This window comes from Ochotona princeps, chromosome 6, assembly GCF_030435755.1.
Source record: "Ochotona princeps isolate mOchPri1 chromosome 6, mOchPri1.hap1, whole genome shotgun sequence".
NCBI lineage: Eukaryota > Metazoa > Chordata > Mammalia > Lagomorpha > Ochotonidae > Ochotona > Ochotona princeps.
In genome coordinates, this window is record NC_080837.1 from 29228026 (window position 1) to 29300114 (window position 72089).

At 41.6% G+C, this 72089-nt stretch overlaps 1 protein-coding gene and 1 non-coding gene across 3 annotated transcripts; both read left to right on the forward strand.

Moving 5' to 3' along the window:
• The first annotated feature begins 4949 nt into the window (after positions 1–4949).
• SPPL2A (signal peptide peptidase like 2A) lies at positions 4950–59343 on the forward strand. 2 transcript variants are annotated; one of them, XM_058665860.1, is made up of 16 exons: positions 5013–5241; positions 21602–21705; positions 22023–22205; positions 22694–22783; positions 23169–23302; positions 28137–28288; positions 32061–32157; positions 32873–32974; positions 34212–34293; positions 36641–36715; positions 48953–49009; positions 49202–49255; positions 49628–49730; positions 52800–52877; positions 54398–54558; positions 58384–59343. In XM_058665860.1, the coding sequence occupies exons 2-16, from the start codon at positions 21655–21657 to the stop codon at positions 58456–58458; spliced, it is 1494 nt and encodes a 497-aa protein (XP_058521843.1). In that variant the 5' UTR covers positions 5013–5241; positions 21602–21654; the 3' UTR covers positions 58459–59343. The 2 variants fall into 2 exon arrangements, with proteins under 2 accessions (XP_004578434.4, XP_058521843.1); XM_004578377.4 differs by lacking the exon at positions 49202–49255 and having other exon boundaries at positions 4950–5241; positions 21598–21705.
• A 6067-nt stretch (positions 59344–65410) lies between these two features.
• Positions 65411–65514, forward strand: LOC118759294 (U6 spliceosomal RNA). The gene has a single exon (XR_004996098.2). It is a non-coding gene; the product is annotated as a U6 spliceosomal RNA (small nuclear RNA).
• The last annotated feature ends 6575 nt before the right edge of the window (positions 65515–72089 follow it).

The window sequence follows — 72089 nt, forward strand, 5'->3', positions numbered from 1 at the left end:
AACAGCAGCTGCAACTGGGCCAGAATGAAACTGGAAACTCAAACCAGCTATCTCTTTTGGGTGGCTGAGACCCAAATACCAGCTGCCTTCCAGGGCGTGTGCTAATAGCAAGCCAGAATTGAAACTGAAGTGGGACTTGAACCCAGGTACTCTAATAATGGGATGTGGGCGTCCCAAGAGGTGTCAATCATTGTGTCAAATGCCCACTCAACTTCTTGTTATTAGTGCTAGAGCATAGAGTTTTCTTTTTCATTCAAACTTCTTAGACGATTACAGTGTGCTGTTACAGAGTTATAGAACACTGCTCTAAATCAGTGGTTCTTAAATTTCAGTGTGCAACTAAGAATTCTTTTTGTCATTTAAAGATTATTTATTTATTGGAAAGGCAGATTTACAAAGAAAAGGAGGCACCGAGAAAAAGATCTTCCATCTGCTGGTTCACTCCCCAAATGACCACAAAGACTGGAGCTGAGCCAATCCAAAGCCAGGAGCATCTTTCCAGGTCTCCCATGTGGGTGCAGGGTCCCAAGGCTTTGGGCCGTCCTCTACTGCTTTCCCAGATCACAGGTCATAAGCAGGGAGCTGGATGGAAAGTGGAGCATGTGAAACGCGAACCAGCACCCATATGGGATCCCAGCACATGCAAGGCTAGGATTTAGTCACTAAGCAATCATGCTGGGCCTGCATGTAAGAATTCTAAGGGAGCTTATTAAACAGATTCCTGAGCCCTACTCTCAGAGTTTCTGATTCAGTGTGCATGGGGTGGGGAAAGGGAGGCAGGAAGAATCATTGACTAAGCCAAAGTTTCTCAATCATAGGTGCACGTCAGAATCATCTGGGGAACTGTAAACATTTGGATGCATAAGCCACATCTAGATCAATTAAATTTAGGATCTTATGAAGAGATAGGGAGTAGTGAGCACCAGTATCCTTATAATTCCCTTTTCTTGGGGCAGGCATTTGGCACAGCAGTTGACGCCATTTGGAAAACCCACATACTATATTGTAGTGCTGGGTGGCAATCCTGGCTACTTCATCCAGTTCCAGTCCAGCTTCCTGCTCATGCACATCTTGGAAGGCAGCAGGCTTTGGGTCCCCGCCATCCAAGTAGAAGACCTGGATTGAATCCTGCATTTCCAGATTCAGCCTGACCCATCCCTGGCTGTTGGGGCAATTGGGAATGAACTGGCAAATGGAATCTGTCTCTCTCTGCCTTTCAAGTAAAACGTTTTTTATGTGTTGATAAGTTTAAGAATAAAGTTTCCCTATGTGATTCTAATACGCAAGAATGAGAGTCTTTGTTCTAAAGTAATTATCCAATTGTCAAAGTCTTTGGTTCTCATTACCAATATGTCAGCATTGTGCGTGGTAAAAATCTCTGGGCATTGCTAACCAATAGGCTGTCATGTACACAGGTGGGGCCTGGCATTTCAGCTCTTCTTCCTCTGCTGTCAACCTGGCAGCTTCGTCTTAGCCACCATAAAGCCAATATATCCTGCTCATTTCCTAGAAACACAGAAGGGATCTGACAACAAATCAGATAAAGAACAAGTGAATCATCAGATAAAGAAGAAATTCTACTAACTGAATGCACATTTGCAAATCAAAATTGTCTTTATAGTCTACTGATCATTTTCCATAGTTAGGTTTTTATAAGTAATTTCTTTAGATAAGGAAAATACTAACTAAAAATTATCAGGGTACTATTTACCCTACCTAATCCTTAAAGGGTAATTCATGTATAAAAGAGGCATGCTTCAAACAACCTTTAACAGCCTCTCCATCAGTAAAGTCATTTAAAAAGCATGTTTTAATTTTCCATTAGCCCTCCCATTTTCCCTTCACTTCATCCTTCACAGGGACCTTAGCCAAAGACAAACTGTCCTGGTACAAGAATGACAAGAGGGCCCGGTGGCGTGGCTAGTGACTAAAAAGTCCTCGCCTTGAACGTGCCGGGATCACATATGGGCGCCAGTTCTAATCCCGGCAGCTCCACTTCCCATCCAGCTCCCTGCTTGTGGCCTGGGAAAGCAGTTGAGGACGGCCCAATGCATTGGGACACTGCACCCGTGTGGGAGACCTGGAAGAGGTTCCTGACTCCTGGCTTTGGATAGGCACAGCACCGGCCGTTACGGTCATTTGGGGAGTGCATCATCGGATGGAAGATCTTCCTCTCTCTCTCTCTCCTCCTCTCTCTATATCTGACTTTGTAATAAAATAAATAAATAAATAAATCTTTTAAAATTAAAAAAAAAGAATAACAAAAAACAGCAAGACATTTTAGACTACAGCCTTCTTCCTCTTTCTATTCCTTCTCCTACCTCCTTCTTTCTTCTTTTCCCTGGCAGAGCAATTTTATTTACATTAGAAATCATTTTTTCTGCTTTTACTATTTATTTGGCAGAGTCACAGAGAGAGAAGCAGAGAGAGAGAGAGAACTTTCATGAGAATCATGTAAGGCAGGCACAATATATACTACTGACCACATTTTTAGTCCACAGCAAACAAACCAACAAACCCCTATAGCAGGTGAAGTCCACAGGAACTGGCCTATGATCCAGACAAGCACAAAACGTTATTCCAGTCAAAGGGAGGAAAAATTGGCAGAAATGTAGGGAAGAAACCCTGAAGATCTTCCAATAGCCCCCAGGAGCTCTTCAGAGACCTGCCAGGGCTTTAAGAGGCAGAGGGAATAATTAGAAATGAAATCATCTCATCCATCATGGTCATTTTACAAAAGAACAAACCGGCTTTCTCAAGATAGTCATAAAGTATATCTTAAAAAAAAAAAAAAAGTCCAGTAAGGACAGACAAGACCTGAATTCTGGTGTCATGATTTTACTAGGCTTCAGACACACCTCCATGGTAGCATTCAACTTACACACAATGGCACTTGGGTGTCCCACAAGCATTTCTTTCTTTCTGTTTTAAGATTTATGTATTTTTATTGGAAAGTCAGATTTGCAGAGAGAAGGAGAGACAGAGAACAAGATCTTTCATCCACCAGTTCATTCCGCCAAATGGCTGCAATGGCCAGAGCTGAGTCGATCCAAAGCCAGAAGCCAGGAGCTTCTTTCAGATCTCACACACAGGTGCAGGGTCCCAAGGTTTTGGGCCGTCCTCAACTACTTTCCCAGGCCACAAGCAGGGAGCTGGATGGGAAGCAGGGCTGCTGGGATTAGAACAGACACCTATATGAGAACCAGTGCATTCAAGCTGAGGACTTTAGCCGCTAGGCCATCACACCAGGCCCTTCCCCACAAGCATTTCAAGCTTGTATGCAAAAGCATTCAGCCCTCTACATCCACCTCTCCTGTCCCCTATGGCATCTAGTGCAATAAATGCCCCAGAGCAGGATCCTGGGACCATCCCTCCCCGTCTCCCAATTATCAAGTTTTATTGGTAATTTTTCTTACAGATCCAGTTGCTCATATTCTGGCTCTCCCTGGCCCGGGTCAAGTGACTGCAGTTGTCCAACGGGTCTCTGGCTTCCATTTCTTGCCTGTTTCCATCTATCTGCCACTCCAATAATCAATACAGCGAGCTTCCAAATTGAAATGGTCTATCATTGTTCTGTCTGTAATATGCTGGCTCTCATCATCCATAGGATGAAGCTTCAAGTTTCAAGCAGCCCCAAACTATTTGTGATTTGGTCTCTGCCCTCTCCTCACACTTCTTCATCACCACTCCCCAAATTTATCCATGGCCAAGGTTTTGCAGCTCTTCCAGCACCATCTTTGAACACTCACACTTCACTCTCCCGGGAAGTACACCCCTTCCCCTTCCTCTGTCCTTTGCCAGGCTAAAATTAACTCACCCTTCTACATTCAGTTCAGGCTCTGGCACCCTGCTCATTACCTCCCTTTAATACTCCCGTGATATGCTGTAAAAACAAGAGAGTCCTCATGTCCCCTGAATTGTGTTTGCTCCCATCTCTGGGCGCCTTGCTAACTGTGGAACCTCAGGGATATGATCTAATATACGTTAATACCATGGTCTGCATCATGTTTGGTATCCAACAGTCACCCACCACATTATTTGAAGACTGATTAGAACTGCTGTAGATACAAAGACACCCATCAAGTGAGCGGCAGCATAAACAAAAAAACAAAAACCACAGAAAATTGGGAAGAAAGCAGATAACTGAAAAATGTTATTGAGCCCAGTAGAATGGCTCAATAGCTAAATCCTGGCCTTGCAAGCACCAGGATCCCCATTGGGTGTGATTTTGTGTCCCCAATGCTCCTCTCTCCATCCCTCTTCCTACTGCACCTACACTGGGAGACCAGGAAGAAACTCCTGGCTTCAGATTGGCTCAGCTCTGGCTATTGGGGCCGCTTGGGGAGTGAACCAGTGGATGGAAGATCTTTCTGTCTCTCCTTCTCTCCATAAATCTTATCTGACGTTCCAAAAATTAAGTCATTACAAAAAAAATGCTATCAGGGAGTTTAAAAAAATCGTAATATGAAATGAGCAGAGGGCCCCTTTTTAAAGATTAAGACAATTTCCCCTACCCCTTAAGTCGACATCTCAGCTACTAGGCAAATGCCAACAACCCAGACCTAGAGTTTTAGGGAGAAACAGTATCCCAGTGTGGAGGGCTTCGATAACCAAGTCCAGAAGGTCCAGTGTGCGGCTCAAAATGTGGGGAGGAGTGAGAGGGTAGGCAGGGGCACAGTGGATAAACTCTGTAGGCCAGGGCAGAGTGGCTTTGTTCCATGTGTGATGAGTGACAGATTTCGATTGTGATGTTTGCAAAGATCTCAAGCTATATGGCTTCATGGGATGGCAGTTTGGGGTCGAGGAACACCGTGGGCGGATTTCGCGTGTTCAGCGTGACTGAGAGTAACCAGCCAGGACCTGAGAGTAACCAGGAGGGCACGAGGACTCGCAGGTGTTTAGCCTGAGCCCCTGGGTTGCGCGCAGGGGCCGCGAGCTCGCACGGCCCGGGACGCGCCGAGCGCGGGGCAGCCACTGCGAGTCCCACGAGGGGGTTTCCGCGCCTGGGACGGGCGGGGCCGGAAGAGGAAGTCGGCGCTGCCGTGGCGGCCGCGAGCAGCACAGCAGCTGTCACCTCGGAGTCCGCTCGGTCGCGTCCTGCTCCACCGCCGAGGCAGCGCCGCTGAGGGACTCGGAGCCGCGCCGCAGCGCCGGCGTCCAGCGGTCGGACCGATGGAGCAGCAGCGGTGGACGGCCCCGGCAGCGGCCGCCCTGCTCCGGGCCCTCCTGCTCCTCCCGCTGGTAAGGGGTGCGGACGGGCGCTGAGCGTCCCCGGACGGGGCGGGGCCGGGGCCGCTTCCCTCACCCGTCCTCCTGCCCTCTCCCCCCCTCCTTGGGGCTGCCCCGGCCTATGGGCTCCGTGCACGTCCCCTCCCCTCCTGTCGCTCCTCAGTCTTTGAAGCTTTGACCTCTGCCTGCCTCAACTTTTCTCCCCACCTCCCCTTGTCCGGACTTTGAAAGCTTTCTGGGAGGGAGGTCTGCTGACCCACCCGGCCCTCTCCCCTTCTCCCGCCAATGGACCTGAGACTTTTTGTTTGTCTCCCGTCCTTGGCTTTTTTCCCCTCGTGTTGGCCTCTAGGTGTAGTCCCAGTTATGTCTGCCGGAGGGAGAGAGGGGACCAGCTCGCCCAGGTGTGGCGTGGTCCAGTGCTGGAGCGGGGACTGAGGGGAGATGCCCCCCGCCCAGTTCCCACCTCAGTTGTGGGCTCTTTGGAGCCCACTGCGAGGGTCGGTCAGGATTCGTTTAAAATAGCTTTGAGTAGAACACACCCCCGTTTTGGAGTGTCTTCAGTGGTTTTCGGTTCCCTGCCTAATTGGTGAGGTTGCTGGCTGGAGGGTGGGCTAAGGAGAAATGACACCTAAGTGTGTTCGCACGTTGTTCTTGTACAACAGCACTCTCGTGTTGAAAGTCAGCCTCCAGACGCCTGAGCCTCTTTGGGGGGCTCCTGAAGCCGGCGCTGAGGGCTTCTGTTTCCGGTGGCTTGTTCACTCGTTTCTGGTGTGGGTGTCCTGTGACTTATTTTACCCAGCGTGGCACCGGGTGTGTGCCTGGCCATTTTTGTTTTGTTTTTTGTTTTTTGTTTGTTTGTTTGTTTGGTTGGTTGGTTTTTTGGTTTTTTTTTTTGCCACAAGGATGTGTCACTGCTCTGACAGAGTATGTTTGGCTTACTCTCCAGTTTAAAGTGTGTACTTTAACATCAGCTGAGAACAACCTGAGCCGCAAATCCCTGAGTGCCTTTGATGTGTTCACACAACCTTGGGGAACATTGGCAGCACGAGAGGGTTTATCTAAAAATGCTTCTCTGAGAGAGGAAGAACAAGTTTTAAAACTTCGTGGAATAGATATTTTGGTGCAGAATAAATTGAAATCCATAATCTACATTTGCCATGAAAATTTTGAACACACCCTCTTTAAGATGATACTTAAATAGTTAATGTATGTACTTAAAAGATAAAAGAATCTGAGTGTACACGGGCATATATCCTAACTGACAAGTTATCACAGTGTTTTTGTACTCATTTTCATCTCTTTTTTTAAATTATTATTTTATGATACAGTTCCATAGGCCCTGGGATTTCCCTTACCCCCTCACCAATCTCTTCCCGCCATGATTTCCCCTATATTATTACTATAGTATAGTTCTTCATAAACGGTCATATGACCATCATTGCGGGCATGGACTATGGCAGAGTCCAACATCCTATTGTCAAGATATAGTTAATTTAAGGATATTTCCATTATGTTTGATTGAAGAGAGCTTGATGATCATGTGTCGTGGTGAAGATCACTTTTGGTTAACCCTGTTGTGAGTTCTGTGTCCCTCCTGGATGTTGTTTTCCAATTCATTCTCCAGATTAGGGAAATTTTTTTTTTTTTAGTTTCATTGAATAGATTTTTAAACTCAGCTTCTCTTTCTGTATGTTCTGGGACTCCCATAACTCTGATATTTGGCTTTTTAATAGTGTGTTTCAGTTTTTGAATACTTTTTTTAGCTTGATCCAGCTCTGCTTTTTGTTTGTTTCCCCCTGGTGACAGGAAATACCTTCCAATTATGAGATCCTTTCTTCTGCTTCCTTCATTCTATTTCGGAAACTCTGTACTTTTAATGTGCTCCACTGAATTCTAAATTTCTGATATATCAGCTTTTATTTGATTCATTCCCTGAGGTATTCCTTAAATTCCTTGAATGTCTGCATTACGTGCTTCTCGTTGGTATTAAGAAGCTTTAAAACAAGTGTTTTGAATTCTGTATCCCTCATTTTCTTGATGTCTTCCTCAGTTAACTCTGCTGTCATTCTGTCCTCATTCCTGGAATGTGCCCTCTCTGCTTCACACTGGCTAATGTTTCTCCCTCTGATTAAATGTGTCCTTACCCTATTCCGCCATCTTGATTCTCCCTCATTTTCATCTCTTAAACCGATTGTTAGAATGTATATAATCACATCCCCACTAATCCATTTTCAACACATGAATAAAAACCCAATCATATATCATATCTTCATAAACTCACAGGGAAATAGTTGGTAAAAGCCCCAAGTCTTCTCACCAACACTCTAAATAGAATATTCATAATATTTCATGGACTTCACACATTTAAAGGTCATCCCTGTTTTACGTTACAGCTACCATGTGTCTCTTATGTTTTAGAATTTAGGCTTTTTGTACTGCACTAATATACTTTGTTGTAGGTCAGCACATTGCTCTGAATTGGGTATTCCACAGTCCCAGGGTTTCAGGTAACATTCTGTTACTCTGCAAATATTTGGTGTGTATCAGTCACATGCTGGCCACTGTGCTGATGACTGAACCATCTGACAGGATACATTGTGAAATCTCTTTTTAAGATTCGTTTGTTTGAAAGGTAGAGTTACAGAGAGAGGGAAAAAAGAGAAAAGAGAGAGAGGGATCTTCAGTCTGCTGGTTCACTCCCCAAATACCCAGAGCCAAAAATTCCATTATGGCCTCTCCTGTGAGTAATGGGGGGCACAGCACTTGAGCCATGCAGACACATTAGCAAGAAACTGGATCAGAAATGGAGCAGGTAGGATTTGAGTTGCCCTTGGCTTTACTAACCTCAAAAATCTTTTTCAATATCATCTATTATTATGATCCATTTTCTTTCTTTCTTTCTTTCTTTCTTTCTTTCTTTCTTTCTTTCTTTTCTATTTTTTTCCCTTCTGGGAGAAAATTCTAGTTTTAAAATTATTTTTTTATTCATTTGAAAGTCAGAGACAAACAAAGATCTCTGCCAATTCATCTACCCCAAAATGGCCCGCAGCAGCTGAGGCTGGGCCAGGGAGCAGGGGTTTCCTCTGGGCCTCCTTTATAGGTGGCAGGACCCAGGTACTTGAGTTATCCCGTGCTGCCTAGCAGGATGCATGTCACCAGGCGGCTGGATGGGAAAAGAAGCACGACTTGAACCCAGAACTCTGATAAAGCTTGTGGGTGTCTCAAGCAGTATCTTCACTGCTATAACAGATGTCCTTGTTGATTTTTCTATTTTTAAGAAAAGATTTGTTTATTCAAAAGAATGAGTGACAGAACCTGGGGTGGTAGCCAAATGGCTAAAGTCCTTGCCTTGCACATTCTGGGATCCCATATGGGCTCTGGCTCATATCCGCCTTACCCACATCCTATCCCATCCAGCTCCCTGCTTGTGGCCTAGGAAAGCAGTTGAGGACGACCCAAAGCCTTGGGACCCTGTACCTGCATGGGAGATCCAGAAAGAAACTCCAGGCTCCTGGCTTCAGATGGGCTCAGCACCAGCTGTTATAGTCACTTGGGGAGTGAATCATAGGACAGAAGATCTTCCTCTCTTTCTCTCCTCCTTTCTTTGTATCTGACTTTCCAATAAAAATAAAAGGGTGGGCCGGCGGCGTGGCCTAGCGGCTAAAGTCCTCGCCTTGAAAGCCCCGGGATCCATATGGGCGCCGGTTCTAACCCCGGCAGCTCCACTTCCCATCCAGCTCCCTGCTTGTGGCCTGGGAAAGCAGTCGAGGACGGCCCAATGCATTGGGACCCTGCACCCGCGTGGGAGACCTGGAAGAGGTTCCTGGTTCCCGGCTTTGGATCGGCGCATATCGGCCCGTTGTGGCTCACTTGGGGAGTGAATCATTGGACGGAAGATCTTCCTCTCTGTCTCTCCTCCTCTGTGTATATCTGGCTGTAATAAAATGAATAAATCTTTTTAAAAAAATAAAATAAAAAGGTTGAGTGACAGAGCAAGAGACAGAGAATCTTTCTTTGGATTTTTCACTGCCCGAACGTTCAAAACAGCCAGGGCTGAGACAAAGTAGCCAAGAGCCAAGAACTCCATCTGGGTCTCCCATGGGGGTGGCCAGACCTAATTACTTGGGCCACCATCCGCTGCTTTTCTGGACTCATTAGCAGGGGGCTGAATTGGGACATGGAATAGCTTGACCAGAACTAACCATCTGTCTTAAACAGCAGTGGTCTTGTTGATTTTTCAATGTGTTTCTTTTCTTGTTAAAGGTTCTTTGAGATCATTTAGCCCTGATTTCTCATCCTGTCAGTTTACTATCAGACCTCACTATGTGTTTGGAATTCGGACTACATTTGACGGTTCTAATGATATTTAAACCCAGTAAACATTTAGATACAGAAATAAAGCAAGTGGACCTGGCAGGTAGTTATTTCTGTCTTGGCCTTGTTCTAATTTTACATATTTGTCCTTTCCCAATCCACCCCCAGTCCCAGCCCCACCTGTTCTTTATTTCATAGCATGGATTTAATCCTAGTGTTCTGTTTCAAAGAGAATGAGCAATATTTAATCTGGATAGGTTTTCTAAAAATGCTTCAAGGTCTTCTGAGTAATTGTCATTTTTTTAAAATTGAAGTTTTGTTAACTTCAAATAATTTAAAGTACAGCATAAGGAAACTTCAAAAAATGCATAGAGCACAGAGCAGGCGAAGACCAGCAGTTGTGATACGCATAGCTTACATCAGAGCGTCTGGGTCCGCTTCCTGGCTTGACTCCTTACTGCTACTACTTGCCATTGAGGACCCAGGATGCAGCAGTAAAGATGCTGGTAACTGGGTTTGTGTCACCATGTGAGATGCCTAGATTATGTTACTGGTGCCTGGCTCCAGACTCAAGTGTTGGGGAATGAACCAGCAGATGGGAACACTTTGTCTCATTCTCTCTGGTTCTACCTCTCAGAAATCGATTTGAATATGACTTTATTTTGGTTATGAAATTTTTTCAAATCATTCAGATTTTTCCCAGTACAAATTTTCCATGTATTATGAAAGAAACTCTTTTGAGCCAACATAACTTATCTTTTACTTGCATTTATTGACTAGCTTTTTGAAGTACTCTCATGTTGCAACGTCTTCAGCTTACTACACTGAAATAATAATCACTATTCCTAGCGGAATAATATCTTGTTGAAAATGTACAGGCCTTTTATATCTTACACCAACTCAAAGAACATTCTTTTGCTTCTATCTTCTCAGCTGTGAGAGGAAAGCAGGTTTGTTCTGTTAGCTGGTCCTTCAGTGACATGTTGAACTGTATACTGTGAAATGAATTGTGCTGCTTCTCCTACCTGCAAAATCTGGGTTTTTTGTTTTTTAAGATTTATTGATTTGATGGGGCTGGTGCAGGGCTCAACTTGCTAATCCGCCTGCAAGTGACAACATCCCATATGGGCATTGGTTTTGTCCCAGCTGCCACACTGCTCATCTAGCTCCCTGCTTTGGGCCTGGGAAAGCAGTCAAGGATGGCCCAAAGCCTTGGGACCCTGCACCCACATGGGAGACCCAGAAGAAGCTCCTGGCTCCTGGCTTCAGATCAGTTCAGCTTTGGCCATTATGCCATTTGTGGAATGAACCAGCAGATGAAAGATCTTTCTTTCTATCTCTCCATCTCTCTGTAAATCTGCCTTTCCAATAAAAAAGATTTATTTATTTGAAAAGCAATGTGACAGAAGGATGGGGAGAGACAGAAATCTTTTATTCACTGGTTCACTCTATAAATGTCTGGAAATCTGGGGTTGGATCGGGCTGAAGCCAGGAGCCAAAAATCTGATCCAGTTATCCCACACAGGTGCAGGGGCCCAAGTGTTTGAGCAGTCATGCATTGCTTTCCCATTGCATTAGCTAGAAGCCAGATTGGAAGCAGAGCAGTACAGACAGAACTGGTTTATTCCCTAAATGCCCACAACAGCCAGGGATAGGTCAGGTCAAAATCAGGAGCCAAAACTCAATCCAAGTCTGTCTTGTGGGTTTCAGGGATGCAAGTACTTAAACTGACGGTTGCTACCTCCTGATGTACATTAGCAGGGAGCTGGAGCTGAAGCAGAGGAGTTGGGATTGAACCAGCTACTGCAGCCTGGAATGTCAGTGTCTCAAGCAGCAACTTAATTGCTGTCCACATGCCTGAGCGAACTCTGGATAGAGGGTTATAGACCGTGTAATTAGCCAGTTAAGGTTGAAGGAGATGGAGTCTGAAAGGAAACCAAGTAAGGTTGTCAGACTCTTTGGATGACTTGGACAGGCTAGTGGAGCTATTCGGCTGTGAACTTACGCTGTTTTTCAAGAAAATAGAAAAACTTGGCCTGAAGGCAATTAAGAGATCATTAGAGCTGACACTCAGTTTCAGTAGGCCAGAAAGCCTCCACCCAGAGCCCCAAGGGTTGGACAGTAGCTCACCAGGCTTGAGATACTTGCCTTAGACCATGAGTACAGTACCTTGTGGGAAATGAAATAATGGAACCGCCAGGCAGAGCTCCGGCCTGGAAGGTGGATGTCAAGCCAGAGGGTTACCCGGGAGGCTTGAGATTTAGTGAAAGTTGTCTTGTTGCATTTTGGACTGCTTGGAATTTATTATCTCTTTCTTCCTTCTGATTTTTCCTTTTTGGAGTGGGGATACCTGTCTTGTCACATTTTATTTTAGAAATATGTAGCTTGTCTGGTTTCACAGGTTCACAGGGGGGAGAAATTTTACCTCAGAATGAATCTTAATCATGTCTTGTTCAGGTGATATTTAGATGAGTCTTCATACTTTAAAATTCACATCTGAATGAATTAAGGTTTGGGAGCCCCTGGGGTTGTGATAATGCATTTTGTCTGCAAGGAGGACAGGAATTTGCAGAGAGGGTTGGAGTAGTCGGGACTGAATTGTATACCCCCAGCATCATGTGATGGAATCCTGACACCTTGTCTCCTCTTTGATGTAGTGCTTGGAGGCGGGGGTCTCGAGGAAAGAGCTGGGTTTAGCTGAGAGCTGCTGAGCACACAGCAAGTGCTGGCTGTCTGCAGGCCAGAGGGTGCTTCACCAGAAACAGTCCATGCTGGCATCTTCATCTAGGATGTCAAGCCTCTTGTACGTGGAAAAGATCAAGTTTCTGTTGTTCAGATCACCTTATTTGTGGTGTTCATTATGGCAACCTGACTAAGATGGCTGGTTTGTCACATTGCTTTTTTTGTTTGTTTGTTTGTTAAAAGGATTTATTGAAAGAGTAAAAGAAACAGAAAGAAAATCTTTCATGCACTACTAACTCACTCACCAAAGGGCCTCAGCAAACAGGAATGGGCAAGACTGAAGCCAGGATCCTGGACCTCCCTCACGGATAGCAGGGGTCCAAACAGTTGAGTCACGTTTCACTGCTTTCCCAGGTGCATTGGCTGAGAGCTGGAATGACAAGCAAAACAGCCAGGATTCAAACTGGTTTTCACGTGGAATGCCAGTAATACAGGTACTGGCTTTATCCTGTGACCCTTGGCTTAGTCACATTCCTTGTTTAACTTTCAAATCTTTGGTGATTTTCTTTTTATGTGCATGCCTCTGGGCTATCTGAATTCCTTCATTCTCAGGTCTGCTAAGTCACTGCTGGATGTGTATCCCAGCATGGAATGCCTTTCTGTGAATCTCTGCAGTTCAGCCTGATCCTGAGCAGGTTCATGAAGATTATGGTTTGTCCCCGATCAAATAAAAAGTTAAGAGAAACAGAGCTAGTACCCTGCGTGATAGCCTAGTGGCTAAAGTCCTAGGTTTGTACTTGCTGGGATCCCATATGGGTGCAAGTTCGTTTCCCAGCTGCCCTGCTTCCCATCCAGCTCCCTGTTTGTGGCCTGGGAAAGTAGTCTAGGATGGCCCAAAACCTTGGGACTCTGCACCGGCATGAGAGACCAGGGAGAAGCTCCTGGCTCTTGGCTTCGGATTGGCTCAGCACCAGCTGTTGCAGCCTCTTGGGGAGCTACTTCCATCCCCATCAATGGACGGAAGATTTTCCTCTCTCTCCTTCTCTCTGTATATCTGACTTTCCATTAAATAAAATAAATAAGTGAATCTTTAAAAACAACAACAACAAAAGAAAAACAGAAGTGGAACCCAGATCCTTTGATATTTTTGCACTAAATTATGCAGTAATGATTTTTAAAAGTTGGAAATAGAATATAAAACTGAAAGGACAAATTGTTTTAAATTTTAATATAAGGGAAATTTAAAGATAGGGAAAGTCATACTTATTATATTCAATGCATTTTTTTAGTTAAGTACCTGAAGTCAGATCTGTTTATGAAGAACTTGACCATAGGATTTCAGATGTAAATCTTCCCTTAAGGCATTGTATTGTTGTAGAGTTTTTTGACCCCAAGTATGGCAGTAACCTCAATTCTTGTCTCTCAGGAAAGAAGAATTCTCGTGCGGACACAGTTTAGTTTTAAATCAAGATTTATTAGAAAAGTTGAAAAAGGAGACTCCTGTCCTAGTGACAGGAGGGGGCTCTGAGATAGAAAGGACCCTTACCCCCTGCCATAGTGGCACGAGGAAAAATGGAAAAAAAGAGACCAGTATCAATGGTGGGGAAAGCATCTTTTAAAGGTTCTCCTCAAAGATGTTTCTCCATAAACAAAGAAAACTCCTGGTTTCCATGGTACCTGGCCTTGGGACAAAAGGCCAGAAAGGTGTCACTGGCCAACTTCCTTGGTCCCTTTCTAACCATAAAGAGGCCAGTCTGAAGCCCTCCCCCTAGGCAATGGCCAGAGACAGAATGGGGCTGAGGCTTCAGGTGGGGGAATAGATGTGTTAATGTCGCCCTTGTCTCTTTGAGAAGTATGTTCCTGATAAGTTAAGATATGCACTTGTCTTAGGAGAGACATGCTCTGGTGAATCCAAGACATGGTGGGGAAAATACCCCTTTATATTTGAGAAAAAAATGACTTGGGGACCCAGAATACCCTAACTGCCTACTACCCAGTCTAACTCCTCTCACAATATTAGGAAAAAAATGATGTTAGGCCAGAATTTACCAGCTTTACCAAGCCCCAAGATCTTAAAAACCTGATTATTTCACTTGTATTATTTGCTTGACCTTGTAATAATTTGAATTTGTGTACTTTATTGTAAATTATAAATTCTCTAAAAGTTGAGCTCTATCATGGGTAATGCTATGGTTTGCCCCTGAGAGTTTATGTCTTAAAACTTGATTCCCAGTGTAGCGATACAACAAGTCAGAGGACCAAAGGCGGTAGAGCCTAGTGGAAGCTCACTATTTAAACTCACTTAATTCCTCAGAAGGAATTCCTCAGAGTTAGGGTAGGATCCTGATGAGTTCTAATGATATAGTTACAGCAACAAAGCTGGCCCCTCCCCTGCCTCTCTGGCTTCCTGTCTCACCATGAGATGCCCCTTTTCCTACACATTCCTGCTAGGATGCTGCCTGCCACGTGGCGCAGGCAGGAACTGAGCCAGTGCCAGTGTCATGCTCTCGAACCTCCACAAATACAAGCTACACAACCTCTTTTTAATTTTATTTTATTTATTATCGCTATTTTTAAAGTCAAATCTGCAGAGAGAAGAAGAGAAAGAAAGAAAGATCATCTATCCACAGGTTCACTCCCCAAGTGGCCAGAGCTGAGCCAATGTGAAGCCAAAAGCCAGGAGCCTCCAACGCTGGTGCAGGGTCCCTAGGCTTTGGGCCATCCTCTACTGCTTTCTCAGGCCACAAGCAGAGAACTGGATGGGAAGTGGAACAGCTGGGACACAAATTGGTGCCTGTTTGGGATCCTGGTCCTTACAGGCGAGGATCCAGCCACTAGGCCATCCTGCTGGGCCTCTAGTGTTTTATTGTAGCAGCACAAAACAAACTAATGCAAGTAGTAGAATTACTTAAGAAACATGAGGAAGAAGGCTGCAACTAGGTAACAAGTGGAATAGAAGCCCCAGGAAGGAGAACCTGTGGGAATCATTCCCTGTGGCCAGTCCTGGAATCTCATAGACTACACAGGATTGAAGAAGTGAATGGCGCTTTCTCTCCTACCTGCACCCAGTTCCTCTTCACAGTTCTCCTAGCTCAGGGGATGATCCTGTCCGTCCATCTTCTGTGACCTGTGGGACACTAGGATTTTTTTCCCTGTAAATCCTCATTCGATGCCCTACTATGCCACAGTTTAAGTAGGTAAAATTATACTTAACCTCTCATTTAAGTCATTTTCATACTTCTTTTCTATAAATCTTACATATTGGAAGTAGGGCTAAAGAGTGTATTATCTGGATTTTCTAAATTGTTAGAGGAGTGGATGAGAAAGAGTTACAGAGAGAGACAGAGAGTTCTTCCATGCACTGGTTCATTCTCTAAATAGCCACAGTGGCCAGAGCTGGACATGCCCAAAGCTGGGAGCTAGGAGCTGCCTCCCGGCTTGCTAGAGAGACCCAAGGCCTCAGGCCATTCTCCACTGCTCCTCCAGGCCATAAGCAGGGAGCTGAATCAGAAGTGGAATGTCCGGAACTAGAACTGGCACCCAAATGGGATGCCGTCACCACAGGCATAGTAGGATTAGCATGCTACACTACCGTGCTGGCCCCAAATTATGTCATTTTACACATAATTCAACTTAGCTGGCACTGAAAGGGTTCCTTTCAGTTCTGGTGTTCTTGCTGTTGATTTAGAACTGCCATCTGTGTAAAAGAGAAAGGTGTTTGTAAGCAAAAGCTTACCTCTCATATAGCTTACAGTTAAGGGCAGTGGATAGGTGACTGTTGCCCAGTACATTTTCCAGTAATTACGTTATTAGTTTATTACTGTGCTTTAGGAATATAGAATTCTAAAAAATGCTAATTACCCATTGGAATTTCAAATGGAAGCACAGTTAAATTTATGGGTTTATTAAGAAAAATTGTGTTGAGAGAAAGCTATAGTCATGTTTATACTGTTTCTTAAAACTTAAGAAATAAGTATACATCTGCTTTTTAAATAAGAATATTAAAATTGAGGCACTATCCCTTTATAATTAAGGGGAAAATGTTATATATATTACTTAGCATAATCTCTAGGAAAAGGGGAAAACCATGTTTGATTAATCTATTAGAGCCTTTAAGAGGAGTTAAATAGATACAGGAGAAAGCTTAACACTACATTATTTTTTAAAACATTGGTTTTATTTTTATTTGCAAGGTTTAGTTGCAGAGAGAAGGAGAGACAGGTATCTTTCATCCATTGGTTCATTCCCCAAATGGCCACAATGGCTGGAGCTAAGCTGATCCAGAACCGATCTAGAGCCAAGGGCTTTTTCCAGATCTCCTATATGTGTACAGGCGCCCCAATACTTAAGCTGTCCTCTGCTGTTATGTTCTCCCAGACCATAATCAGGGAGCTGGTTCAGAAGAGGAGTAGCCAGGACTTGAACTGCCCACATGGGATTCCTTTGCCACACGTGAAAGCTTAGTCTACTATGCCATGGCGCTGGTCACAACGCTACATTATTTGGAGCTTTTTTTTTTTTTTTAAGATTTACTAATTTTTATTGCAAAGTCTCATATACAGAGAGGAGGAGTAACAGAGAAGATCTTCCGTCCATTGATTCACTCCCCAAGTGACTGCAATGGCTGGAGCTGCAGCCATCTGAAGCCAGGAGTCAGGAGCTTCTTCCGGATTTCCCACGTGGGTGTAGGATCTCAAGGCTTTGGGCTGTCCTCAACTGTTTTCACAGGTCACAAGCAGGGAGATGGATGGGAAGCGGGACTGCCAGAATTAGAACTGGCACCATATGGGATCCCAGCATGTGCAAGGCAAGGACTTTAGCCACTAGGCCAACCCACTGCATCCTGGAACTTAATCTTGACTAGGTGAAAATGGGCTAAGATAGAGTCCTGGTACATATAAAGATTGGCATAGATATAGGGTAGAGGTGTTGTTTTTCAAAATGAATATGTGAAGACAAAATCAGAAAAACCAAAGCTGGAAGGTTCTTTTGAAAGAGAATGGAGGGGTGGAGCAATCTACCATGGGGGGAGGGCATGGAGAGGGGATGGGGGAACATCAGAGCCTATGTAACGTTGTTATAAAATGAAATGCAATATATATATATATATATACATATATATATATATATATATATATACACACACACACATATATATACACAAAATAAAATGTTCATAAGTAATTGAACTCAATCTCACTTATAATAAACTATATAAGAAGGAACAAATTATATCCAAAGTACACAGAGGAAACTAAATAATAAGAATTAGAGCAGAAATCAATGTGATACAAAACAGAAATGCTGAAGGAAATAAAAAACAGCTCCATGGCCCCAGGAAAAAAAAAAAAAGAAAGAGAATGGAGGGAGAGAATCAAGATGCCGGAATAGGGTAAAGACACGTTTAAACAGAAAAACATTTAATCAGGATGAAGCAGAGAGGACACATTCCAGGAAATAGGAAAGGACAGAACAGCAACAGAGGGGTACCTGGAGACTGACAGACACAGGAAAGCAGCAAAAATAATGGTGTGCTGTTGCAGTGACTGATAATCCAGCAGCATTCAGCTAATGGTGATCTGAACTCCACCAGCAAACAGGTGGGTAGGGACTTTCACTGGGAGCTTGGGAGGTGAACCCAGACAAAGAACTGTCTGTCCTTCTGGTCCGTTTGATTTGACCAGGAGCAGAGACAAAGCAGTGCGAGAACAGCGTGGAGTGGATTTCACAGCGCAGTCAGCCCCCTAGAGCCAAATTGAGCGCCATTTTGCATAAGGAGGCAAAGACAAGGGAAAGGACTGAGCATACGCTGAGCTGGGAGTGAACTCATTTCTGACTCAGTGAACTACATCAACGTGGCATTCTACAGGTTCCACCCAAGACAGGTCTGGGTAGCCCTCAGATCTGATGGCCAGCAGATTAAGAACTCTAGCAGTGGTACATCAGGCGCCATTTTGTACACTGTGGCAATACCTTTAGGACTGCAGGGGACAACAGAGAACTGTGCATGTGCTGAGCTGGCGAGAACTCACTGAGTTCAGTGGATTGCACTGGTCCCACAGGAAAATAATACCGACTGTGGCATCGTACCGACCAAAATAGGTCCGTGTGGCACCCAGACCTAACAGCCAACAGGTTCCTGCAAGATCAGTGCCACCAACAACCTAGTTATATAGGACACCTGGTGTCTCCCTAATCCTGGGACCTGCTCCAACCGGAAGTGGGAGAAAGGTTGGAGAGCCAACGGTGCAACCTCAGCATGGGATCACAGGAGGTGGAGAGTGGTGAGCCAGGAGCCAGGGCTGTGGAGACCATGGTGGAAATCTGACATAAGAACCCAGACCTGGAACTCACTGGAGGGAGTGGCACAAGTGGCTACAAGCAAAAAGTTGTGTACCAATTGCAATAAGTAAAATCGAACTGTAGACCTGTGGGTAACAGAGCTTAGAAACCTGCCCCAAGGAGAAGACTCTGCTAATCAGAAGTACAATGAACAAGAGCAAAAGAAGAGACAAAGGCACAATAAATATTACTGAAAACTCCCCTGCAAAGGAGAAAACCCTATGCCAACCTCAGAGTTAACTGAGGAAGACATCGAGAAAATGGAGCACACAGAATTCATAAAACTCATTTTAAATCTTCTGATCAAAAATGAGAAGATCATACAAGAGTTCAAAGAATTTAAGGAAGCAACAAATCAAATCAAGGCTGATATATCAGAAATTAAGAACACAATAGAGCAAATTAAAAGCACAATGGAGAGTCTCCAAAATAGAATGAAACAAGCAGAAGAAAATCTCAGAATTGGAAGATATTTCCTGTCATCAGGGGGAAGCAAACAAAAAGTTGGAAGCAGAGCTGGATCAGGCCAAAAAAAGTATTCAAGAATTGAAAGACACTATTAAGAGGCCAAATATAAGAGTTACGGGAGTCCCAGAAAATACAGAAAGAGAAGCTGAGTTTAAAAATGTTTTTAAAGAAATAATAGAGGAAAATTTCCCTAATCTAGAGAAAGAATTGGGAAATAAGATCCAGGAGGGGCACAGAACTCCCAACAGGCTTGATCAAAAGCGGTCTTCACCAAGGCACATGATCATCAAGCTCTCTTCAGTTGAACATAAGGAAAAGATCCTTAAATGTGCACGTGAAAAAAATCAATTGACATATGCAGGAATGCCAATTAAACTCACAGGAGATCTCTCACAGGAAACTCTACAGACAAGAAGAGAATGGAGCCACATATTCCAGATTCTAAAAGAAAAAAATTGTCGGCCTAGAATAACATGTCCAGCAAAGCTTTCTTTTGTCTTTGAAAATGAAATAAAATTCTTCCACAGTAAAGAAAAGCTAAAAGAATTTGCCTCTTCCAAACCTTCCCTACAAATGATACTTCAAGATGTTCTCTTGACAGGGAAGAGGAATGGCACCCACCAAAACCAAAGGCAGATGGGAAGAAGATCCCAGTAAAATGACAACAGAAGACTAAACCAATGAACAACCCATTCCTAAAATGACAGGACCAAAGTACCATCCATACATACTAAACTCTGAATGTAAATGGCTTAAGCTCAATCAAACGTCATAGATTAGTAGATTGGATTAAAAAATAAAACCCATCTATTGTCTAGAAGAGACACACTTCACCAACAAAAATCAGCGGAAACTATATCGCCTGGGTTTTTTTGTTTTCTGTTAGTTTCATCTCTTCAAAACACTTTCTTCTGATTAAATCATTCAATGACTCTTAGATCATATAGTAGCATCATTTTCTTCAAGAAGGTTCTTGATTTTCATTTCTCTCTCTTTTTTTTAAGTTTTATTTATTTTTATTACAAAGTCAGATGTACTGAGAGGAGGAGAGACAGAGAGGAAGATCTTCCGTCCGATGATTCACTCCCCAAGTGATCACAATGGTCGGTGCTGTGCCGATCTGAAGCCAGGAATCTCCCCCGGGTCTCCCACATGGGTGTAAGGTCCCAAAGCCTTGAGCCGTCCTCGACTGCTTTCCCAGGCCACAAGCAGGGAGCTGGATGGGAAGTGGAGCTGCTGGGGTTAGAATTGGCACCCATATGGGATCCCGGCATGTTCAAGGCGAGTACTTTAACTGCTAGGCCATGCCGCTGGGCCCAATTTTCATTTCTTCAGCTGCATGTTAGTCATTTCGTAGCATGTCATTTAACTTCATGGTGTTGTTATTTTCTTTTTCTCCCTGATGTTAATTTTATTATGTGGCTTTTCATTTAAGGGGATATATAGTAGCTGTGTAATGGAGACTGTCATATCTAGTAATATGTCATTTAACTTCATGGCATTGCAAATTTCTTTTTCTCTCTATTGTTGATTTTGTATTATGACTTTTCATTTAAGGGGATGTACAGTAGCCGTGAAATGGAGACTAACATATCCAGATGTGAGGATACAATGCAGTATGCACTTCTACTTCTAGGCAAAGATTGACTTACAATGAAACTGTTTACTATTTCTTGGTAATAGGATGCTGGACTCTCTGCCATTGTCCATGCCCGCAATGATGGACATATGACTGTGTATGAAGAACTATATGTTAGTAATGATGTAGAGGAACTAGGTGGAGGGGAGGGAATTGGAGAGGGGATAAGGGAAAATGTCAAGAGCTTATGGAACTGTATCATAAAATGACAATAATAATAAACTCTAAAAAGAAAAAAAAGAAAGAATGGAGGGAAAAAAAAAACAAATCAGTAAATTTTGTGACTCAGAGTCAAAGGACACACCTTGGACTGTGCTGTTATCCTGAGCAGGAGTAGAGAGAGAGCAGGCCTTGTTCAGGTTACCAGAATGCTGAGTCAGCATGTGGAGACTTGGAACAGAGGGCCAGGAACCTACATGCTGATGGTTAGAGTTACCAAGAGACTTTGGAAAGGATAGATGCAGCTTCAGAAGAGAGAGCCAAAAAGATCAGTGCAAAACTCATGGAGTATGTAAAACTCAAAATGCTCAATATGTATGTAAGGTGAGCATTTAGCTGCTGAGCCATTGCACCAGACCCCAACAGAAGTCTAATCAATTCTCATGTTTATTTGCATTTTTTCTTTCTGTAAGAATTGTGGAGGATTCTACCATGAGTAACTAAGTAGGTTATGTTAATAACTTCTTAGGGTCCTCATTTGTGAAAAGGGCTTTGAGTAAAAATAGGAGTTCCAGGCAGTATGTATAGTCCCCGTATTTCTGAGCTGCCTTTTTATTTCTTCAAACAAAAAGAAATAAATGTATTAAAGGACCAACCAATTTAAAGGCACATGATCGAGCCTATATAAAAAAAGCTTTGTGAAAATCCTTAGTTTTTGGCAAGCCACGTTGTTGCCTTTATGAAAGTTACTGTTTATGTCCTAGACAGCTGCTCAGGAAGCGATCCTACACGCCTCTGGCAATGGCACTAAGGACTACTGCATGCTCTACAACCCACACTGGACCGAGCTCCCAAGCACCCTGGACAATGCCGTAAGTGACGCATGGCTCACGCTTATTCATCAATGTGAAAATATTGAAGAAGTGAGAATGCATAATATGCTTGTGTGTGTGAGTTAGTTGTGGCATGTGGTTGGTGATGATTTTATTGAACTTGGGCAAGCTTTTTGTTTTTATCTGTGGAAAAAAAAATATGTCAGGTAGTTTTTAAATGCTTACCTCCAAACCTGATTGTTTATCATAAAATATTTCTAACTGGTGAGAAGAGTATATTTATTAATGCTTTGTTATTAAATCCAGTTAGGATAAAATGTGATTTTTGCCATGTTAAAGACATCTCTTATTTGCAGCATTCCATTGCTTTGATGAATCTGACTGCTACATCACTATGCAACCTTTCTGATATTCCTCCTTATGGCATAAAGAACAAGGCAGTCGTGGTACCCTGGGGACACTGCCATTTTCTTGAAAAAGCCAAAATTGCACAGAAAGGAGGTGCTGAAGCATTGTTGGTTGCCAATAACAGCGTCCTAGTAAGTTATGAAATATGAACTTCTTCTAAACATATCGAATTTCATAGAAATGTAACGATTTTTTCTGTGTGTAGTTTATGGGGTGAGACTTAAATAATCTGGTGATAGGATTCTGAGAATAAGCAGTGTGGATCTGCTATTCAAATGAGAAGTTTTTATTTTTTGTTCTATTCCTTGAGTGGACAAGATGGTTGAGGGCAAATATATAGATGCATATGTATAGATGTAGATTGTTGTGTATGTATAACACAAGTATACATAGTAAATAACAATTTAGTTCACATTGGAAGGATTCCATTTTGAGGACTTGTATTAACACGTAATGCTTGAAATTTTATTTTATAGTTTAAAGATATAATGTTTATATTTAATGAAAAGACTATTAAATTTAGCCTTTGTATACATTAAATAATATGTTGGATAAAATTTTACACACTAAATATGCTTATAAAGTAATGAATAAGTAACGTATGTTCTTCCTGTTTTAGTTTCCTCCCTCAGGGAACAGATCTGAATTTCCAGATGTGAAACTACTGGTTGCATTTATAAGCTACAAAGATTTTAAAGATATGAATCAGGTAAATTAATTATATGTTTGATGAAATGCACAAATACTAAAACCTCTTTGCTTTTTTATCATTTATATTTAATTTTTATTGTTATTTGTTCCATTTGTTAGCAAGAAGTTATAGAGGTCTATCAAAATTTTTTAAAAAAATACTCGTCTTTCATGTGACAGTACATCAAAACTATGTTAATTTTAAATCCCTGATTGTGTAAGACACTGCACTCTCAAGATTTTATGAACCAAAGTGGGTCCTCATTTTTCACTAAAGGATGTATTGTGGTATCTTTTTGAGTCTGTTGTCTAGCGCCATTTGAGTGAAATGTGGAATACAGCTGTCATGTTCTTCAATAGAGGGAAGGCTCATTCCTCTTCACAACTGTTATTTTGCTTTTCAGACACTTGGAAGTAATGTTACTATACAAATGTATTCTCCAGTGTGGCCTAATTTTGATTATACCATGGTGGTGATTTTTGTAATTGCTGTATTCACTGTGGCATTAGGAGGATATTGGAGTGGACTAATTGAAATGTAAGTTTAATTAAACTTCAGTGTTTTGTGATAGATGGTTTAAAAGTATTTGCTTTAAAATGATAAAATGACATTTGAAGTTTTTATTTGATCTCAGAATAGGGTCCAGGAGGACCAGAGTATAGGATCGTCCTCATTTATAGGGCATTTAACTTCTCACCGCAGAAAGTAGAGTTGTAGGTTCCTCTAGCTCTACTGACAGGGGGACTGAAGGCACATCACGGGCTCCGTTACATTAGGATGTTTCATTCTGTTTCTCAGGAAAGGTGAAAATAATATGCTACCAGGCCTGTTTAGACTGGAAGGAAATGAACAAGAAGATAGGGAATTTCCCAGCTGGTGTAGGTCATTGCATTATGCCCACATTATTGTGTTGAATTATTTAGAAATTCTAAAGATACTATCTATGTCTATACTTTATTTAAAATGTAGAAATTCCAAATATAGGGCCCGGCGGCGTGGCCTAGCAGCTAAAGTCCTCGCCTTGAAAGCCCCGGGATCCCATATGGGCGCTGGTTCTAATCCCGGCAGCTCCACTTCCCATCCAGCTCCCTGCTTGTGGCCTGGGGAAGCAGTCGAGGACGGCCCAATGCATTGGGACACTGCACCCATGTTGGAGACCTGGAGGAGGTTCCAGGTTCCCGGCTTCGGATCGGCGCGCATTGGCCCGTTGCGGCTCACTTGGGGAGTGAATCATCGGACGGAAGATCTTCCTCTCTGTCTCTCCTCCTCTGTGTATATCTGGCTGTAATAAAATGAATAAATCTTTAAAAAAAAAAAAAGAAATTCCAAATATAGCTAAGATTTGGATTTTTTTAATTAGTAACATGCTAAAATCCAAAACACTCTATCTCTTTATCTCCCTCGTTTTCACTGTAGGTCAAAACAGGCAGTAAAGCCTAGAAGGGTTGTTCATCTAAACAGCGCTGAGTACAAGGCTGTGGTCTCAGTACATTATTTAATTGACAGAAGATACTGTATTCATGCTGTGAATTGATCAATGTAAGCTCCATTCAAAGGGGCTTGTTTGTATATGAAATTAAGCTTATTTGTACTTTCTTAAATACTAAATTTTGATTCACTTACATCAAGAGAGAATATCAGAGTTTAGAAAGTATGTATTCTTGGAGTTTTGAGCTGAACCTTTAAATATACTTAACTGGAAATCATGTTTCAACACATAGCAGTCACTTTTTTATGTAAGCATGTTTTCTTCCTTTATCATTAATCTTTATAAAACATGGTTTATAAGATCTCCATGGTCTGTAAGATAATTTTGTTCTTTTTAAAGATTTATTAATTTTTACTTCTGTATTTGAAAGGCAGAGTTACAGCAAAGAGGGGAACAGTGGGAGAGATTTTCCATCTGCTGGTATACTCCCCCAGTAATCAGAACAGCTGAGGCTGGGCCAGGACTTTTTTTCTGGGTGTCCCACATGAGCAGTAGCAGTACTTGGCCCACCTTCCACTGCTTTCCTACGTCGTTAGCAGGGAGCTCAGTTTAAACTAGAGCGGCTAGGACTTGAACCGGCCTCTCTAATTTTTAGTATTACTTGATGGAGCTTTGGAAATAATTTTCTAAAAGCCAGTGTTTTGATAGAGATTCTCACTATACGTTCATTATGCACTTTTCCCCCCAGTTTTATTTGTTTAATTTGAAAGATCCTTGCAGATAGAGAAGGAGAGAGAGCTTTTCCATTTGCTACTTCAGCTTCTCAACCAGCTGGGACTGGTCCAGTCTGAAGCCAGGAGCCAGTAACTTCTTCTGGATGTCCAAGCACTTGGGTTATCCTCTGCTGTTCTCCTAGTCCCTAAGCAGGCAGCTGGATCAGAAGTAGAACGTCTGGGACCCAAACCAGTACCTATATGGAATGCCATCATCACAGGTGGAGGCACAGCTTGCTACTGCTTTTTTTGTTTTTTTTTTTTTAGAGTAGAATTTTTCAAACTGCATGACAATCCTGTTAAAATATAATTTAGAAATTCAGATTGCGCAAGTTTGGAATGGGAACTCAAACTGCATTTGTAGCCAGCTTCCTGGTGACTGTGCTTGCCCATGGATTACATCTTGCTTTAGCAAGGCAGGCTGCTTTACATATATGTCAGGACAAGCTCGTTCTCAAGAAAAACTGATCAGAGAGGAACACGGGGCTGGTATTATGGCATAACGGGTAAAGCTGTCACCTGCCAAGCCAGCATTCCATATGGGCACTGATCCCAGTAGCAGCTGGTCCACTTCCGCTCCAGCTCCCTGCTAATGACTTGAAGAAACAGCAGATGGTTCACCTGTTTGGGCCCTTGTCACCCACATAGGAAACCTGGAAGCAGCTCCTGATTCTTGTCTCTGTGCTGGTGGTTGCAGCCATGAAGAAGTGAACTAGTGAATGAGAGATCTCTTTGTCTTTCCTTCTCTCTGTAACTCTGACTTTCAAATAAATAAATAATTTTAAATGATACATATCAGCTTTTTAATCCATTAAATATGATGATGGAGTAAAAAGCAAGATTTTGTTGCATTCAGTAGCCAAATTGGGAGAGGAGATGTCCCATACCTGAGGCATTATGAAATCCTAAATTGAGAGAGTTAATTTTGGGAGCAAAATGACGACATGGAAGGGGAAAAGTGTGGTGACCACATGGAGAAAGAATATAAGTTACAGAAAAAAAAAGGTGAATTATGATGTTTTATTGAGACACAAATGTAGCATATATTTTCCCTTCAAGAAAGTGCCTTGTAATTTTTAGTCTATTGAATATGTAAATATGTAACTCTTTAATTAACAAGGCTAGTATGTATGCTATAATGAAAGTGTCTTTTAGTCTGTATGTTGGCAGTGACCTTTTCCTACACAGGTAGCACATTTATTGAAACTGTTGACACCCTGTCATCCTGCCGTAGAGTGTCAGGGAGGTGCTGATGTGAGTTCCCAGCAGTTTCCTCATCCTTTACCTTGCCATCCCAGTCAACAGTTTTCTAATAAAAAGGTGGCATGTTGGTATAAGCAGTTGGCAAATGCACAATTTGATAGAAGGGAACTTCCTTCAATCTTAAGTTTGTCTTGAACCTTGAGCCGGATGATCAGGGTCAGGGTACACACAGGAGGGACCAGAGTTCAGTGGAACAAAAGTCAAAGGTAAAGGAACCAGAGTGGGAGATATCTGTAGATTTCTTATAAATTGGGAGAATACAGCAAGATTGACAGAGCAGGAGCCAGTGTGGTAACTCAGCAGGCTAATTGTCTGCCTGCTAGTGCTGGCATTCCATGTGGACATGAGTTTGAGTCCAAGCTGCTTCACTTCCAATCCAGCTTCCTGCTTATGGACTGGGAAGACAGTGAAAGATGTCAAGCCCTTGGGTCCCTGCACCTGTGTGAGAGATCCAGAAGAAGCTCATGGCACATGGCTTTGCATTGGTTCAGCTCGAGCCAGTGCATCCATTTTGGAAACGAACTAGTGGATGGAAACTCTGTGTGAATCTATCTTTCAAATAAAAATAAATAAGAATATTTTTTAAAAATGACCAACCAGACCTGGTACAGTAGCCTAGTAGCTGAAGTCCTTGCCTTACATGCATGTTCCCATATGGGCACTGGTTTGTGTCTCAGCTGCCCCACTTCCCATCGAGCTCCCTGCCTGTGGTCTAGGATATCAGTTGAGGATGGTCCAAAGCATTGGAACCTTGTACCAATGTGGAAAACCTGGAAGAAGCTCCTGGCTCCTGGCTTCAGATTGTCTCAGATCTGGCCATTGCAGTCACTTGGGGAGTGAACCTAAGGATGGATGATCTTTCTGTCTCTCCTTTTGTCTGTATATATGCCTTTCCAATAAAAAATAATCTTTTTAAAAAATGACAGAACCAACAGGCACCTGAAGTTCTTTCTCTTCAACTGATTAGCTGTTTGACCTAGTAAGTGTTGCTCAAAGAATTAAAGTCAGGTTTTGCTTTGTTAAATTAAGGTAGAACAAAGCTATACTTTATATGAAGCTCTTTTGTTTTCTTGATTATTTATGGATGAGCAACTACTAGCCTGTAGTAAATCCTGAGATGATTGAAAGGAGAACTGAGTGTTCACATTTAGGAGAAGCTAATTTTAGAGATACTTTACTGTCACCAACTGATAACAGTAATTGTGTAAGAAGCATTGCTCATCAATTCCAAGTTATTATGTCAATACAAATATTTTCTAAACTGCATACACAAGTATCTATAGACATTAGTTTATGTATTTCATATTTGATATTATATATTTCAACAGTTTTGCCTCCAGAAAAAAATTCTGTTTCAAAAGCTAATAATTAAGATCTGATTGTCTCCCAAGAATAGAACTATATGGGGCCCGGCGTGGTAACCTGGCAGCTAAAGTCCTCACCTTGCATGCACCAGGATCCCATAAGGACACTAGTTCTAATCCTAGTAGCCCTGCTTCCCATCCAGTTCCCTGCTTGTGGCCTAGGAAAGTAGTCGAGGACGCCCAAAACCTTGGACCCTGCACACACATGGTAGACCTGGAAGAGGCTCCTGGCTCTGGGCTCCTGGCTTCAGATTGGCACAGCTCCAGGTGTTGTAGCCGCTTGGGGAGTGAATCAATGGATGGAATATCCTCCTTTGTGTCTCTCCTGCTCTCTGTATATCTGACTTTCCAATGCAAAATAAAATAAATCTTAAAAAATAAAAAAATATGTGGGGAGTTCTTATTTTATTATTTTTTGTGTCCTTTTTTTAAGTGCATTACTTTTGTAATCAGAAATGTACACTTGTATTAGAGATGAGTTTTTGAAGTAACTCCTTTTGGAATGCGTTTGCTGAAATTCTTGTCTATGTTTTTATATGCAGGGAAAACTTGAAAGTAGTCACAAACATTGAAGATAGAGAAACGAAGAACAAGAAGGAAGAGTATTTAACTTTCACTCCTCTGACAGTTATAGTATTTGTGGTTATCTGCTGTGTAATGATTGTCTTGCTTTATTTCTTCTACAAATATTTGGGTAAGACGTCATATTTTATGTTTGCCACTTCAGGTATGCAGTCTTATTATTTATTTGTCAGGTTTCCTTTAAAGTGAATATAACTTGACTAAAAGTAACTTTAAATTGTCAAAAGCGTTAAATCTCTATTGAAATAAAAAAAAATACTGATTATTATATCGTGTGATGAGAACGTGTTATGGGTATTGTGACAGAATCGCCATGGTCCCTCAGTTTCCCTGTCTGCAAATGAAGAACTGTAGTCCCATATCTGAGCAACAGATTAAGGACTTGTTGGTGGCTGTGTTGTTACATGAAATTGATTCAGATTACTGATTTGTTGCTTCTGCTTACCCTCAAAGTGTAGTTTGTCCTTTTGTTAATTTTCCAGTCACGGTGTCAGCTTGCTTGAATTTTGTTGGCCTGTACAAGCAATGAGGATCATCCGACCCTGGAGTCGGGAGGCTCTTGCCTGGGCTCTAGAGAGTAGCTGGTGCACGGTTTTCCATGGAATGTGGGGATAGCACTGCAACCACTTGCACATTGCCCGAAGTATCACAGTGTTCTGAATCATGAGAATTTTGCATCCCTGGATAGTATTCAACACAATAAAGAGAATAGGGAAAAGGAGAATATACTTGATAAGAACTTGCAAAATCCCTTTGTAAAAACTCTACAATACTTGTCTGAGAACTTTAGCATAAATTTATAAACTAGTTGCTGAGGTTGTAAAGCTAGTTTGAGGTTATTTAATTTCTCCTGTCCTATGGCAATAATTTAAAAACTAAACTTAGGACATGTATTTTCACATTTTTTGAAAAATTACTTTATGATGATCATTTGTTTGAATCTGTTGCAGATTATTATGCCATTATTTTGTTGATTATATTCGGCTTTGAGTAGCTAACTATTGATTTAATACTCAGCTTTCAATTGCTTAGTATATGTCTGACCCTCAATTGATACATTAGTGGTGTTTGATAGAGGAGTCCTCTACCCTAATGCGTGTTTTAATTTCTGGGGAAAAAATTAACTTTACTCATATTTATAAAGTTGGAGCTGGTCTTGTGGCCCAGCTGGTTAAGCTACCACTTGTGATGCAGTGTCTCATTTGGATGCCAGTTCAAGTCTCAGCTGCTCCATTTCAGATGCAGCTCCCTGCTAATGAACATGAGAAAGCATTAGAGGATTGCCCAAGTACTTAGGCCCCTGCACATCCATATGGGAGACCAGGATGAACCTCCTGATGAAGCTGCTGTCTCTCTCTTTCTATAGCTTTGCCTCCCAAATGAATAAGTATATCTTACAAAAAAAAACAAAAACTAAAAAGTTGGAGCCTGTCACAATGCCTCAGTGGCTAAATCCTTATCTTGCAAATGCCAGGTTCTCATGGGGGTGCTAGTTAATGTCCCAGCTGCTCCAGTTCCCATCTAATTCCCTGCTTGTGGCCTGGAAAAGCAGTGGAGGATAGCCCAAAGCCTTGGGACCCTGCACCTGTATGGAAGAAGGACCTGGAAGAAGCTCCTGGCTTCGGATTGGCACAGCTTCAGTCGTTGCAGCCATTTGGGAAGTTAACCAGCAGATGGAAGATCTTTCTCTCTCTCTTTCACTCCATACATCTGATCTGTCGTTTCAATAAAAATACATACATACATATACTTTTTGATGTGGGGAAAAGATCATCCAGCCTCCCAGTTATTCTAGGGCATAGAATTCAGTGATGGTTCTGGAAGTGCCTTGTGTATTACTGTAAGATTTCATTTACCTCAGAGTGATTCTTTTCAGTTACAATTGCTGTCATTTCCTAATAAGTTAAATTATGAGGTTGTACTTGGTTACAGAGATTCTTGTATACCATTCTGTGATTAAAGTACACTTAAGGAAGTAATTGAGAATATTCTGTTAACAAATTGTATCCCATGTGATATAGTATGATATTGTATCCCTTAGATATAGTATGACATTGAATGAGACACCTAAAATTCTACTAGGGCCATAAGAAACATTCCCAGCAGTGTTCTAAAAATCTGGGATAGGCAACTCAGCAGTTAACTTACCAAAATCACTTTGGCATTTTCTAAGAATTTGACTCACTGTTCATGTTACCATATATAACTGGCAATCAAAGCAACACACAGAGCACATAAAGAGCTTATCGTGTACCAGCTGCTGTTCTCAGTGAGCATTCGGCATACACTCATACTTATACAATCCTCATGACAAGCCTGAGATGAGTGTTATTCAATTTGTCAAAATCATTGTGGTAGTCTTTTTAGCATTTTAGGCATGAGTACTGAAGAACTAAAAAATAGTTTATCCAAAGTTATTATTCAGGAAGTGACTATCACTGATTTACTGTGACTAAATTAATATCTCTGATACCTACGGTGGAGGACTGTGGGGTTTTTTTAATTAAGTGGAATTTGAAAAATTCAAGTAGAATTTGTATTTTCTTTTTTTTTTTTAAGATTTATTTATTTATTACAAAGTCAGATATACAGAGAGCAGGAAAGACAGAGAGGAAGACCTTCCGTCTGATGATTCACTCCCCAAGTGAGCCGCAACGGCCAGTGCTGTGCCGACCCAAAGCCAGGAACCAGGAGCTTCTTCCAGGTCTCCAACATGGGTGCAGGGTCCCAAAGCATTGGGCCGTGCTCGACTGCTTTCCCAGGCCACAAGCAGGGAGCTGGATGGGAAGTGGAGCTGCCGGGATTAGAACCGGCGCCCATATGGGATCCTGGTGCGTTCAAGGCGAGTACTTTAGCCGCTAGGCCACGCCGCTGGGCCCAGTATTTGTATTTTCATGGTGAGATTTTTGAGGGATTTCAGGGAGGGAATATTTTTTGTTAAAATACAATGTCCCTTTCCTCATTAACAGACAAGTTGAATGTTTTCCGTTTTAATCTCAAGTAAACGTGGATAATATTTTTAAAAGTAGCATTTTTTAATGACGTTAGTATATTGTAATAGTGAAGTTTGTTTAAATGGGTATGTTTTTTTTTTCCGTACATCATCATTACTGATAAATTTTCCGTGGGAAAACATGGATATTGAAGGTGTTATTTACATCCCTATATTACATTTTTAAAAAAAGATTTTATTTTTTTGTGAAAAACAGTTACAGAAAGAAGAGAGAGAGAGATTAATCTTCCATCAGCTGATTCACTCCCCACATGGCTGCCATGGCTGGACTGAGCCAATCCTAAGCCAGGAGGAGCCAACAGCTTCTCCTGGGTCTACCACAGGGATACAGGGCTGAAGGACTTGAGCCAACCTCTGCTGCCTTACTAGGCCAAAAAGAAGGAGCTGGCTCAGAACTGGAGCAGCTGGGACTTGAACTGGCACTCATATTTGATGGTGGGATTCCAGGTGGAAGCTTAGGGTACAATGCCAGCACCACCCCCTTTTAAAAAGTTGCATTTTAAGGTGTTTCTCAATTATATGTTAATTCTTCATTCTTTTATGTGTAATTTCAATATTCACAATTATTTGTTAGTCTTTTCATAGGAATTTTTTACAAACATGGCTGTTTGAATCATTGAATGTTATAGAAAAATACAGAACCAGCTAGAACTAGCTTCAATCTCTTAAACAGTTCTACCTGTATATAATGAAATGAAAACCCTCTTGAAACTCAGATCTAAACATTTTCAGCCTAGTAACTAATTTAGGTAAAAAGTAAAGCATTACAAATATTTTAATATGGCAAAGAAAATGGAAGAGTTAATATTGCTTGTAAATATATTCTTATGAATTTCTATTTTCATATAGTTCACTGTCTTTTTTCCCCTAGTTTATGTTATGATAGCAATTTTCTGCATAGCATCAGCGATGAGTCTATATAACTGCCTTGCTGCGCTGATTTGTAAGATCCCATATGGACAATGCAGGTGTGTAACTTTTGGGGTGGGGGAAGGGGAGGAGGGCCTAGAAATCTAATATTTGTTATTTAAAACAAGGCAGGGGAAAGTGAGAATGGTGTGTTAATTTACAAAAATTGTGAGAAGCAAAGAGAGAGAACTCCCTCCTCCTGGTTGGCTCCCCAAATGCCTGAGGCTGCTGGGGCTGGGTGGGTGCCAGGGCCGGGAGCTGAAGCACAGGAGCCCAGGTGCCTGGACCACTGCTGCTTTGCAGGGTCTGAGCTGCAGTGCTGTCCAGGGATTGGGGTGTGAAATGTGAGCATCTCCATCACTAGGCTGAACACTCACATAGGAGCACTATTTTAAGCCTGTACACTTCTAATGTATATTGAATGTATGGTTGTTTAGATAAATTGAAGTTTAGAAAAAAAAAGGTAAACCAAATCTCAGTTCCCTAGTGTAACTGGTGAAACAGTTCCCTAGTGAAACATGGCTTATGAAAGCCTTGCGTGGCTAGTGGCTCCCATGTTAGCACAGAAGCAGAACATTTCATCATCACAGAAACTTCTGATAATAGAGTGCTACACATGCTATTATACTCGTTTGTCTTACTTAAAACCAAGACTTTACAATTAGAATTTCAGACACTTTTTGTGTCTGGGCTTATTAATGTTTGCCCTTCCTGTATCAAGTAATCATTGTATTTCATCTACAGCATAAACAAAACTCTTCCGATCTGTTTTAGGATTGTGTGTCGTGGCAGAAGCACTGAAGTGAGACTTATTTTTCTTGCTGCCCTGTGCATAGCAGTAGTTGTGGTTTGGGCTGTGTTTCGAAATGAAGATAGGTATGAATACTTAATATATTTTCATTGTAGATTAATTTGGGATTATTTAATATCTTGGCTTGACACGTAATACTTACTCATAACCATTATTATGGGGGTTTTTTTGGCTATTATCCCACAACATCTTGAGATAAGCTGCTTGTTTTGTTTTTTTATATATTTGTTTGTTTGAAAGGTAGACAGATAGCTCCTCTTCACTGGTTCACTCCCCAAATGCCTGTGACTGCCAGTGCTAGTTTAAGTTGAAGCCGGGAGCTGGGAACTCAGTTCAGATCTTCAAATGGATCAAGGTCATCATCTGCTGCCTCCCATGGAAGCTTGGATGGGGGACAGACTCATGGCACCTCAGTATACAATGGCATGGCGAGTGGCCTTTGTCCTGAATTGCTGCCCTAATACGCATGCATCCTATGCTAATGGATCTGAGCTCAGAGTATGGAGAAGGAAGTATGAATTATGATTTAAATACCTGTACTTAAAAATATCCTCAGTAGCCACAGTGTGGTATAACATGGTTCTAAGGATGGGGAAGATCTCAGCGAATTGACTTAGTATGGTTTCCAATGTGTATTTCTGAATGAAAGAAAGCAGAGTACAAAAGAATACATAGTTTGTGATCTTTCACATAAATTATAAGGGAATGTATAAAGCATCTGTTTGCAGAAAGAGGGGATATGGAAGGTATCTGTCCTTTTACAGAAAATATAGCCAGGGAAAGTTTATGCTTAGGTTTATTTAATGGTTTGGTAAATAAATTATTAAAGATTACAAAGATTTAATGACCTAAAATTATAAAACCAAAGTTTGTACACTTTAGGCAGCTTTAAGGCAAGATAATGAATTGATATTTATATATGTCAGTTTCTGATTAAGTTGCATAGCGCTTGTTTCCTTAATGTTAAAGCTGTCTGTGTATTCACACCGATGTCCTTTATTAACAGCTACCTCTCTAAAAAGAGACATATCTGTAAATTTAAGCATTAAAGATAGATATACACCTATGTCTGTTACATGTTCTTCTAAAATAGCTGTTTAACTTTTTCTAAGTTTGATAGTATTCTTTATTCTACTAGGACAGTAAATTAGTAAATATCGAGAATGAGTTATAATTGCTATTTAATAACTGAATAGTTAAATTATAGAATTGGATGGTATTGCTTCAGTAATCTTTTTGTTTCGAAGAGTTTCATCTAAAAATAACTGGATAAAACAGTTAAGTTATTTCTTTTGATTTTAGGTGGGCTTGGATTTTACAAGATATCTTGGGCATTGCTTTCTGTCTGAATTTAATTAAAACACTGAAGTTACCTAACTTCAAGGTAAAGTATACTGTTTTACTGACTAAAATAATTTTTTTCTTTTCTAAGATCCAATTGTATTGGAAAGACAGATTTATAGAGAGAAGGAAAGACAGAGAGAAAGGTCTTCCATCCATTGGTTCACACCCTGAGTGGCCACAGTGGCCAGAGCTGAGCCTGTCTGAAACCAGTAGTTTTTTCTGGGCTCCCACTCGGGTGCAGGATCTCAAGGCTTTTGGCTGTCCTCTACTGCTTTCCCAGGCCATAATCAGGGAGCTTAATCAGAAGTGGAATAGCTGTGACTGGAACTGGTGACCTTAAAGGATGCTGGCACTTGAAGATGGAGGATTTCAGCCAGTTGAGCTATTGCACCAACCCCAGTAATTTTTTCTTTTTAAAATATCTTTATTAAGGTATAATATACACACAATAGAATGTACTCTTTTTTTTTAAGATTTATTTTTGTTGGAAAGGTGTATATACAGAGAGGAGGAGAGAGAAAAAGGAAGATCTTCTGTTCGTTGATTCACTCCCTAAGTGACTGCAATGGCCAGAGCTGAATCAATATGAAGCCAGGAACCATGAGCCTCCTCTCAGTCTCCCAGGCGGGTGCAGGGTCCCAAGGCTTTGGACCGTCCTCGACTGCTTCCCCAGGCCACAAGCAGGGAGCTAGATGCAGAAACAAAACTGTCAGGATTAGAACTGGCGCCCATATGAATCCCGGGGCATGCAAAGCAAGGACCTTATCTGCTAGGCTACTGCACCAGGTCTTAGAATGTACTCTTTTTAAAAATATTGCTTTATTTATTTGAAAATCAGAGTCACAGAGAGGGAGAGAGAGATCTTCATCTGCTAGTTCAGTCCCTAGATGGCCATAACAGCACTGGCCCAGGCCAAAGCCAGGAGCCAAGAGCTACATCCAGGTTTCCCCCATTTGTGGTGGCATGGACCCAAACATTAGGGCCTCCTCTGCTTTCTCATCTTTTAGCAGGGGGACTCGATCGGAAGTGGAGCAGGACATGAACCAGTGCCTATAGGGATGCTGGCATTTCAGGCTTTACCCTCTGTGCTGCAACACGGGCCTTGAAATGCACCCATTTTAAATGTACTGCTAGGGCTGGTTTTGCACGTTGTAGATTAACCTGCTGCCTGTGATGCCACCATGCCATGTGAGTGTGAGCAACGGTTCAAGTGCTGGCAGCTCTGCTTCTCTTCCTGTTGCATCCACTCGACCACTGAAACAGAATGTTATATTCACCAGTGACAGTCACAAGAAAGTCTTGTTATAAGTGAGAGGCAAGGCAACCAACTGACTGACCGACTAGCCAGCCAGGATCAGCACCCCGTACTGGAGTGTGGCCCAAGCAGCACATTCACAGCGTTTTTATAGGGACGGTCCACAATAGCTTGAAAAGGGGCAGTCCACAATAGTCTTCAAGGTGAGTGGGGAAATACCACACATTCCCTACCTATCTGGGTTGGATAGCCCATGTCTCGCTCTTCTCTGGTCCAGCAATTAAGATAACCACCCACTTAATTACTTGGAGCCACCTGTGAGATAACCAGACTTGAGCCTTGATTGAAGAGAATTGGGGCCCATGGGTGCTAAAGGTCACCATAGGCCATTTGGCCTGCAAGCTCACAGTTTCTTAGTAGCCATGAGTCATGTTTACTCCATTTTGTTTTCAATTCTACAGTCCAGCAGCAGAAGCTGGCCCAACCAGTGGGCCCCTGCCACAGGTGTTGGGAGACTCAGGTGGAGTTCCAGGCTCCTGGCTTTGACCTGGCCCAGCCCTGGCCAGTGAAACCATTTGGGGAATGAACCAGTAAATGGAAGATTTTTTTTTGTCTTCATCTACATTCTGTTACTCTACCATTCACATTTTTAAAAAAGAAAACAGAATAAAGAATAAAAAGAAAATGTCAAATTTTACATATGTATAGCTTTGTTTGGTAACCACCATTCTAATGAGATTATGGATGTTTCTCACCTCTTGAAAAAGCTCTGTCATGTCCTTTTGCAATCAGCCCTAACCCAGTGACCCACACAACCATGGATTTACCAGCTAAAATATTTTTAATCATTCATGTAGTGTACCAGGTCCAAAAAATCTCAATAGGACTGTTTATCAGAGAGGAACATTTCATTCAGTGATTTTTTTAAACAGATATGATGAAAAAGATAAGGATTTTAATGTGGCTTATAGGATAAAGCTACACATAGTGAACTATTTTTAAAAATTTAAATTTTATAATACACTGTTTTAGAATAATATTCAAATGGGTGTTTATTTGTATTTGCTGAATAGTTTATTCCCTTACATTTTGATGTGAAAGTTTCACTTTTAAACATGTGTTTTTTCAACAGTCATGTGTGATACTTCTCGGCCTTCTCCTCCTCTATGATGTATTTTTTGTTTTCATAACACCATTCATCACAAAGGTATGAGTATACTTTTAAAATCCAGGAAGAAACATGCTTAAAGATGGTAATTTCAATCCTGCTGTTAGATGATTGACTTTGTATTCACAGTTGAATTTCTATTAACAGACTTACCATTCTTTGGAACCAGCCTCTCAATGGAGGGTATATTCAAGCCTTTATTTTGTTACATTTTCAGATAGTCTTTGTTTTTTAAGATTTACTTTATCTTTATTTAAAAGGCACATTTCACGGAGAAAAAAGGGATTAAGAAAGGGGGATCTTCAACCCACCGGTTCATTACACAAATGGCCACAACAGCCAGAGCTGAACTGATTTGAAGCTAAGAGCCAGGAGTTTTTTCGGGGTTCTCCCAAGTGGGTACAGGAGCCCAAAGGCTTGAGCCATTTTCTGCTGCTTTCCCAGATACATTAGCAAGGAGATGGCTTGCAACAGGAGCAGTTGGGACTCAAACCACCACCCTCAAGGGATACTGGTGTGCCCCAAGCAGAGGCTTAGCACAGTACACCATAGTACTAGCCTGCAAAAAGTCTGCTTGTTTAGGGGTGTCTGGGTCCAGATTGTTGTCTTCAAACCAAGAAGGAATTTGAGGAAGAGAGACAAAAGGCCAGCACAAAAGAACATGATAATTTTATTATAATAACTTTATGGTGAAACTATGGAAACTGTGGTTTTCCATTGCAGGGAAGTGGCAGGAATCTGGGAGTTGAATGGTGTGGGAGGGGTTACAGAGAGGGGTTGAAGACCTCAGCTCCTCTGCCTTCCTGCCTACATCATCATTTCCCAGCTCAGAGATTTTCATCCCTTCATCTTTATGGAAGATCTAAAGAGGAAGGCCCATTTTCTATAACTTCTTCATGCTGTGTCGGGGCTTCGTTCTTGCCTAGCCAGGACATGAAAATCCTTTGTTAACTGATCTGAAGGTTTACTTAGTTGTTTATAATGGCTAAAATCCCTGCAAGTGAATCATTTTTGCACATCTGTATGAAAATGTTGAATTCTAGAAAAAACAAGAATTTAAAATTAGGATGTGTAAACATGAACCAATAGGAGCTGGAGTAACAACTATTTTGCTTTGTTCTGGTTACAAGATGGTGGAAGCTGAGTAGCTTCCCCTGCCAAAATCATGGAACTGCTTGGCTTGATAAATCCTTCTGATATCTTTTTCTGTGAGTCTATTGTTATTAATGTTAAGTACAGCAGATTTTATTAATCACTGTATTATTCCACCCTGTTTGTCTAATAGGTAATTTGTGACTAGTAGGTTGTCTATGACCACTTTAGTTGGAGAATGCAAAGAAACATTTTTTATATATCTATAAAAGTTTTTTTTTTTTTTTAATTGGAAAGGCAGTTATACAGAGAGGAGGAGAGGCAGAGAGGAAGATCTTCCATCCATTGCTTCACTCCCCAAGCAGCCGCAATGGCCAGAGCTGTACCAATCTGAAGCCAGGAGCCAGGAGCTCTTCCAGGTCTCCAACATGGGTGTAGGGTTCCAAGGCTTTGACCCATCCTCTACTGCTTTCCCAGGCCACAAGCAGGGAGCTGGATTGGAAGTGGAGCCACTGGGGTTAGAACCGGCGCCCATAAGGAGTCCCAGTGTATACAAGGCAGGTACTTCAGCCACTAAGCTACTACATTGGGCTCCCAAAGAAACTTGTGATTGCTTTAAGACCTGGCCAGCAGTGTGAGCCAGGTCACTCGATGTGGTAGGTAAGTTTCAGATCAACTTCATCGTATGTGGTTAAGATTTTCTCCTGCTATTACTGTGAAAAAATTATGAGGGCAAATTCCTGCCAATGGCATTTTCCCCAGAAACATTAGGAAGTAGGAAAAGCATATCTGCTTGGAAAGGCAGATTTTTACAGATAGAAGTAGAAACAGAGATCTTCCATCCACTAGTTTCACTCCCCAAATGGTTGCAATAGCCAGAGATGGGCTGATCCAAACCTAGGAGCTTCTCCTGAGTTTTCCATGTGGGTCAGGGGCCCAAGTACTTGAACCATGTTTTGGTGCTTTCCCAGACCATAAGCAGGTAATTGGATCACAAGTAGAGCATCTAGGACTAGAATAGGTGCCCATATGGGAGGCGAACGCTGTAGGTGAAGGACTAACCTACTAAGCCACAGTGCTGGCCCCATGTCTTATGACTTTAAAGGGACATTGGCATTGATGAGGAAACCTTTAGGAAAACTAAAATAGGAGTATCATATAGCCTGTCTGCTCTGGTTTGGATTTCAACAGCAAGATTATTCAAGTTGAGTCTTTCCTCTGCACAGATCAACATCATAATGGAGGACATAGACTTAAGAGCAATTAACCTGATAGAAGTATCCAGGGAGAGTGGCAAATCCCTGCTGAGCTAAAGGAGTTGGACATCTGGCATCACTAAAAACTAGTGGGAGATGAAGACATTTTCTTTCTGGCAAACCAAAGGGAAAGGAAATTGTTGAAGCAAGATTTGCCATCATCTCCTGTGATGATGTAATCCTTTAAGCATAGATTTTTGGAAGAGAGTGACTCCTGTATCAATTAGAAAATTAGTATGACCAGTGACACCCAGGATGACATAGGGTTTCAGGAGTGTGATGAGCATATGAGTTGTAAGACTTCCTAGTTCCTTCCTGGTCCTATCAATGCTTGGATAAGGATGTGAGGAAGTCCCTTCTTTCAGAGCTGAAGAAAATCCCATTTGCAATGTTCCCCCCCTTTTTTCTTTTTAAGATTTGGTTTATTTTTATTGGAAAGTCAGATATACAGAGAGGAGGAGAGACAGAGAACAAGATCTTTTGTCCATTGATTCACTCCCCAAGTGAGCCGCAATGGCAGAGTTGAGCCAATCCAAATCCAGAAGCCAGGAGCTTCTTTCTGGATCTCCCACGCAGGTGCAGGATCCCAAGGCTTTGGGCCATCCTCACCTGCTTTCCCAGGCCACAAGCAGGGGGCTGGATGGGAAGCGGGTCCACCAGGATACAAACTGGCATCCATGTGAATCCCAGTACATGCAAAGCAATGACTTTAGCCACTAGGCTACTGTGCCAGGCCTGTAGTGCCCCTTTTATTTATATCAAGGACAGATCCTGGCTGGCTTTTTCATATAGGCACATTCCTCACACCAGTGTCATGACTTCTCACACCTAAAATACCCTCTCTTAAATTTCCTACTCAAGGTTAGGCGCTCCCTGGGGTGACCCTGAGGTGGCAGGGTGCTGATTCCAGAGAATGCTATCATAGAAGCCTATTGTGTGAACTTTTGTTTTCTGTGCTGGAGTTGTTTCTCTTCCTTGGCCTTGTCTCTGTTGTTAAATTGCCCATATATCCAGCATTAGATTCACATACATTTGAAGTCCCATTGCTAAATTCTGGAATTTATTCCAGATATTAGGGCCTGACTCAAGAAACAGGAGCCAAGTAAGTACTTTGTTGCAGGGGTGGTAGGGTCTATGTTAGTATCTCTCTCTCTCTTTTTTTTTATTTTTTTTGAAAGATTTATTTATTTTATTACAAAGTCAGATATACAGAGAGGAGGAGAGACAGAGAGGAAGATCTTCCGTCCGATGATGCACTCCCCAAGTGACCACAACGGCTGGTGCGCGCCGATCCAATGCCAGGAACCAGGAACCTCTTCCAGGTCTCCCACACGGGTGCAGGGTCCCAAAGCATTGGGCCATCCTCAGCTGCTTTCCCAGGCCACAAGCAGAGAGCTGGATGGGAAGTGGAGCTGCCAGGATTAGAACCGGCGCCCATATGGGATCCTGGGTGCATTCAAAGCAAGGACTTTAGCTGCTAGGCCACGCCGTCAGGCCCTTGTTTTTATTTGAAAGGCGGATTTACAGAAAGAGAGGGTATTGACCTTTGTCGACCTTGCAATTTACCTTGCAAAAAACTGGGAGGAGAGTGACCAAAGTAATGAAGTATACAGCACTCTTGAAGCTACTGAGTTTGTTTCTAGGGTTCCAGTTTTTATACACTTGGCAGAGCAACAATTCTAACTAAGTTCAAACATCTCAAATTTAGGTCACAATTGCAATTGTAATTAATTAACAGTTCATGTCTTATATGTAAGCAGGGAGTACCAAGAAAGCTAGTAAAGCACCTTTGATGTGGAGTACTGATAAGGAGTACTGCTTTGCTCCTGAATAATTGGATAACTAGAGCACACATGTTCGTCATTGGTCAGGAAAGCACAAAAGCACATCCAAGGAGTCACTGGGGGCAGAGTTCAGTCTGGACGAGGGGCCCTTTGCCTCTTCTTCCTGGAGCCACTTAACGGATTCCCACAAGCTTCTCTTGCCCCAGCTGTCTTGTTGGCTGCATTCCAACCAGAAGGTGAAGCAGAAAGAAAGATTTTCCATCTTCTACTTTACTCCCTAAATGACCGCAGTGGCCACATTTGGGCAATCCAAAGCCAAGAACCAGAAGCTTCTTCTGGGTCTCTCATGTAGGTGCAGGGGCCCACAATCTTGAGCCATCCTCCTCCGCTGCTTTCCCAGATCAAAAATGAAGTGGGGAGGGTTTGGGGATGGGTGGGGAGAATCCCAGTACCTATGAAACTGTGTCATGTAATACAGTGTAATTAATGAATAAATTAATTTAAAAAAAGACATAATGACAAGCTGGGCAAAGGTGACAGAAAATAAAATCTTACCATGCTTGTTTCAGAAAAAAAAAAAAAAAAAGAAGCAGCTGGGATTTGAACCTACCTTCGTCTGGAATGCCGTCCCTGCAACCCCCTTATGATCCTTTTTTTAAATTACCGCCTGTTTCTGGGACTGCCATGACTCCCATTACGTATTGTTTGAGTTCTTATACGGCAAGGGAGTCATAGTGAGCTTAGGCCTTGTTCCAGATTCACTGTTTCTTCAGGAGCACAACAAGTGGACAGGATAATGTGTTTGTCATCCCAGGTCAAGTTAAAGGGTTAGAGCCTGAAATTCCTCAATTTGATAGAGTCCTCTAAAAACCGTGCTAAATATTGTCTGTGTTGATTTAAGTCATTGAAAAATGGAATATATACTCTAATTCTCCCAGCATATCTGTTAGCCACTCTCAAAGAACATAGCTTACTCATACCTGAATGTGTCTGGCTTCACATTCTGTGTGTGATTTCATCTGAGCTCTCCTCCAGGAAAGGGGGACTGGTAGGATTTTAGGGTATGGACAGTGGGCTAAAAAGGAGGTGAACAAGAACAAAGTTTGATGAATAGTGGCAGGGAGGACTCAGCTGCCACTGTGGATGGTTCTGGTGATAGGACAAGCTGAATTTGAGGTAGTTGAGCTGTGGACAGAGGACTACTCAGTAATAGGTCATCCAGCATACAGATCTGCAGTCTTTTCAATTGTGGGTCTCCACAGGAATATGAGCATAACAGAGCCTACAGCTCCACTTGGGGTGGGGTTTCAGAGGAATGCCATGAAAGGCTGAACATGGAGAGTTTATGGTCATTTTGTTTTCTCTTACAGCAGAAATCAAGTTGGAAGACAGTGTTTGAGTAGAGGGATAAAATGGTTTCAACTGGAGACCATTATGCTCCATGAAATAACCCAAAGGACGAATATAATATGTTCTCTCTGATATAAGGCAACATTCATGTAAAATATAAAGCAAATAGATATATACGTAAACATATATTTGCATATAGTCTCATAGATGAGCTGTGTAATGGAGACTAGAATATCGAGACGTGAAGATACATTGCAGTATGCATCTCTACTCCCAAATAAAAGGAGGACTCCCAATGAAACTGTTAAATATATCTTGACAATATGACACTAGATTTTCTACTATTGCCAGTACCTACAATGCCAAGATACACTTAAACAGCAGAATGTTGGGCTTGTGGCTGTTGCTGAAGGACTATACTGTTGTAATAGTATGGGGGGAAACTGTGGAGAGAATGGGGAGGAGTTAGAGAAGGTAGAAGGAGGAGTCTCTATACCTACAAAATTATGTCATGGAAAATAATAGTAACAATAAAAATACAAAAAAAAAAAGAAAAGAAAAAGTTGAGTTGAGGGTTTGGCTGCCAGGTGTCTCCTTTCTTGAGCATATACTTTGGCCAGACAGTGTTGCAAAAAGAATATAGCCTTTTTCTTGCTCAGGGCATGTGGTCTAAGAGTTTTCTAATGTCAAAGGCAGCCCAGGGGTGAGTCTATGGGAATACACTGGAGGTTATGAGTGGCTGAAAAAGCCTGTTCATGACCTTATATAGAGAAAAGCAAGATAGGGGACAGAGCGGATCATGGCTGTTCAGGAGCCCTCTCAGTGGAGCAGGCTGGGTCTAGTGTCCCATGATTTTGACCAATTTTCTGTGTCCCAGGGATGCTCCTTGTGGACGAATTCCAACATGACATCCCAAATTCAGATACAGTCCGTGGTGCTGGGACATTCTCAGGCTCCATTTCACCCAGGAATCTGTGGGCTCTGGGGCTTTCCATCAGAGGAGGGAGGTATCCGACTGAGAGATCTTGAGCCAGACTTGCTACAAAGAGCAAATGTGTTTGGCTCTTCAGTTCCAGCCTGTAGCAGTTTGAAAAGACTGTTAAAATAATCCTGAAAGTTGCCAATTGAAGGGAGGGAGCAGGTCCTCTTAAAGTGTATGGAAAAATTTTCGAATGGAATATTCCTTGTAGTGTCTGTCAGCCATGTCCCAGAGCCACATCTAGACCCTTTGTTCTGGCATTGCTGTAGGTTTGCAGGGAGGCATGATGCACTGTAACAACTGATGGGGGAAAAAAAAAACTACATGGAGAGTGTGGAGGTCTTGTATGTATTATAGCCAGGAAAGTGAGGGTGGTCCAGTGCCAAAGGGTTTTCCACAGACATCAGGGCTTCTCAGGGGTCAGAGGATGACAGCATTTACTGTCCTTGCATAGGCAGAAGCTTACTGCATGGGACCAACACCTTATTAGCTAGGGTAGTAAAATACAAGGGATACTTACCTTGAAGAGACCAAAGGAACTTCAGAAGACATGATCACAGGGGAGGAGAGACAGTACAGAAAGCCACATGCTGAAGTCAGTATAAACAAGCTGCTCCAGGAACTGCACAGCTCTGGAGCAAGTCCCTGGCACTCTTAGAAACTCTTCACGAAGGACTCAAATACCTATCTAGCGTACGTGGTGTCAGCTGGCAGGCTTCTGACCTTCAACAGGCACTGAAGGGAGCAAATATGGTTGGATTAAGAAAGGTCCATTCTTAGTAGGTTGGAACACAGTAATGGAAAGGAAGGAAGAATGAAACTAAGACCTTTAATTTGAAGCACAAGTGAGGGCAAGTCAGGAGAAAAACTCACTGAGTGCACCTCAAACTCCTTTTCTCCTAGATGATTTGCCAGATGGCATAAAGGGGCTGGGTCAAGAAGGTATTTGACGATGAGGCATAAGTAAATGTCAGGACAAAAGCAAGATTTATTTGGACATGAAGTTAAAGTACACACTTAGGGAGTGCAGACATCATTAAAAAAAAAAGCTACATTCCTCTGGGTTTAAATACTCCCTTTCTGTGACAGAGAGGGTGGGGTCTGGGGTTAATTGAATATTAATCAGGGGCAGAGGTTTGAATACCACCCATTTCCTTGTCCTGTTTTAGAGAACTTACAGTGTTATCACATCTGGTGTGTAATGGAATTAGGTGTGCTGGCCGTGTTAATGTTATAATGGCCTTATAGTGAGCTAAAGGTTATTGTGAAGTCAAGCCAGCAGCTGTTATGGTTATTTTGGGTGGCACTGGTTCTAAGTGATGAACCTGCAGAAGCTGCAGTTTTCTATTACACAGGAAGGTGGGGACAGCACCTTGTTTGTGTTGGCAGGAGTGGCGACCAGTGCAGGTAGAGTTCCAGGGAGGGACTGGATCCTAATACAAGCATGTGTAATTTTTCTTCTCTTTTAAAATTTTACTTATAAAATAAATTTTTACTTGTAAAAAAAAATCAAACTGCACTATAGAATGTATAGAAAAGAAAAAAAATGTGTCATTGCTTCTGATTTCTGAAGCCCTAGTTTGAAATTAAAGAAGAGAAGCACATAGGAAGTATAACTCTGTAATCTTATGGTCTCTTCCTCAGTTTCCTAATCCACTGTGTGAGAGTAGCTTTGCTAAGCTTTCCACCCTGCTGAGCAGCAACAGAGATCCCTAACTAACAGAACCAACCTCAGCCTTTCATAGTGAAAGAGGCGCATGCATCCACATTGTATGTAGAGGACAAGATGGCGCTGGCCTCAAAGGACACTCGCCTCAGGTGCATATGCCTTCCCTCCTCACCCTGGCCATTCATTCCTTCTCTCGGATGTTTTCGGTGCAGTTAGGCTCAGGCCGTATACTCAGCTCTGCCTCTAGCTCCTCAGTAAAGTGCAGGGGTTGGTAGAATATAATATGGTATTCCCTTGTTATTTGCCCAATTTTCTATTTGAACCTTTTTCCTGTCTCATGATTGCATCACGGATTAGTGCTTAATGCTTCAACTTTCCTCCATTTTATTTGGAGTCTTGCTTTGAGACTGTAATATTATCCTTTCATCTCTTTTTTTTTACTTGCAAATGTTTACTGTTTGATGTTCATTACTTTTCTTCCAGTTCATTCTTCATCCATTCCTTAGATACCCTACCTATGAAATCACTGTAAATATCTACACGATTTTTTTTAATTCAAGATTTTTATTGGAAAGGCAGATTCACAGAAAGAAGGAGGTACAGAGAGAATTCTTCCATCTGCTGGTTCACTCCCGAAATGGCCGCAATGACAAGAGCTGAGCCAATCTGAAACCAGGAGCCAGGAACCTCTTCCAGGTCTTCCAAGGCTTTGGGCCATCTTCTGCTGCTTCCCCAGGCCATAGGCAGGGAGCAGGATAGGAAGTAGAACAGCTGGGATACGAACTGGTTCCCATTATGGGATGCTGGCATTTGAAGAGGAAGGATTAGCCAGCTAAGCCACCATGCCAGCCCCTATATATAAAATGTTTTTAAAAAATAACTGATTGATTCTAACATGAATGTAGTTTTCTAAATGTGAGTCATGTATTTGTCTACAAATGACCTTTTTTTAAAGATTTATTTATTTATTTATTTATTTATTTATTTAATATTGGAAAGTCAGATATACAGAGAGGAGAGACACAGAGGAAGATCTTCCACCCACTGATTCTCTCCCCAGGTGACCACAATTGCCAGTGCTGCACTGATCCAAAGCCAGGAGCTCAGAGCCTCTTCCAGGTCTCCCACGTGGGTGCAGGGTCCCAAGGCTTTGGGCTGTCCTCAGCTGCTTTTCCAGGCCACAAGCAGGGAGCCAGATGGGAAGTGGGGCTGTGGGGATTAGAACTGGCACCCATATGGGATCCTAGCATGTGTAAGGTGAGGACTTTAGCCGCTAGTTCACAGCTCCGCGCCCTACAAATGACTCTTTCCCTAACACCTGAAATGATCAGAAGCTTAAAGGTATGAAATAGGGCCCGGCGGCGTGGCCTAGCGGCTAAAGTCCTCACCTTGAACGCCCCGGGATCCCATATGGGCGCCGGTTCTAATCCCGGCAGCTCCACTTCCCATCCAGCTCCCTGCTTGTGGCCTGGGAAAGCAGTGGAGGACGGCCCAATGCATTGGGACACTGCACCCGCGTGGGAGACCCGGAAAAGGTTCCAGGTTCCTAGCTTCGGATCGGCGCGCATTGCCCCGTTGTGGCTCCCTTGGGGAGTGAATCATCAGATGGAAGATCTTCCTCTCTGTCTCTCCTCCTCTCTGTATATCTGGCTGTAATAAAATGAATAAATCTTTAAAAAAAAAAAAAACTTTAAAGGTATGAAATAATAATAGAGATTTTTGTTAGCCCTTTTTTCTTCTAGCATTGGAAGTTTTTCTTTTTTCCATCTTAGTTCTTACTATGAGTCAGATTTCTAGCAATGTTGATAATCTGTGCTCTTTCAAATTCACTGTATGCCATCTCAGTTTGGCTGGTGTGTATTTGTTAAGGCTGTAGACTCATTCTAGTTGGTAACTCAACAATATTTAATTGTTGATTTTTTGAGATTCACTATAAATTTGAATGATTAAACATTGCATGTTGTAAACTTGTTTTTGACCCAGGAATTAGTGGACTTGAAGTTAGCAGGATGGGTGGCCCTAGGAGTTTGTCAGTAATAGCCTGTCTTGCTCATTTGCTTTTTATTTACCTCTGCCCTCCCCAGTATGGTATCTTAGTAGGTGTAGTAGTTACTCATGTGCCTTTACATGTGTCAGGGGTGGGAGAGATGTCAGTGATGATCTTGAATTGAATGTTTGCAATAACAATTAGAAAATGAACTGTTACCTAGAAATTTCATTACAGCTTGCAAAAATCTTCTTTAAGGAGTTGTATTTTGTTTTTATGATACAGTACCATAGTCTCTGGGAATTCCCCTCTCCTGTCCCCAAGTCCCCTCCTCCTGACTGATTTCCCCTTTATTATTACAATGTATAATCCTTCATGAACTTAAGTCTTAAGTTCATCATTCCACTATTGAAGTGTAACCTGACATTGAAGAAGCTGTATTTTGTATTAGTTTATAACTCCTCTGGCTTAGCTCTTCTGTAATCCAACACTTAACATAAGGAAAAGATTTTTATAGTTAGGGATTTTATCCTCTCAGCTCAGATGTCAGGAAGGCCCCTTTAAAAATATTCAAGTGATTTCTCCTGTGCACCCCACCCACATGGAAAATATTACAGTTACTCAAATTTTCCAAAAATTGAACATTTTTTTCTCCTTCGTACCTGATTGCTGCTTTGTCATAAAATGAAACATGGAGGGGATACTTCATGCAGTCTTAACTTGCTACCTTAACATGTTTCCCTACCCCACAGTGGATTCTGTTATCAGAAAGAAACTTTTCAATAAACTCTTCGTAGCTCATCTCCAAGAGAAAGAAAGAATGAAAACTTTTAGTCAGATACAAGGGAGTGTAATTTAGCTAAGGTTGTTTTAATTGGAACAAAGAAGCAGGAAGGGCTGTAATTGGACAAGAGTCAGGATAGCAAAGCTTCTCAGGTTCTATAGGGTTTTTTCAAGTTTGGCTTCATTGTTCTGTTACTGTGATAGTAGCCAGAGGATCAGAGTTATATTTTATTCCATTAAAGCTACCCACATTTGTTACAAAGCTAAATTTGAAAGAACTCAGTGCGTTCCCCTTCTTTGATACTGCTGGTAGTGATCAAGAACCATAGTTAATGACATAAACGAAGATACTTACAATGCATAATCCATTACAAAGGTTATATATTAACTTTTTAAAGATTTATTTTATTTTTTTATTGGAAAGGCGGATATACAGAGAGGAGGAGAGACAGAGAGGAAGATCTTCGGTCCGATGATTCACTCCCCAAGCAGCCACAACGGCCAGAGCTGAGCCAATCTGAAGCCAGGAGCTTCTTCCGGTTCTCCCACATGGGTGCAGGGTCCCAAGGCTTTAGGCTGTTCTCAACTGCCTTCCCAGGCCACAAGCAGGGAGCTGGATGGGAAGCGGGGCTGCCGAGATTAGAACCTGCGCCCACATGGGATCCTGGTGGGTGCAAGGCGGGGACCTTAACCGCTACACTGTCGCACTGGGCCCAGCAAAGGTTATATATTAATTTATCAGTGCATATCAGAGCTCAAGGTTTACTTAAATATTCTGTGAATGGTTTGTCAGTTTCTTAAAGTTACTAAACTCTGATTAAGTGGAAAAGTATACTGAGTGGATTTTGTTTTAGCTTACTTCAATTTTTACTATCTACAGACACTGTCTCTGGGGGGTGGGGAAGCAGTCTACAGTTAATTTTTCAGGTTCCAATAGATCATAAACCATGGGATTTTTTTTTAAAGATTTATTATTTTATTATAAAGTCAGATATACAGAGAGGAGGCGAGACAGAGAGGAAGATCTTCAGTCCGATGATTCACTCCCCAAGTGAGCCACAACGGCCGGTGCTGCGCCGATCCGATGCCGGGAACCAGGAACCTCCTCCAGGTCTCCCACATAGGTGCAGGGTCCCAAAGCTTTGGGCCGTCCTCGATTGCTTTCCTAGGCCACAAGCAGGGAGCTGGATGGGAAGTGGAGCTGCCGGGATTAGAACCGGTGCCCATATGGGATCCCGGGGCGTTCAAGGTGAGGACTTTAGCCACTAGGCCACAGTGCTGGGCCCAAACCATGGGGTTTTAATCATTCTTGAATAGGGGTAGATTGTTGTCTTTAAATAATTGGACAGCTTCTTTCATTTTCTTTCTTAATTTAGAATGGTGAGAGTATCATGATTGAAGTCGCCGCTGGCCCATTTGGAAATAATGAGAAGGTAGGGATTGCAGTTAAATAGAAAGGCTGGTCAGTGTATGTGTGTGTCCAGTTTGTAATTTTGTCTTTCTTTGTAATTCATTGCTCATGTTGTGCATGTTAAGGTATTAGAAAACTTATTTCTCAAAAAATATAGCCCTTTTATTAGTTATTCTAAATTATTAAATACCTATTGACTTGGGTTTCATCCTAGAATGATGGAAACTTTGTGGAAGCCACTGCTCAACCCTCAGCTCCCCATGAGAAAGTAAGGATTGTATTTCAGATATGTTCATTGGACTATAAATCATACCCTCTCAGATTCTTCTTTGGGGGAAAAATCAGATTACCAAAAAGAGTCTGTTTCAAAACCTGTGTCCTATACTTGGTAAAAAAAGAAAAAAAAAAGTCCCTGCGTGTGTGTTGGGTTCATTTTTCCAAAACCTACATTATCTATTTCTTTGATGCTTTCTGCACAGCTTGTTTCTATGTGTTTGCCTAGTTTTGCTTTTCATTCTTTAAAATATTGAAATTTATTCTAATGTCAATCCTTCCCTTTGTAAAAGAAAGATTGCCAAGAGGTTTATCGGTGGCCTTTCTTTTTTTCTTTCTCTCCTCCCCCCTCCTTTTTTTTTTACAGTTACCAGTAGTCATCAGGGTACCAAAGCTAATCTCTTTCTCAGTAATGAGTGTGTGCCTCATGCCCGTTTCAGTGTTGGGTTTTGGAGATATTATTGTACCAGGTAAGCAATTGCAACAATATTGGTAAAAGTAGACTGATTATTTCGAATTATCATGTGTACAAGATCTGTTAAAAAATCAACCCTGAATTATCAGATGTTTCTGGCCATCTCTAAAGTTAGAACCAGTGAAAAAGATAGGAAAAAATATTTTGAAGGGAAGAACACAAAGCATAAATGCTACAGTCTCTCTCTGACTCAAAAACCACCTTAAGAGGAAACAGCTGTGGTCAGTATAGCCTTCTTTCCAACGAAAGTGTATTTTGTGACCCTTTTGAAAATTTGAACGTAATCATACCAGATAATTATTACTTCTTTCTTAACATAATGGTTATGTTTCTGGGAAACTGGTTTTAGGATCCTAGACCAGGTCATGATCAAAGGATAGTGAAATAGAACACCATCTTGTAGTATTTCATAAAAAAAAAAAGACAGAGTTCATAGTAGGATTGGTCACCTTCTCCTTTGCATGTCTTGATTGACATACTGATGTTCCACCTGTTTTCCCCAGTGGTCTGTCTACAGAATACATTGAACCCAAGCCCAGTGATAATGTGTTTACAAGTAACTAACAATATTTCTCCACCAGCTGAGTTTATCCTTCACTAATCTCACAAATTCACTGTGCACTGTCTGAAGATGGTTGAAGAGTACTGGCTTGTCTGAAAGAACCTCTCTGCTTACACAGTAGCGAATACAATAGAGAGAGAAGCTGGCGGTGCTGCCTTGTGAGTTAGCACGGCAAAATCCAGTATTGGCAACTTATTTAGTGAATCTCTACTCACAGTTGACCAAGTATTCTATGAAATTCCTTGAACTTCTCTAAACTCATCCTGTTCTACACTGAGTGCTAGACAAGATCTTGCATCTTGTATCTGCTTTCTGTAGAATTGATAACAAGAGTACATAAATGTTACATTCTTCAGGTAAATTTCAAATATTTCTCTCAAGAACAAAGTTATTGCCAATACATGACTGAATCCTAAGAAGTAAGTTCTAGCTTGGAAAAGAGAAAGCGCCATTTTTTTTAATATATGGAAATGTGATTAAAGCTTCAAAGTAGAAAATAACAGGAAACATATTTTGTTAATTATATGGAGACAAAACAAATGAACTCAACCAGTAAACATTTTTTGATTTTTAAGTGGCTAAATAGCATTCCTATTGTGTTAATCTGAGATTTCTTCTTTGGAGAGGTTTGACAAATTTTTAATAAGAAATAGATATGAAGTAATGAGTTTCTTTGAACTTGCTTGTTTATAAATGAGAGCATATATTATTTTTTTTAAAGATTTATTCATTTTATTACAGCCAGATATACACAGAGGAGGAGAGACAGAGAGGAAGATCTTCCATCTGATGATTCACTCCCCAAGTGAGCCGCAACGGCCAGTGCGCGCCGATCTGAAGCCGGGAACCAGGAACCTCTTCCGGGTCTCCCACGCGGGTGCAGTGTCCCAATGCATTGGGCCGTCCTCAACTGCTTTCCCAGGCCACAAGCAGGGAGCTGGATGGGAAGTGGAGCTGCTGGGATTAGAACCGGCACCCAATGGGATCCCGGGGCTTTCAAGGCGAGGACTTTAGTTGCTAGGCCACGCTGCTGGGCCCAGAGCATATGTTATTATTTGAACTCTTTTTATTAATAAAACTCCAAATTACTAGAAATTTTTTTTGCATTTCATTCCAGGCAGTTTGTTTCAGAATATAAGGGGAAAAAAACACATAAACTTCAATGTTTTGCATGGCAGGATTTTCTTTTTTTTTAAGCTGAATAATATTCCATTTTGTTGTATACGACGTTTCGTTTGTTCTTTCGTGGCTGAACACTTAGGTGACTCCATACGCTGACTCCTTTGACTAACTGCAATGAGTAATGTGTATTTCTGCCAGCAGTGGTTCAGAGTTCTCTTTTCTCCTCAGCCTCTCCAATACATGTTATCTGTCATATTTTTTATAATAGGCATGCTAACAGAGATTAGTTGATACAGCACTGTGAATTTTGTTTTCATTTCTCTGATGATTGGTGTTTTAAAGCATTTTCTCTTATACCTGTTGACCATCTGTGTGTCTTAACAAATTTTACTCGGAGCCCTTTTCCATTTTGTGTTCAGGTGTTTTTTAGGTATTTTATATATATATACATACATATGTATATATGTATATGTATTACACATATATACATTAGATATATACATTCTTACTAGATGCCTGGTTTGCAGATATTCTCTTCCATTCTGTAAATTGTCTCTTTACCCTACTAATTGTTCCCTTGGCTGTGTAGAAGCTTTTTTTTTTTTTTTAAAGATTTTATTGTTATTGGAAAGCCGGATATAGAGAGGAGGAGAGACAGAGAGGAAGATCTTCCGTCCGATGATTCACTCCCCAAGTGAGCCGCAACGGCCGGTGCGCGCCAATCCGATGCCGGGAACCAGGAACCTCTTCCAGGTCTCCCACACGGGTGCAGAGTCCCAAAGCTTTGGGCCGTCCTCGACTGCTTTCCCAGGCCACATTGTGAATGTTTTTAACTTCATGCCATATTTCAAATATTTCCCCAATATTTCACTTACAAATAAGAAGTGAATAAACAAATTGGATTACATAAAATAAAAAAGTTTCTGTGGGCCCGGCGCTGTGGCCTAGCGGCTAAAGTCTTCGCCTTGAAAGCCCCGGGATCCCATATGGGCGCTGGTTCTAGTCCCGGAAGCTCCACTTCCCATCCAGCTCCCTGCTTGTGGCCTGGGAAAGCAGTCGAGGACGGCCCAAAGCTTTGGGACTCTGCACCCGTGTGGGAGACCCGGAAGAGGTTCCTGGTTCCCGGCATCGGATTGGCGCGCACCGGCCGTTGCGGCTCACTTGGGGAGTGAATCATCGGACGGAAGATCTTCCTCTCTGTATATCTGACTTTGTAATAAAAATACATCTTTAAAAAAAAAATTCACAATACTTGAATGTTCTGTTAATGCAAAAATGTATGTTAAATGCAGTGCAACATGTACTGTTCTGATAGTTTTAACAGCTGAATTTATATTGCTGCTGTTCTAAGAAAATGACAGAGTATCTTTTTTTTTTTAGGCCTACTGATTGCCTACTGCAGAAGATTTGATATTCACACTGGTTCATCTTCAATATACTATATTTCTTCCACAATTGGTAATTTTTTAAAATTTTGCTGAATTTTGTTATCTAGAGGAAAAGAAAAGGGCCCAGAGTAAGGATCCCAGGATTTTAATTTTTTACCAGAATTAAAATAATAATAAATTTAGTTTTTCCATCAAAAGGAAATAATTATACCTTACAATTTATATTGATGTGAGAAAAAGATGAGATTCTCCAAAAAATGCTCTAATAATACTTGGCACACAAGCAGTTAAGGTGATTATTATTAAGCATTTAGTTTATAGTTTGTAGAAAATTATGTATTTATATGAATGATATATAGCACAGATATAACACTGGGATAGTATAGATACTTATTAGTTTCTTTTTATTGAGAACAGGGTTAACAGTGCTAAGTAAATCCAAAAATCTCCTGCCACTAAGCATACCAAATAGATATCTCAAAGCCCAAACACGAAAGCTCCTTACACTTGAGTAAATGGCTTACACCAGAGCTTCTTGGACACTATTCTAGCAAGGTTTTAAAAGCCATACTGATACTTAAACCCAGTAAACTAAATGTTCATGTTAGTAGTAGAGACGAATGTGATTAGAAATAGGTACCCTGATTAGAAGAAAGAAGAGCTGTATGAAGAAGTTTTAAAAAAGGAAAAAACTGTGAAAAAATAACAAAAACAATGTTGCCATTAAGTATGGCACCCTTTAAAGACATTCACATAGGGCCCAGCACAATGGCGTAGGGGCTAAAGTCCTTGCCTTGAACGTGCTGGGATCCCATATGGGTTCCAGTTCTAGTCCTGTCAGCCCTGCTTCCCGTCCAGCTCCCTGCTTGTAGCCTGGGAAGGCAGTGGAGGAAGGCCCAAAGCCTTGGCACCCTGTACCTGCGTGGTAGACCTAGAGGAGGCTCCTGGCTCCTGGCTTCAGATTGGCTCAGCTCCAGCCATTGCAGCTGCTTGGGGAGTGACAGAAGATCTTCCTCTCTGTGTCTCCTCCTCTCTATATATCTGCCTTTCCAAAAAAAAAAAAAAAAATTAGAGTCCAGTGCCTGTCAGTATGTCATAATAAAGGAACACCCAACGTAAAGGCAGATTATAAGAACTTCTTTCAATTCCACTGGGTAACTTTACTAATTCACTTAACCCCATTGACTCCTTTTAAAATGGGTAAAGTATTTTGAACTTATGTATTTTGAGATTATGTGTTTGTAATGAAGCCCTGAGTCCTTAATAAAAGTCAGATGGTGTTTGGAAAGTGCTTAGTAAGGAACCCGGGAAATATATAATCAATTTTAGGAAGATTTTTTTTTTTAATACAGATAGTACGTTCAGAAGCAATTTAGTTATCTAAAAATATAGAACAGATTAACATCAGACTTTTAAAATGAGTTTTATTCATGATTAATAGGTTTATAAAAATTGAAAAGCTAACTAAATTTTTCAAAAGCTCTATAGGATAACTCCTAATTATTGTCCAGGAAAATAATGAAAATATGGTTAGACATAGAGAGCTAGGTAGCCTGAAGAAATGACTGATACTTGGTATTCCTCTTGCAGCCTACGCAGTAGGCATGGTACTCACATTTGTTGTTCTGGTGCTGATGAAGAAGGGACAACCTGCCCTCCTCTATTTAGTACCTTGCACACTTATCACCGCCTCCATTGTTGCCTGGAGACGTAAGGAAATGAAAAAGTTCTGGAAAGGTACCAACTATCAGGTATGTGCTTATGCCTTGGTTTCCAAATTATCTTAATGATACAACTCAAGAGTTTGGCAAGAAACATATATATATGCATCTCAAAACTTTTATCTGTCAAAAAGTTGCCTTCAGTCTGTCTGAATGTCCTACTACCACTGCCTTAATGGGCGTCCACTTTGGTGTCCATCAGTTTTTATCCTCGCTTGGTTTATAGAACCAAGAAAATGTTGATCCAGAACCTGTTGTGTTTGAGTTGTTTGTTGACATTGAATTCCTTTCTGCTTTTCCAAAATGTTCTTGGTATTCCAATAAAGCCTCTTCATTGACATTGAAGAGAGTTGGGAAAGCCCAGCCGTTGAGGTAAGGGCGACGGCACTGCTCCTGTCAGGAAGGCATTTTGTAGGGCAGTCAGTTCTGTTCTGTCACAACCAACCACCCACCCCCACCCCCTTTAGGCTCTGTGTCATGTGAGCAAAAGGAGATACTTTGGGTGGGTGGCTGCAACTTTGCCAGTAGATCAACAGTTCAAAGTTCACATAGTTTGTCAAAGTGTCATTTGTGCTGTTAACAAGAGGTGGGTAACACATTAAGCTACAGGTTACTGTAACTAAAACAAAACAAAACAAACAAAAAAAACACATTCTTTTGTAATTCCTGTAATTTATTTCAAATTTGGATAAAATAATAATACCTGCCTTGCCTGTGTCACAATGTGGTTGTCTTTTTTTTTTTTTTTAAAGATTTTATTATTATTGGAAAGCCGGATATACAGAGAGGAGGAGAGACAGAGAGGAAGATCTTCCATCCGATGTTTCACTCCCCAAGTGAGCCGCAACGGGCCGGTGCGCGCCAATCCGATGCTGGGAACCAGGAACCTCTTCCGGGTCTCCCACGCGGGTGCAGGGTCCCAAAGCCTTGGGCCGTCCTACAATGTGGTTGTCTTAACTTACATTAATATTCACAAGATTAGTTTATGGCCACAAAGTCTTTAATTAGTAAGGTAGCTTTTAACTTATCCATGAAAATGAAACACAGATAGGTTTGTAATGATTTTTTTAAAAAAGGAAAGCTGAGGGCAGCACTGTGGCACAGCTGATTAAGCCTCCGCTTAGGATGTCAGCAGCACAGGTCAGCACATTAACAGGGAGCTGAACTGGAAGTGGAACAGCTTGGACTAGAACCACTGTCCATGTTGGATGCTGGTGACACAGGCAGTGGTTTAATCTACTGCATGACAATGCTGATCCTTTTTTTTTCTGTCCTGCCTCAAGGTCTTTTTAACCTTTATTTTTATTCTGTCCTGCTTCAAGGTCTTGTGTATTCAGTTCCTTTTTTTTTTTTTTTTTTTTTTTGATGTCTCAGTTCTAATTGGTAAATAGCAAATAATGGTATTTCTTTTGTTCTACAGAGAAAAACCAAGCAGATCTGTAATTTAACATACAGAACAATAAGAAAAATGATCATTATACAGGGACTTTTTTTCCTAATTTTAAATCAGTGGAGTTAAATTTTTTTTGTTCAGCGACCTCTAATGGGAGGCTCTACTGTGGGTTGTAAGTTTTCAATCTGTTAATAAACAGTGAGTTTGTCCCTGCTAAATGTCACTTACACTTCTAATTATTTTTAGAAGGCACAGGCTGTAGCTGGCAAGTCAGGAGACAGTGCTGCTGGAACCAGTTAGCCTGAGTATCAGCAGCTCACCAGCCTCCTCAGTGAGTATTTCATTGGCTCAGTTAGAGAAAGGCAGAGCTCTCGGGAAATGCCAGGTTAGCACAAGATACTTTTTCGAACTGAGCACACCTAGCTACAAATACTATGAAAATTACCCAAGTTAACCAGTCAGCTTGATTATTTATGTTAACTTGTGTTTTTAAAAGCATACTTCAAATATACTCTTAAATATTTACGTTGTCTTTATTAAAAATTCAGTAAAGAAAAATATGTAGGGAATAGTTATGCTTCTCACTAAATTGATCTTGAAAGTATTTTTATACATTTCTGTACCCAGGGATTTGCTGCCAGTGAGGTACGTGGTAATTGGGAAAGAAGAGGCATGCTGTTACTTAAAGGTTGCAATTTAAAGTCCATGCTGTAATTTAAGGTCCGTGGTGTTACTTCTTTGGGTTACAGATGCCGGAGAAAGCAGATGATGGTAAAGAAAGCAGGTTTCCCAGGCTACTTCAGGTCTCTGTCCCCACAGCTCTGGCCACTTACACCCAGACCTTCACAATAGCTGGAAGAAAAAAAAAAGCTGGAAGAAACAACACCTAAATATATCCCACACACTTTCTTCTCCTTACCCTCACTGAAATTGGGAGTCAGATGTCTAGGGGCAGGCATTCGTTGCAGAAAAGCTAAGCCACCACCTGGGACATCCACAACCCATAAGGTTCCAGTCTTGGCTGGACTATTCCAGCTGTTTTCCCGCTAACATGTAGAACAAGCAGCAGCAGGTGATGCTCCAGGACTCCAGTGTCTGACACACACGGGTGTGTATCCCAGGCTCATAGCGTTAGCTGTGCTCAGCATCTGCTGTTGTGGGCACTTGAAGAGTAAAGCAACGGATAGGAAATCTCTGCCATCTCTCTCTGTACCTTTCAGATTAAAATAAATAAGTCAAAAAACTTTTGAAGGATTTTCCAGAAATAACTGTCCAGCAACTTCAAGTTACGTTTTATGTAGAAAGTTAATATTATCTGTCTTAATTTGCCTTTTATTTTCATTCCCCAGTCGCGCTCTGAGCATGTAGCTATTGTTAGTCTAGCAGATAGCTTTGGCAAGTAGAGGATTTCAAAATTGACTGAGAACTTGAGGGGTCTTGTGGGTATCATGAGGTGAGTTTTCTAAGCTGTCTCTGGTAGTTGAAGCAGTTGCCTCAGCTATATAAAGAGTTTTAAGGTATTCTCACATGGGCATGTAGAGGCAGAACTGAAGTGCCTGTTTGGGAAAAGTTGAAATGATGATTGTCTAAAATAGTCTAGGGGTGAGTGGTATGGTACAGCGGGCTAAACCACATCTTAGGATGCCCATCTCCTGTAGAGTCGTTTCTAGAACTGAGGCCCAGCTCTGACTCCCATCCAGCTTCCTGCTAATATGCACCCTGGAAGGTAGCAGATCATGGCTTGTTTTTAATATTTTTGTTGCATGATTTATGATTTATCAAAAAATTCACAACATTCTTAAGTTATTTTTTTAGCATTTATTTTATTTGAAAGAGTGACAGAGAATTCTTGCATCTGCTGATTTACTCCCCAAGTGGCCAGGTTGGGTTCTCCTATGTGGCTGGCAGGGGTCCAATACTCGTGCCATTTTCCTCTGCTTTCCCAGTTACATTAACAAGAGGACCTGTTGGAGGTAGAGCAGCCAGGACTTGAACCAGTGTTCTGATATGGTATGCGGATGTTTTAGAGGGTGGGTCAACCTGCTGCAGTAGTCAGTAAGGTTATATTGTCCTAGCGCTAGCAAGGTATTCTCACAGTGACTCCTGGGCCACTTCTATTTTTCCTACTAATATGAGGGGACACTATGTGGAATAATGTCCTAGAATCAGTGTCTGGAATTCCCACTGCCATGAAAAGCTGTATTAGAAAATGCAGATAATGAATGCTCCAAAGAGAAGAGTCATCAGATTAGCTGAGTCAGGTGGTTAGCCTTCCTGTGAGGGTCAGTGTCACTCCTGACAAGCTCCTTCGAGCACGTACGCTGAAACACAGCCATACTCCAAACGGATGCTCAGTTCTGCGGTTCATTCTGTGTCTTTCCTAAAAACCCGGGATCCTTTTGCTAAATTAGTGAATATTGGGTGCAAGTTGAAAATTCACTAACACCTTTCTTTTTTCCTAGACGATGAACCATCTGGACTATTCAACAAATGAAGAAAATCCTGTGCTTACTGATGAACAGGTTGTTCCACAATAATATTATGTGGACCTACAATAATAATGTGTCATTGATTTTCTACAAATAAGAGTTTGACTTTTTAAAGTGACTTTTGAATTAGCTTTATGAAAGAATCTTCAATAATACGCTTGCAAGCACATATATTTTTTATGAGCTGATACTATTATAAGTCGTTCAAATGCATTTACTTTTGATTATGTTAAAAGTTGTGCCTTCACATTAAATAAAATTATATGGCCTGTATAATTTCCAAGATGTATTATATACAGTATATTTTTCTAAAGACGTACTTTGACCCACCCTGATAATTTTCTTTATCAAATCTGTTTGTTTCAACTTTTAATGATAGATTCTGAACAGATTTTTTGTAAAAAATTGAGTATATTTTATCTGTTTATAGAAATAACTAATAAAAAAGGCAGTTCAATGATAAATGTGGATCTCACTGCAGAGATTAGAAATGTATAATTTGAAAATAAATATAAGTGAGTATTTTTGTGGTGTATTTTTTTAGAAACTTGAGAACCTAAATTACTTTAGACTATGTATGCATTATATCTGAATATTTTTCCAGATATAGAGAAACGTAATAAATAGAACTAGTCACTAAAAGGCCACAAAAACCAAAGGGTACTGTTGTGGGGTCTGCTGTCCTCTTGGAGGCAGAGCTTAGAGTTCTATATTAACACTGTTTCTCTTTGGTATTGCTGATACTTGGAGTTTTGTTGTGTTAGTGCTGAGGTTTGATTTTTTTTTTTTTTTAACTTATTTTTCAAATTGCAGACTAACACTTCAGGCCCAAGGTTCCTTCCCCCTCATTTTGTTTCCTAATTTCCACTCCTTTTTCCATAGCTATCCTCTGTTAACTTGGGTGGAGAATGGAGCAAAGAATTGGAGATAAAGGGCAAGTATCAGGAGATAAAGGGCAGTATCAGGAAGAGTTTGAATAATCTGCATCAGTTCAAGACACTTGGAGTCCCTTAGAGCAATTTGTCACTCTGGCACCTTCCAAACTAAAAAGATCTTTTTTCCTCATTCTTTGCTAAATCTCAGATGTACTTTTGAACATTCTGGGAATCGGAGTCAACCTGTCTTTCATTTTCTCTTATCTTTTTCTAAGAAATTCCCAAATGGCAAGTGATCACAAAAATAATATTTTTACATTTTTTGTAAGGTGTAAAACAATGCAATCAGACCTAGTCTTTCATTCTAAGGCCAGTTCAACTTACTGAAAGTTAAAACTAGTGCCTTTTAAAATGAGTCAGACTTTTGATGTTTGAACTAAATTTAACATTAGGTGCTTTTGTTTAATTGTTAACTTCTGTTGAGTAAATTACAAATAGAGGCTGCACTGGCAATAGCCCATCTTTCGGCTTAATACTGTTATAGTACCTTTTGTTTATTGCAAATGACCTGCCTGACAAGAGTTAATTTTGTCTCCTCTATATTGCTTGAATTTTTTCCAAACAATCTAACTTGTTTGGCAGACTCTGATAGAGAGTGGAACAGCTTAAGTGCCATTTTAAAACTCCCAACTATATTTTCATTTTATGATGTCGATGAAATGTCTGCCAAAATACAGCTATTTTAATAAACTTATCTACACTCTTATCCTAGCTTTATGGTATTCAGAAGCCACAGTATTGAAATAATTCCTCATGTTTTACAACATTGAAGCAAGCCACTTCTTTAAAAAGTTGTTTGATTAAATAATAACTAATGTTTTATTAATCTAGATTTTTCTCCTGATTAGCATGTTAACTAATGCATCTAGAAATTAAAGTTTTTTGATACAAATTCTTCTGTATGCAATCTTTAGTTACCAGGAATGTAAAAGCTTGTTTTAGTTTGCTGTTAAAATGTTTCTGATTAAATAGAAATGAGAAAGGATCATCATTGTGATGCAGTGAATTAAGTTACTATCCAGGATGCTGGCATCCCACGTGGTGCCAGTTCAAATCCCAGCTGCTTACTCCCAATCCAGTTCCCTGATAAGGCTCCTGAGAAAACAGTAGAAGACGCCCCGTGAGCGCTGCCACTCATGGGAGACACCAAGGCCATTGTGGCCATTGTGGCCTTCTGGATGGTGAACTAGTAGATTGAAACACATTGTCTCTCTCTCTTTCTCTCTCTCTCTCTTTCAGAGTCTGTTGGCCTGTGTATATAACTGCTTTCCAAGTAAATAGTAAATATTTTTTAGAAATAGGAGTACAAAGTAAAATTCCTTAAGTTTATTCATCCTCAACATCAACTTGTATTATCCTTAACCCTTCTAATAACCTATCTGAAAATAGTGAAATTAAAATAAAGTACAGCAATATTTTATTGTGGGAAGCAAGATGAACAAATGATAGGCTTTCTCCTCTACCTTCCCACTACCAACAACTTTTTTTTTTTCTGAGAGAGAAGTCTAATGTACTAGTTTACTCCTCAGATGCCCATAATGGCTGGGGCTGTGCTAGGCCAAAAGCAGGAGCAGGTGTCTTGCCTAGGTGGAACGTTGCCAGCCAATACTACGGCCTCCCAGAGTGTGCCTAAGCAGCCTTAGCAGACTCTAGGATCAGGAAGCAGAGCCAGGACGCGGACAGAGGCATTCTAAACTGGGTTGGAAGCATCTCAGCACTAGGCCAAGCACCTGCCCTGTCACCTATAACTTTTAATGCAAGAGAAGCTGGTCTTTTTTTTTTTTTTTCTTAAAAATGACATGTTTGATATTAATCCTTACTGCACAAAGGAACTATTACTTAGAAATTACCTATGAAAATTTTTGTGGCTTATCACTATCTTTAATGATAATGCAACTATTTTTGCTTCAGTTTACTTCAGCAGAAGAAAATGCAAGGCTTGGAGAAAGGCTGATTTTCTAGCACTCATATATTTTAGCTTATACGAGATTTTTTGCCTGCCAATTCCTTATTAGTAAAATATGCAGTTTATTTCTCTTTTGGAGAAAGAATTTTAGCTTCTCTTCCATTGGCATTGATGTATTTTAGTTGTTGATTTTGGTAAAATAGTACATTTATAATAAATGCAAATGAACTTTCCATTTTCATTTGCTCCTGCAAATTCTGGTGGGGAGAACCCAAGTATCTATGTAACTGTGTCACATAATACAATGTAATTACTGAAGTTAAATAATAAATAATTAAAAAAAAAAAAAGAATAAAACTTTTAAAATAAAATTGTTTTAACATTTGACTAAAAAGTGTCAACAAAATTTTTTTTTAAGAATGATCTCCAAAATTTCAGGCAGATCTCAATTAAATTTCAAAAGCCAAGGCATTGTGTTTCAGACCACTGAATCAGCTGATTTAAATTTTCTCATTTTTGTTAACAAGAGAACATGTTGAATTTACTGATGACAATGTCAAATGAGTAATTCTGTTTATTCTATTTTTAGCACCCTGTTTACCGCAAAGGACGACTTTAGAGAGGGCTGAGTGAGGGGAATGTGAATAAAATCAAAATCCTGACTGCAAATCGCCGCATGCGTTCCGGAGGAAGGATGCTCTGTACAGTCAGGTGGTCAGAATCAAATGTCTCAGGCTTTTGAATCGGATTCTCTAGTGTAGATTCTCATGCTTGATTACTGAAATTTCAGAGTCAAGAAAAAAAGTCTTTGAGAGAGTACTACATAAGCAATATTGTGGTGACATCTACAAGATAAATATTGGGATTCAGCGTCTTTCCATTCTTAAAGTAGCCTTTATGTATGGAAAGGCTTAGTAACAGGAACATTTTTAAAACTAAATTTTTAGAGTAATTTTCCATTGGCAATTAAAGGTTAACTGAAACAAGGCAAAATATGTAATGCGCTGTGTGGCTCTTTGATTAGGAATGAAAAGTATCATAAACAACTTTTGTATTCCACCTGGAATACAGGGTTTTTTTTTTTTAATGCCAGCTCTATCTAGTTAGCCTGCAGTGTTTCCCAGTTGGTTAAGTCAAATAAATTAGTTTTTGCTTGCTTTGTACCTTCTGTTGTATTTTAACACTTTGATACATAACAGTATAAATTGATACTTTTATAACACTATGAGGCTTTTTTTTTAAGGAAAATTATTTAAACTTTTTAAAAATTTGAGGTGTTAATTTAGCAGTGTTTTAAAACTGTCTTTATCATGTTCTAGAATTGACTAGAAAAATAATTTTTTATGTGATAAGTTCCCTATTGCATCCAATAAATTTCTGTTTTAAAATAAACTTGAGTTTGCTTGTTTGTTTGAATGATGAAAGTTAATAGAATGTGAACTGAAAGTGTACCAGGTCATGCTCAGACGATGCAAAAAAATGGTAAGAACTCTTATGAGGTTGTGTGTGACAAATTATACTTAAAACGTAAACTCTGTGTCATTTACTGTTTCTATTGATACATAATAAATTCTGTTAATTTATTTCAACACATTTAGTTTAAAATTTGTGATCTATACCTGTGTTTTATGGTTGTCTTTTGGAGATTTAATTATTTTTATTTGAAGGCCGCTTTTTACAGGGAGAAGGAGAGAAGAGAGGTCTTGCATCCTCTGTCTCACTCCCCAAATGGAGCTGAGCCCGTCAGGAGCCAGGAGCTTCTTCAGGGTCTCCTGCTTGGTTGCAAGGGCCCAAGGACTTGAGCCATCCTCTGCTTTCCCAGGTAATAAGCAGGGAACCTGAATCAAAAGTGGAGCAGCGGTGCAATGAACAGACACCTATGTGGGATGCCAGTGCTGCAGGCAGCAGATTAGCCTACTATGCCACTGTGCTTGCCCTTGCTTTATGTTTTCATGGAACATGACTTAAAATGTAAGTATTGTATTATAAACTCTTTTTTTTTTTTAAGTATCTTAGCTTGGACCCAGCACTGTAGCACATTAGGCTGATCCTCTCCCCACGAGGTCCAGCATCATATATGGGTGATGGTTCAAGTCCCAGCCATTCCTCTTCCCATCCAGCTCTCTGTTTGTGGCCTGGGAAATCAGAGGAGATGGCCCGAAGTCTTTGAGCCCGTGTACCCATGTGGGAAACACAGAGAGAAGCTCCTCATTCCTGGCTTTGGATCAGCTCAGTTCTGGCTGTGTGGCCATTTGGAGAGTGAACCAGTGAATGGAAGACTTCTCTGTCTCTCCTTTCTCCATAAAATAAATAAATCTGTCTTTGAAATAAAAATAAGTAGAATATTTTTAAAGTATTTTACCTCGAGGCTGGCACTGTGGTGTTATGGTAACCTGTGGTACCAGCATCCCACATGGGTGCTGATTCAAGTCCTAGCTGTTCCACTTCTGATTGAGCTCCTTGCTAATGTGCCTGGGAAAGCAGTGGAAGATGGCCCAATTGTTTGGGCCCCTGCACCCATGTGGGAAACATAATGAAGCTCCTGGCATCAGACTGGCCCAGTCCTGGTCATTTTGGCCTTTGGGGCTAAACTAGCAAATGAAAGATCTCTTCCCCTCTCCCTCTCTCTCTCTGTTGATTTATTTTGAAAAGCAGAGTTCAGAGTGGGAGAGGGAGACACGCCTCTGGGAGGTGTAATGAGGAACTATCTACTTCACTTTAAGGTGCTACAACAGGGCCCGGCAGCGTGGCCTAGTGGCTAAAGTCCTTGCCTTGCATGTGCCCCGGGATCCCATATGGGCGCCGGTTCTGATCCCAGCAGCTCCACTTCCCATCCAGCTCCCTGCTTGTGGCCTGGGAAAGCAGTCGAGGACGGCCCAATGCTTTGGGACCCTGCACCTGCGTGGCAGACCCAGAAGCGGTTCCTGGTTCCCGGCTTCGGATCAGCACAGCACTGGCCATTGCGGCTCCCCTGGGGAGTGAATCATCGGACGGAAGATCTTCCTCTCTGTCTCTCCTCCTCTCTGTATATCCGACTTTGTAATAAAATAAATAAATCTTTAAAAAAAAAAAAGGTGCTACAACAGCATCCAAGACTGAGGCATTTTAAAAGAATAGATTGTTAAAGTAAAAACGAGAAAGAACAGATTGTTTTCTTCCAGTTCTGGAGGATGGGAAGTTCAGGGTCAAGGGGTCAACATCTAGTGAGGGCTTTCTTGGAATGTATCCTCAGGTGGAAGGCCGAGGGAGAGGGTACACATGGCAGAGATTGGGCTGTGTACTCATTTCGTATACCAAACCCACTCTTGATATATACACTCACTCACCCAAAAACGACCTTTGTTTGTTCCTCATTACCTAATCACTTTTTATTAAGCCAGAACTCCCAACCTTGACCACAGGATTGTTTCCAATGCATGAACTTTAGGGGTATTCTATTCTGACCACAGCAGGTAGTAATTCTCACAGCTCTTAGGAGAGCTTCGGTAAGTAGTTGTTAGCCTTAGCTAAATATGGAAATGTGATTTGGCATATCATTCTCCTGAAAACAACTTTCCAATTTAGATTCAAGGGTCACTTCTCTAGGTTAAAGGAAAAAGGGTATCCGCTGAATTCTGGTTATTAATTACCTACAAATAGGCTCTGCTACCGGTTCTAATGCAGAAAACCAAAGAATTTCAAGTGTGAAAAATGTTTTATCTACACACCTGTTACATGTAAGTGGAACACTTTTCTTTGAAGTCTCATCAATTATTACAAATTCCACTCCTACATAAAGTCCACACTGCTACTTTCAGCACAGAGAAATTAAAATATACAAATGTAGTTGCCAAGTCTTCTCCATTCTGTCTTCCAAGTGTCTTACAAAAATTTCTGTCCTGGGCCTGACACGGTAGCCTAGCAGCTTGCCGTGTATGCGCTGGGATCCCATATGGGTGCCGGTTCGTGTTCCGCAGCCACGCTTCCCATCCAGATCCCTGCTTGTGGCTTAGAAAAGCAGTTGAGGACAGCTCAACGTGTTGGGGCCCTGCACCCATATGGGAGACCCAGAAGAAGCTCCAGATTCCTGAGTGAACCAGCAGATGAAAGATCTGTCTCTCATTCTCTCTGTATATCTGCTTTTCCAATAAAAACAAATCTTTAAAAAAAAAAATTCCTAGTGCTCGGTCCAGCAGCACATATACTAAAATTGGAACAACACAGAGATTAGCATGGCCCCTGCACAAAAACGACACACAAATTCATGAAACATTCCATATTAAAAAAAAATTCCTAGCCTCACCATCACCATTACTTCTAACTCAGCCGTTCTATATTGTAACAGACTTGTAATCAGCCTGAATTAGCAGTGCGGGTAGATGGGGAGGGACCAACTCACTCAGACCCAACAATCAGCTCAGTAGACTGGCCAGCATAAACCATGTATTTCAGCAATAGGCACGAACTATATCCCCTCCAACTTGGTCCAATCCATTTTAGATACCGTGTGAAGATAACCTTATATCCCACAGGTTGAAGGATCAGTTCCAAAAGACTGTCCCCCACTTCAGATGCCAATCCAAAAACCCAGTCTGTTTCACCTGTGCTGCTAATCAGCTATAAATCGGGGTTCCCGTGGTCCCCATCTTATGTTTGAATAACTTGTAGTGTGGTTCTGTTTGTTTCTTTATTGTCAAGTATATTACAGAGGAAACATGAAGAGGTGCACAGGGCAGGGTACCTGGGAAGGGGTGCAGAGCTCCCAAGCAGAGTCAGGGAGCACCCCTTCCTGGAACCTGTGCGGCAAGAAGCTTGCTGAACTCAAGTCTTTTTGAGCACTCAGAAAGCTTCATTGCATAGGCATGGTTGACTAAATCATTGCTTGTTGAAGATCAACTCCATCTTCAGCCTTTCCCTGCTGCCTGGAGGATGGGCAACAGGACTGAGTCTCTGCAATCCCGCTCAGAGCAGGGGAGGCAGAGGCCAGCCTGGGCAGACCGTGAGGCAACCTGGGGACTGCCAGTCATCTGTGCATTAGCAGAAAAAAAGTCACACTTTGCAGGTTCCAAATGTTTTAGCAGTTGTATACCAGGAAGGGGGTGGTGAAGACCAGGTACATGTTTCATATCACAAAGCCTGCCTGGTTTAGCCTCTTCAAAACCAACTTAATCTTCCATGATTTTTCTTTATTTTCCCCTCTCTCATACTTGCAGTGTGATGAATGTTTCTTATGTTATAATTTTCATGAATCTTAGAAAAATTGATATTTTAGTTGTGATTCATATGACTGTTGCAAAACTCACTCCATTTTGAGCTTTTTCTTTCAGGTTGTAGCTGAGGCCGGTGACCGGCTGATAACGAGGTCATCCATTACTTCACACTGCTGGCCGACTGATAGCAGCATTGAGAATGTGCAGCAGCATGAGAAAGAGGTCGTTTGGGTTCAGGACTTTTCCTTCTAAAGTTGATATCTGGAAGCTAAGATAATACTTTGTGGGGCAGTCAATACAAGTGTCCTCACATTTTCACTTGAGACACTTGAGACTCTGCAAGAATTCCCTCTGAAAACTTGCCCTGCTAGAGGCCGGGCTGGAATGAAAGGCTCCTAACTTCATGCTTGCAGGCATTCGTGTCTTTGTGTCACCTTACTAGAACTGTTTCCAGTTCGACAAACTCCCTTCATGTGTACATGATGTTTGGCTCATTACTAGCACAATGTGCTCAAGCGAGTGACTTTTTTTTTTTTTTTTTTTTTTTTTTAAATTGGAAAGTCAGATATGCAGAGAGGAGGAGAGGAAGATCTTCTGTCTGCTAATTCACTCCCCAAGTGGCCAGAACAGAGCTGATCTAATTCCAGGAGCTTCTTCCCGGTCTCCCATGTGGGTGCAGGGTTCCAAAGCTTTGGGCTATCCTCGACTGCTTTCCCAGGCCACAAGCAGGGAGCTGGATGGGAAGCAGGGCTGCCAGGATATGAACCAACACCCATATGGGATCCCAGCACATGCAAGGCAAGGGCTTTAGTGGTAGGCTACTGTGCCGGGCCCTTTTTTGGCCTATTTTAAAACACTGAGAGGCAGACAGAAGGTTGTTCACCGGTTCACTCCCCAAATGACCTCAACAGCTGTGGCAGGGCTAGACCCAAACCAGAAGCTGAGTTTTCAGTCATTGTCTGCCACATGAGTGGCAGGAACTCAACCACTCAAGCTGTCACCCACTGCCTCCTCCCAGGTTCTAAGTTAAGAAGTTGGACAGGATCAGAATATTGAAGCCAACTACTCGGCCTGGCATGTGGATGTCCATGTTGACATCTTAACCATGATGCTAAATGTCCACTCAAACCACACAGACCCATCCACCCCATTTGTAACCCTATATTTTGCCTATCTTTACTGTTTACTTTTTTTAAAATAGTTTTATTTGAAAGGCTTTTCCCATGAGAGAGGAGAGGGACATCTTGTATACACTGGTTCACTCCCAGGCTAATCTGAAGCTAGATGCCAGGAGCTTCTTCTGGGTCTCCCATGTGGTTATAAGAGCCCAATGATGTTGGCCATCCTCTGCTGCTTTCCCAGGGTGCTAGCGGGGAGTTAGATCAGAAGTGGAGCTGCCAGAACTTGAACTAGTGCCCATTAGGGATGCTGGTGCCACAGGCAGAAACTTTCACCGGTTACACTAAAGTGCAGCACCTTATTTTTTATTTCTGTGTGCATTTTAGGAACCAATTTGTTTAGGAGCGTCTATACCTTACTTGGCTTATCCTTTGTTTAAAAGGTAAAAGGACCAGTCCAAGAATGTAGAATCCTTAAAGTTCAAAGTCTCACCAGGTATTAGCAGAACTTGACCTGGCTGGCCAGTCTGACAAAAAAATTCCTATAGGTAAGCCTTGTGTGCACAGCACACCCTCATGGCCCCTGTGGTCCCTTCAGATCTCAGTTTAAGTTTCACTGGGATGGGAAGATACAAACATGGAAAGAACAAATACAGAGAACTCCTCTATGGACTTTTGTAATGAAGGGCAATAGATACCAAATGGTAGCTGTAGCAGACAGGGCAGGGAGTATTCAAGAAATAAGCATATCGATCTTAATAGTCTTCTGGTATAGTCTTCAGGTGTTTCCCTACACAGAATTGTGTCACTGCAAACAGGGATCACTTGACTTCTTCCTTCATGCTTAATGTCTCTTCTTTGTCTTGCCTATTGACAAGTACATTGGATAAAAGCAGTGAGGGTGGATATCCTTGTCTTGTTCAGGACTTGGAGGCCATACTTCAACTTCCCGCTCTCAGTACCAAGCTGACTACGTGGCAGCCTTTACTGCCTGGCAGTATGGTCTATCTATATCGGATTTTTCAAGGTTGTCTTTCTAAATCATAAAGCAATGCTGGAACATATCAATTTCTGCATCTATTGAGATGATTATATGTTTCTGGCCTTTATTGAAGTTTTTAAATTACATTTATTGATCTGCATGTGCTGAATCATCCTGGCATCCCTAGGATAACTCCTACTTTATCATAGTGAATAATCATTTTGATGTATTATTAGATTTGATTTGCTAACATTTTGCTAAAATTTTTGCCTCTATGTCCATTAGGAAAAATGGGCTCTGATTTTTACTTTTGTTGTATTGATAATGTTATAATTTGGGAGGGTTCCTTCCCTTTCTCTGGGTTTTTAGAATGATTTTAGAAGTAATTATTCCATAAAAGTTTAGTGAGATTATTAGAACTCAATATCAGTAAAGTTGCAGGACACCAAATCCACAGTCAACAATCAATAGCAGGGCCTGAGCCTCCACCTAAAATGACAACATCCCATAGGGCTCCAGTCCAAGTTCAAACTGGTCTACTTCCAACCCAGCTCTCTGCTAATGGCCTGAGAAAGCAGTACAGCTTAGCCCAAGTGCTTGAACCCCTACATCCTTGTGGGGCCTGAGTGAAGCTCCTGATGCCTTCCTGGCTTCTGCTGATTCACTCCCCAAATGGTCATAATTATTGCTTCTGGGCTGGGCCCAGCAGAGGCCAGGAACCAGGAGCTTTACCTGGGTCTCCATTGTGGGCTCAGGGACCCAAGCTGCTTTTCCAGACACAGAGCAGGATGCCGGATCAGAAATGGAACAGCCAAGACTCAAACTGAAGCCTATATGGAATGTTGGCACCATGGGTAGGAGCTTTACTTGCTGCCCCACCTAGTACATATTTTATGAAGAACCTGAAGAGTAGAGCTTAAAGGCTCCAAAAGTAAATGATAAGGAGATGTAAATGCTAATTATCATGATTTGATCAGTCCATACTGTGTAATCACTGTACTCCATAAATAACTGTAATTCTGTGTTAATCAAAAAGTAACAAAATCCTAGGGCCCAGCGCCGTGGCCTAGCGGCTAAAGTACTCGTGTTGAACCGGCACTGGGATCCTATATGGGCGCCGGTTCTTATCCCGGCAGCTCCACTTCCCATCCAGCTCCCTGCTTGTGGCCTGGGAAAGCAGTCGAGGACGGCTCAAAGCCTTGGGACCCTGCACCCGCATGGGAGACCTGGAAGAGGTTCCTGGTTCTTCGGATTGGCGCAGCACCGGCCCGTTGCAGTCACTTGGGGAGTGACTCATCAGATGGAAAATCTTCCTCTCTGTCTCTCCTCCTCTCTGTATATCTGACTTTGTAATAAAATAAATAAATCTTTTTTAAAAAGTAACAAAATCCTTATAAATTTTTTAAAAGTGTATGTATTTTTATATTTATTTTATTTTAAAAAATAGGTTTGTGGGGCCAGCATTATAGAGTTTCTACCTACATTGCCAGCATCCTATAAGAGAACTGGTTTTAGTCAAAGTTTGAGTTCCAGATACTCTGCTTTAATCCAGCTTCTTACTACTGTGCTTGGAAAAGCAATGGAAGATGCCCTGAGGACCTGGGTTCCTGCCACCATGCCAGAGACACAAATGGAGCTCTGGGCTCCTGGCTTTGCCCTCAGCCAGCCCCCACTATTGTGGCCATTTGGAAAGTGAACCAGTGGATGGAAAAGTTGTTTCTCTATCTCTATCTCTGTATTCCTCTGCCTTTAAATAAACAAAATAAACCCTGAAAAATAGGTTTGTGTTAAGGGAGACTTTGTTTGACAGGGTAGAAATAGCAGCATGTTCGAAAACAGATGAGGAATCAGTAGAAAAACACATTTTCATGACATAAACATGAAATGGAAGAATTAAGTAAATTTATTTGCTGAAGTAGGCTGGTGGTGATAGGATCCAGTGCCCAAGTGGAAGGAGGTTAATTATGTAGGCCTTTGAAAGGTTTGTCTCCAGTAAATGGAGTTGTAGTATACTGAGAAACATACTGTAAGTGGTCTTGGTCTCCAGTTTCAAGTACAGAGCTTCTAAAGCACTTGGGATTTCCAAATAAGTGACCGCAGTGTCATTTGTTTAGGAGAGCCTCCTTTGATCATACCCAAGCTCACGCTGATGGATGGCCTGAAATGAAGCTCCTAACCTCAGAATGGGGCTAGTTGCCAGAGGAACAGATCTTGTGATTACAGGATAGGAACTTTCTGCTCCAACCCTGCCACTGAGGAGCAGTGAGGAGCTGAGCTGGAGATTGACTTGCTCACCCAAAGCCAGTGATTGGACTAGCGGAGCTTGGGGAGTTCAGCCTCCTTGGGAACCCAAAAGGATGAAGTTCCAAGTGCTTCTCAAGTGGTGAATGTTTGGAAGTGCTGGGAGAGGGGTACGAGAGGGTACAAGAGCTTACTGAACGTCCCTGACCCTTACTGACATTCCCCAATGCCTGACTTATGCCTCCCTTCCCATTTGGCTGTCTGTGGGTTGTAGCCTTAAGAATAAACTGGTAATGGAAGTGTTTCCTTGAGTTCTATGAGTACTAGTGGCGAAAGATCGGGTTTCCAGGAATATCTGATTTGTAGCCAGTTGCTCAGAAACACAGTTGCAACCTGGGACTTGGAATTGGAATCTGAAATGGGGGACTCATGTGGACCGAGCCCTTTAAACTTGCAGGATTATAGGCTGATGCAAGCCAGATAGCATAAGACTTGAATTGAGGGGCCTGGCACAATAGCTTAATGGCTAAATCCCAACTTTGTAAGTGCTGAGATCCCACGTGGGCGCCTGTTTGTGTCCCAGCTGCCCCCACTTGCTTTCCAATTTACTGCTTGAGGACTAGAGAAGCAGTTGAGGATATCCAAAGCCTTGGGACCCTGCATCTGCTTGGGAGACCCAGCAGAAGCTCTTTCCTCTTAGCTTCAGATCAGCTCAGCTCCAGCCATTGCAGCCACTTGGGGAGTAAACCAGAGGATAGAAGATCATTCCCTCTGTCTCTACTTCTCTCTGTGTATTTGATCTTTCTAATAAAAATAAATAAATCTTAAAGAAAGACTTAAAGCCAGGAGCCCCTTTCAGGTCTCCCACACGGGTGCAGGGTCCCAAAACTTTGGGCTGTCCTCTACTGCTTTCCCAGGCCACAAGCAGGGAGCTGGATGGGAAGCAGTGGTGCTGGGGTTAGAACCGGTGCCCATATGGGATCCTGGCGCGTTCAAGGCGAGGATTTAGGCTTCTAGGCTATTGCGCCTGGCTCTAAAAAACATACTTTTTAAAGATTTATTTACTTGAAAGGCAGAGATACAGGAGATAATGAGAGACAAACAGAAAGATTATCTTCCATCTAATGTTTTACTTCCCAGATGGTTACAACAGCTAGATTTAGGCCAGGCCAATGCCAGGAGCTTCATCTGCATTTGTCACATGGCTGCAGGGGCCCGAGCACATGAGACAATTGTATATACAGCTTCTCCCGAGGCATTAGTGTGGAGCTGGAGAGGAAGGGACTCAAGCTAGTGCCCATGTGGGAT

What these genes read in the sequence shown, in the direction of transcription:
- SPPL2A (XM_004578377.4), top strand. Translation starts at nt 5,173, where the DNA reads ATGGAGCAGCAGCGGTGGACGGCCCCGGCAGCGGCCGCCCTGCTCCGG. An exon ending in ATCCCATATGGACAATGCAG is followed by an intron (nt 32,158 to 32,872) that starts GTGTGTAACTTT and finishes GATCTGTTTTAG; the next exon opens with GATTGTGTGTCGTGGCAGAA. An exon ending in TAACACCATTCATCACAAAG is followed by an intron (nt 36,716 to 48,952) that starts GTATGAGTATAC and finishes TTCTTAATTTAG; the next exon opens with AATGGTGAGAGTATCATGAT.